The sequence below is a fragment of the Orbicella franksi genome, chromosome 5 (genome assembly GCF_964199315.1).
Source record: "Orbicella franksi chromosome 5, jaOrbFran1.1, whole genome shotgun sequence".
Lineage (NCBI taxonomy): Eukaryota > Metazoa > Cnidaria > Anthozoa > Scleractinia > Merulinidae > Orbicella > Orbicella franksi.
The window spans coordinates 13168919-13240742 of NC_138149.1; the positions used below are offsets into that span (position 1 = coordinate 13168919).

Below are 71824 nucleotides of genomic sequence, written 5' to 3' on the forward strand. Positions count from 1 at the left end.
AGATGCAATTGTTCGTTTGGATACACCAATGCGACCGTAGTTTTAATTATTAGTTGATGCAAAAGGGGAAAAGCTTTTAAAACGTGCCGGTTATTCTTTATCAACAGCCCACGTTCGATATCTCAATATTCTTACCCGGCACCGAGTATCTCTGCGAGACCTCCATATTTAGTCTTGCTGTTTTCTTTTTTTATTATTATTATTTTTATTTAGTCTTTAAGTCTGAGTCTGTCCCCGACCAGAATGTTGGGCAGAAAGCCATGGGTGGATTTATATATCAGCGAGCATTTGCTATTCCAATCTGATGCTGCGAATATTTCATCCTCATCTCTCGCATCACAGGCGGAGTCAACTACTGCTTTATAGATGTACAAATACATTGGTCTGGACCTAAGGGCCTAGAATATTAAGCTATTAAGTTAATTTTGCTCATGGGAAGCGCGATTGATAAAGTTCTTTGCATTCAAAGGCAAAAATGAAATAGAAGCACCTCCTTAAGCTCTTTCAGGAAAAAATAAATAAAATATAGCGTTTGTAATTTTATATATATATATATATATATATATATATATGTAAGAGACAATAATGCCGTACCACAACTTTGATCAAGCAGTTATGAAAACTTTACGTTTAAATCGTTAGAGTACCGGCGAAGTAATTATTTGAACAGGATAACGCAAAAGAGCAATATCATAAGCCTTGATGTTTTTGAGCTCATAAGAAAACCATTTGAGTCTCCGTGATACGTTTATTCTTAGTAACACATGTACCTTATTGGGAGATTACCCTGTGAATTATTATTGTATATTTACTCAGAGCCGTCTGTATTCAAACAAAAAGACATTTCAAAAAGTAAAAAGAAAAAAATTCAAACAACGGTCAGCTTTTCTTTTCATTGATTACATCACTGTATATGTATGCATACTCAAATTTATAAAAAAAAAATAATCGAGAAAAGACCCCTAGATACCAATTGAATATTGAAAAATGAATAAATCGTTGATTATTCTCTTTTACAATTTGAAAAATTCTTAGAACGAGCATCTCTTGTAATTCAGATGGTTTGGGAGAATAACCATGGAAACTTAGCCATAATGAAAATAAAGAGGTATTGCATTTTTCATTCACCGAAAAAACAAGAAGTAGTGTATATTTTGATTTGTTATTAAGGCTGCGGACAAATGACACAAATAATTGTGATCTAGAAATTTAGTTAAATATGTTTTAGAGATGATATCATTTTCTTAATCACACTTCATCTTATGTAACTACCAGCTGTCGAAACCTATTGTCTTCGTTCGTAAGGAAAAGAAAATTAATTGCAGACTTGTCCAGAGATTGCTAGTCTTCTCAAAAGACGCATGAAATCCTTTGTAAAAGGTGTTTTAAGGGAGCATAACGAACGCCAGAACAAAAATACACGCAGTAAGCAAGAAAACGAAATCATACTTGTTTCAACAACCGCCATTGTGTTCGTCGTAATCGTTACACTTGAGGTAACCATCATCGTGATGGGAAACTTGTTCACCATTTTTAGCTCATGGCATTTGCTCACTTACTCCATTCTAGTTAATTTATTCATTAAACCTGGATCAGACATTCCCCTCCACCCCCCCCCCCCCACCCCCCGCTCCTCTCCTGCTAAGAGTTGTTTCTGTCCAAGAGTCTTCAACTCATGTTTGGCAGGTTTTAAGTGGGACTAGAAAGGAGTAAGTCTTGGTCCGATCTACCAAAGAACCTGGGTACGAGTTTCTGGGAGACCATGAAGGTTTAAATGGGCCATTTTGCTTTTGTAAATATGTAGTATTTTGCGTTTGGGCTTTGCTCACATGTAGATTAATGCTGAGAGAGGTATTTATGACTGCGATCATGCATCGGTCACAACAGCGCTGCCGGCGAGTTCAAAGAATTGATACAAGACAAAGTTAGAAAGTGAGATCGTGTTTAGCAGACGCCGCGCAGATGCCTCTTTCTTGGCTAGAGAATTTGATGGTTTCCACTCCAATTCTCTCCTTTTCTTTTCACTGTTTCTGTATTTATTATCTTTTTATGTACACAATGAAATTCCGGTGGTCCTCGTATCGGAAGTTTGAAACCCATGATTTAAATTGCTTTTTAAAAATAACCTTACTTAGCAAGATATAAAATGCAAACAGCGGCAACAAACATAACACATGAACTACGCATGGTTTAGAACAACAATCTAAAATTTTCTTGACGTTTGGCATGCTACGTACAGCACGCATCTTCAGAAGTGGCGGTTACAAAAAAAACGAAAGATTTAAAACTTAAAAATACAAAGCGAGGTACTGGTAACGAACTAAACAATAACGAAAACAAAAGGTGATAGCTAATAAAGTGACAGCTTTTCACTGCTAGCATTGTCATTAAGTGTTGGTTTTAAGTCTCGTATAAACAATGTTTCTTTTATTTTACAATGTAAATCACATATTCCACTAGCTAAGACTTCGAAACGGTCCCATTTGATGTTATGGCCGATGGAGATTGCGTGATCAGCAACAGCGGAAGCGTGACCCAATTGCGTAAGGGCTTTAAAATGCTCGACCTTTCTGTCATGCAGTCGTCGCTTTGTTTTGCCGATATAGAAAGCGTCACAATCCCAGCAGCTGGCTTTGTATTCGACTTTAGATTTTTGCGAGCGATTTAAACGATCTTTGTAAGGAAAAAAGGACTTAACTCGGCAAGTGTTCTGAAAAATCAACCTAAGATTGACGAAATTAGAAAATTTATTAACACAAGATTTAAGACGGCGTTTAAAAACTTCACTTCGTAAACCTAAATAAGGAAGCACAAGGGTTACATCTCTCTTGGGAACCGTGGTAACAGATTCGAAAAACACCGAAAAAACAACGAAAAAGAGTACACCGAAAAAAGGCCTTCACAGGTCTTTACACCAAGTGGGATTCGTTCACACCAAGAAAGTACAAAATCAATCTGATCCGCACCCTCGCTTATCGCTGTTTTCGCATCTGTTCAACATTTTCTTCATTACAGGCTGCTCTCTCTGATCTAAAGAAAACACTGCTTCTAAATGGTTACCCGAAAGGCATAATTTTCTTCAATATGAATGATGTCTTAAACAAGCATAGGAACAGACCTTCCGAAACTGTTACCACGAGAAGTAAAACGAAAACTTTATAGCCTAATCTACTTGTAATTTACTTTGGTACCAATTTTAAAACTTCTTTCATGTTGGAGCCCCTATTCTCCGTCTCCTTGTCTGTGCACCTCATAAAAAGAGTCTTCAGCTAATTCCCTCATTTGAATTACCATTATTACCATTATTACACATTGAACTCACTATCTCACTTCTGACCGGCCGAAAACGTACAGTGGATTTTTGAAAACAGCGCCTGTGACGTCATCAAGCTGCAGATTATACAATAATCATGTCAAGGACACTTAAGGTCACGGGTTAGCATGTCATGAATGACCGCGGCGCATGATTTCTAGGGGTAATTATGTCAATTTGGCGCGCTTTGTGTTGTTTGATTTTTTTTCCGTTCAATGTGTAATAAAATAATTATTAGATTCGGTTGTTGTGATATCCAGAATAATCAAGGCCTGTCTGAAGGTAGTTTTTTTTTTTTTTTTTTTTTATCTCGTTGTGATGCATTAAGTTTGCAGAGCAATGCTTCTGAGTTCTAGGATTAAGGATTGGCGTGATAAGGAATTGGTGAGTAACGAAAGGGGTTACAGTGCGTTTACTGAAACGGGGCCACCCAGACAATGAAAACCAACCAGATGGCAGAATTGAAACAATAGATTCCAACGTTTTCAAATCCAGCCAATCAAATGTCCTATTTTCAAATCCAGCCAATGAAATGTCCGGCACAAAACAATGAAGTCTCAACTAGTTCTTGTGATGCTAACCCGATTACGGTGTCGCTTAATAAATTGTCAAGCTCAAGCCGTTAGTAGTTTCGTGTACTTGCGGACGTGCTTGCGGGTTTAAGAGAAATTTTACGCCCACTGCTCCGTCACTATGGATTGTGTTTCAAAATGTGCATTGCTAAGGCTAAGCTCGGTTTACTGGGAAGAGAACTAAACTGACACAAATCTTTGCCATAATTTGGCCACTCAGTTAAGTGGCCGTTTATTGTAAGATCATCTCAAATTACAACAGAACTGGAAATGAGTACCTTTTTCCAGCAAAGGTGAGGGCAAACACGCCAAAGCCCTGAACGCGTTAACGTGACAGGGCCGCCCCACCCAAAGCCAAAGCAAAGCACAGTGCCCAAAGTGCCGTAACAATAACTAACCAATAACAACTGAAACATGATGATTGCATCTAACCAGGTAGCCCCTGCACACATGGTTTGATCTACAACTGTTAACTTGTTAACCATGGCAAATATAAGAGTTACGCTCAAACTTAGTTGCAACTTTTAAGAAAACAATTGGCCCCTGCACAGATGTTCCCAATGTGGCAACTGTATAACAGGGCAAGAACTCTGCAGGAGCTATCCCCTTGTAATTGAAAAAAACTGGTATTCAATCAAGTGGACTCTGCACACAAGGTCTGATGCACAAATTGGTAACCTGCTTTCCAACATTCAACATAACTACGTTAGTCTTAAGGTTTGTTGTACCTTTTAGGAAATGATTGGCCCCTGCACAAAAGTTCCCGATCAGGCAGCTAGATAACTTAACACCAAATAAATGTATGTTAGCCCGTGCGTAACAGTGCTGAACGAACCAAGTTGCCCCTGCACACATGGTTTGATCAAGACATTGTAAAATAAGATCATTCTAAGATAAGTTGCACCTTTCAAGAAACAGTTGGTCCCTGCACAAATGTTCCCAATCAGTCAACGCTATACGTAATAGAGCAAATATATCTAGTACTGTTGGCTACCAGTAAGATACACACAATGCAGATACACTTGGCCCCTGCACAAAAGATCTGCTCTCTGCTTGAGGAAGAATACTATTTAGATGAATGCTTCGAACTGCAAGCATGAGCATATGGCACTGGCTTAAGTTGGGACTGCGGACATAATCCCAGTTGTGGAAGTGCGTATGTACCGTAGAAGGGCATTAGATTTCCAGCGTCCAAAGGCCCCAATCCGTATGTCTGACATGCCCTTAGCTGCGGCCCAAGAAGCGGCTCCAGTTCTAAAACTGTGCGTCTTATACTGAGCAACATTCAAATTGCAAAACTAAAGGTCTTCTGTTAAAGCAGCCACAAAGCAAGATCGAGATATTGGAGAGGCATCCGGCCAGCAGAAAAGAGGTCCCGGAGACTGTCCTCGCAAACTCAGAAACTCTAACAAGAGAGAAACTGGACAAACTGGCCACTCTCGGTATATGAAAATATCTACGGGATTTGAAGCGTCACTATGCTTGTGATTCCTAAGTGTTAGCTTGATCGCACTGACAGTACCCTCCCGGGTTTTCGAAAATACCTTTTGACTTATAGCAATTATATTATGACGGGGTTGATGAGCTCAAGATGTAATTTCACCGACTCTTAGGAAAGCAAAGAAGGCAATAGCATCCATCGCTTGAATTAATTCCCTACTATATAATGATGATTTTGTGTGTTCCCATGCTAAAATAATATATTCAAGTATTGGCAATGTGATGGGCAACCGAGAATCAGCCGAAGGGTTAAGTTTACTGTAGCCCGGAGAGCGAGCCGAATCATTTCGGACTTAGTTGGTCAGACAAAGAGGTTAATCGTTGAGGATAACTGAGTGCTGATCGGTAGCATGCAACTGTAGAGGCTGCACATTTTTGTTCGGCTAGAAAGGCGATAAACAGGGCCAACGTATGAGTTGAAATTGGAAATAGAGGGGTTTGGAGCTTAAACTTATCCCTTTTAAAATGCTGCAGAATCTGCCGTGGACGACGATACGTATTTAATGAACTGGCACTCAAACTCGCTTCTAATAACTGGGCTCGTCTATTACCCAGTTCTCTGGTAGAAGGTGTGCTGACAGTGGGGTTGGTGTTGGATCCATACCCCGAGACAATGTGTGGAATTTGTCGACCCGTAAACGAGACAAACTATCAGCTAGCACGTTCTTAACTCCTGGAATAGGGCGTGCCGTGAAGAAAATATTGTTCCTCAGGCAAATAAGAACCATTGCTCGCAATAACCGAAGCATCTTACTGTCTTTCGCTGTTTGCTTATTGATGACATGAACTACGCTCTCGTTATCCGTCATAAAAAGCACCCTCTTGTTTTTCAATTTACTACACCATGTACTGAGACCAACGACAATAGGAAAAAACTCCAGAAAGCAAATATTATTTGCTCTACATGCATCGGGCCATGTACTATAAGCCCAGTGCTTGCCAAAGAGGATGCCGCACCTGCTAGATTGAGCGGCATCTGTGTTAAACTTTAAGTTATAGGAGGTAGACCAGGCTTCCTCTAAGAAAAAGGACTTCAGATTGAAAGAGGCTAAGAAGGTTTCTCAGATTCTTAAATCCTTTTTAGTTTCTCTGGTTAGACGGATACTGTGGTGTGCACGTCTGACACCCATGGTGAGATTTATCAGTCGCCGAATAAAAACTCTGCCAGGGGTAATAACCGAACAAGCAAAATTTAAGAGACCTACAATCGATTGGGGCTCTTTTAGTTGAACTCTTTTCCTGGGCAGCAGATTGCGGATTGCCCCCAAGATTTTGTCAACTTTTCCATTGAAAGCCTGACTTCGAGAATTAAACAATCCAATTCTATACCTGCAAATGTCAATACCTGATTAGGACCCTCCATTTTTTCTGGGGCCATGGGGTCGCCAATATCTTCACAAAAATGTAAAAACCTTTGATGACTAGCAGCACATGCCTCGTGGGATTTTTCCAAAATAAGAAAATCATCTAAAATATGTATTATATTAGGAATCGCTAATTTGTTGCGTGCTGCCCACTCCATTGCGCTTGAGGGCTTCAAAGGTCTTACATGAACTGGTGCACCCCATTGGGAGGCAACGATCAACATAATATTTCCCCCTCCACTGCATACCCAGCAACTGGTAATCAAAAGGGACAACAGGGATTATACGAAAAGCACTAACCTATACCTAAACGTTTAATAATCTGAACTGCGTCATCAACTGCGGCATATTGTATTCACCTTACACTTTTTTTGGAATAACTCCCAAAGGAGACACATTGAGATTATGTAATGGAGGGTTTTCAAAAGGCCCAATTATCCGACCTGCTTGTATTTCTTAAGCTAACTTTTGATCAACAATGTCGGAGTGCTCAGACGCTGAAACAAGATTGTTGGAACATGAGCCCTCTTGAGGTCTTGAAAATGCAAACGAGAACCATGTAAAAAGCCATCTAATAAATGTTTACGAGAGACCTCCTGATAACCAGTTAAGTACACTTCTAAGCTCTTAGCGTTGACCGGGGTTGGGAGTGCTTCGGTTGGTAGGACTGCGGTTAGAAGTGGCATAATTGGAACCAGAAGTTGGTTTGGTCCCTGAATTCCCTGCTGGTGGTTTGGAATAAGATTGTTGACATTTAGAAATTGGGTGGTTGTTCCCGCACTGGAAACATTGGTGTTTGTAGGAACACCCGGGGCATGACACCCCTTTGGAATACGTTGTCCTGTTTGTTTACTTTTCCCTGCCTGGGGACCAAGTTTGGCACGAAAGGAATGAGACCTCAACCACAACTCAGCGTGAATCTGGTCCCATGGTGCCCCTTGGGTCTGCCTTATGCTACGAAAGTTCTCGTCATAGAACTTCCAATTTGCTCCCAGGGTTGCTAACTCTCGTATTATCGAGCCATATTTCATGAGGGCTGGGGTATCCTGTGGGACGTTCTCTGAATAAGTGGCAACAAAAACCTGAAAAGCTGATACCCACTGCTCTATAGACTGGACCGTCTGCCTTCTAGGATTAGGGGCAAGTGATAAAGCTGGTTTCCCGCCTTCTCCTTTTTCCACCCTGAACGTGTAACGTTCATCTCATGGAGTAAGGCTATTACTTAACAGGTTTGCAAAGTCGACATACTCATTGGCCCATTTTTGCTTTTTCACCTTATCGGGTACTCGGTGTGTTAATGGGACAGCCAAGGACAAAAAAGTGTTCTTACTTGGTGGTGAGACTACTTCACAGGGAAAAAAAGAACCAGTTACTTGCTGTACTGCTGAGTCCACGGCTTGTTGCACAGTTTGGTCAGTGTTGCTAGGAGAGGGGTTGGTTTCAGCTAGGTCTGAACCTCCATTAACAGTTGTACTAGCCCACACAGTGGTATCTAGTACAAACTGTATCGCTGGGATTGCTGCTGGTACTGATCGAGGAACCTGGGAAACCTCCTGCAAGGCACGAGTTACCGCTGTAGCAAACGTACTGTTCAGGGTTGATAGCATCTCTTGCGATAATGCAAACTGCGCTGGCGCTGGTGCCCCCTGGGTGGATTCTGGAGTCCCTAAATGAACTGGTTGTAGCAGGGACGGATGCGGGTGTCTCGGCTGGTCTGAAGCCGCAGTGTTGTGACCTACTACCCGCCGTCTGTTTGCAACTCTTTCTGGGTAGCCTTGTGCCCTCTTGGGTGGCATTCTAGCAAGTAAATTAAGCTTTTGGGTATTATTATATATGTGAACAAAACAAAAACTATAACAAAGAAAATCATTATACTGAGCGCTGGTGAGGTCAATGGCGAACTGAGCGCCCATGAGGAAAAAACAGACATAAACTAGACCCGTGAACCAGAATGCTGAAAGCAAGGACCACGGATTAAGATGGCTAACACTGCAACAAAATGTTGCACACTTTACTATAACACCACAAGGTTGTTATAGGCATACACGATGATGCAGCAGCATATCCGATACATGATTGGCACAGAGCAGTATTCAGGGTTGATACTCTTTGGGCTTAGAAATTTAAATCTTATTATGACCTTTTATATGATTTCTACAAGTTTCCAAGACCTACATTGACCCTTGTACCATGTTCTTAATGACACCGGAAACCAAACGTATTTGTACTTTTTAAATTCTGTGAATTTACAAGCCTGGAAAACAGAAATTGCAACCCATGTTCTGTGCAAGCCCTTTTACTGCTCCCGCCCAAGTAAGTATCATGACCAATGCTGACCAAAGCCAGTAGTATGTCCTTACAAACAGACGAAATATAGGTGGCGATAAGACAGCCACCCTCAACAAAGCTGGAGCTGCAGAGAATAATTACCGGGCTGCAAACAATAATTATAATAACAAAGCTGGGGCTGTAGAGAATAATTACCAGGCTGCAAACAATAATTATAATAACAAAGCTGGGGCTGCAGCAAATAATTACCGGGCTGTAAACAATGATTATAATATTGTAATAAATGCACCAAAATACAGGGTGCCCAGTACCACTGGTGAAATTAACATAGCTCAATAACTGAAATATCCCGCACTCAACAAGCAGGAATTTATCTAACATCAGAAAATTTAGCTTAAAATTACTTGACTTGGGGGAGGGGCCATAAAATGGCTCCCCTATAGCTTCGGTAAAGGACCTTATTGCCAATGTAGTCCAGGTGGATGTCGTCAGGCGCGTAGACTGCGTTGTTCGTCGGAGTAATCAAACCACGATGCTGCCAACACTTCGCCGCAGGTATGACGCGTAATTACTCCCTCAGGTGGCTATTCAGAAGTGCAGCTCTCTCGTTATACCCAACGAAGGGCTCATTTTGACGAGCAGTTACTTCGCATACCTCTATAAATCGTAAGCTCAGTTCTTGAAGTAACAGTACTGCTATAGCGCGACTATCGAAGGCGCGATTGTCTCCGGGTCACTATCCTTGTCACATAAATCATTTGAACCAAGCTCGAGGACAACAACATTGGGGGGGGGGGGGGGGGGGGCGCTCCGAATCTTATCGAGATCGTTTCTGATCATTTTATCTACTATTCGTCCTTCGATCCCGTGAAAGACGATGAAGCATACATTACTTGATCCTTGGTTCAGATCATATGGTCCATCTGAGTGATTTTGAGCCGCGAATTCCTTAAGTCTTCGCACAAACGAATGGCCTAACACAAGCGCACGTGGTTTCTCGTCCGCCGCCGCCATGTGACTCGAGCAACAGGACTTTAACAGCTGTTAAAACTACTAAACATCGCGTACTTAACTTGAACTTTGAGAAAACCGTCTCGGACTTCTCTCCTGCCATCCTCAAGCCGAAGAGGACTCCGTATGAGAAGAATTACGTGAGATTACCGAGAAAAAAAAAAGCTTGCCCCGCACCGAAGCTTCTAGGAAAGAGGCCTGCAACCCGATGCTCAAATGCTTAAATCTAAATCTATTCCAGTCCCGGATGTGACACCATTCGGGAAACTAATCACGGGGCAGGTCGTATAAAATTATTTATCCCCTTTGGTAATAAATCTCATATATGCTGCACTGTCTATGGGATCATTGGTTTGGTTAGAAAATACATGAAAAGAAAAGCTGCGTAAGAGTGTCACTCGTAAATATATATCGCCAGCAGAGTGAGTGGTGCAGGGTTTGAATATTGTCGCGGCTGTTTAAAAGAAACCCTTCAAATGGTTTCCGAGTAGTTTCGCAGGTGCACAGGCTCGAAATGTACGAATTGGAAAGGGACGATTTTCGAAGGAACTGAAGAAGCTGAGAGCAAACTTCAAGCCGGAGAACTGAAAAGTTAACTTGACAAAAAAAAACGGACTTGTAACCTGAATTCTTTGTTCAAAGTATCTGATTTTTCCATCCAAGGAAGGTTCCTATGCATGGCGCTATCGTCTTTTGATTTTGAATGAGTGATTTTACACACTGAGGCTTTGATAGTGGAACGCGGGAAAAAACGAAACATTTTATGGGCATGGCCTCACTTCTGAAGCTTTAAAGTATCAGTTTTACATTTTCTTTGAGGTTACTTCAAACTTTCGCGGGGCTACATTGATCGATTTTTTTTTTTTTGGTCAAGAAAATTAATGTCCGCGAAGCACAAGTTTGCATACTGTGAACGCTAGGGGTTCTGTTATTTCATTGGCTCGCGGTTTTTCAAGTTGACACATTCCTCTGTGAAGGCGCGATATGTTTATAAATCTTTAGAAGGCGAAAACTCGCACTCGTTTTTCGAGAGAATCCCTTCTCTTTAAATGAATTAATAGGGTATGCAGATTTGACGGTTTTCCATGAAATTTGGTCAGAACATTCACTGATAGATATGGAACAAAAGCGTGTCGGCGAATTCCTTAATTTTAAATACTTTCCTCGTGGCGGCCTTTAACGCAACAGGTTACGCGAATTTTTCGATAGTCGAACTTGACAGATCTATAAAAAGATAACCAATAGAAATAAAATAAAATGCTGACACGTTTTTGGAGATTGAGGCTTTGAGATTAACACTGCACAGTTATTTTGCATGAACGATCGCTTTTGATACCCGATTAATTCGCTGGCACATCAGTCGGTCATTTTCGAGTTGACGGCCTCTGCCGTCTTTGGAAGGCAAAATCCAAAACAAAACATAATTTTATCCAATTCTAAATTTAATAACCTTTCTGTTGATATATAGTTTGTGGGGGTTTCCTTGAAAACAGCGCGCGTACGAACTTTTTTCTGGAGGACTCCCGCGAAGGTTTGAAGTAACCTTAAGCGGATTCAAGGACTTTAGTGAAAAAAACCCCACGAGATTGTGTTACCTCACCCCCCAGGAGTGTATTTACAAATTAATTTTAACACTCAAACGCACTTGAATTCATACATCAGACAAAGCTGTCTACACTTAAAATTTCTTCCAGCAATGAAAACATTAATCAGGTAAAAACACAGCTAGTTACTATGAGCCAAAATGAGTCTTGAATGAAGGATGTGTGAATCACTTGCCCATGCAAAAGTCAGAAGGGAGGGGGGGGGGTGATACTGTATCTATGATAAAATAATTTATAACAGTAATGAAGACATAAAACATAGCGGATAACTAAACATTACATTTTATTGCAGCAACAAAAATACAAAAAAACCTTTCATGCTACACAACAATACAAATGAAATATTTACAAGTGATGGTCATGCTAATTAACAAAATTTGCTTGATTTGGAAAAATAGGGAATGTAATCACACAATCTCACAGTTCACTACACTTGCCATTGGAAAATCTAGAGAAGCTCAAAAGACGGTGGGAGGGGAGGCAGGAACACAGACAGAATTAGGATAGGTCAATCCTTACTCCAATTATGAGGACGAAATACAGTGGAAATGCATTTTTTTAGGAACAATGGTGGATATCAGGCCCCCTCCTCTAGATCCACCATGGTTTGCTGTCATTGACTTGCTATGCACATCACTAGTTAATAATTGCTCCTGCAAGTAGAAGAGCATTATTGGGAGAAAATTGCTGGAGGCTTTTCTGGGCTAGACTACAAGTAGCTCCTCTTTCACTTAGTCTGTCATGCGTAACTGTCAACAGCCATGAGGAAAAAATGGCCTCTTGAAATTCCGAGGGAGAGAAGCCCTCCTTTCACGTGCTTCTCAACCCCAAGATTTTGTGCGGCCATTCTTTCTTCGAGGTTTTCTTTCGTGCCACGCTCGAGGGACTAAGCGAAGGAGGGATTGCTCGTAGTATTTTTCTGGACTGTACAAGGGCAACACTTTCCGAGTATAATCCGAAGCAAGTGAGAAACAATATGGCTAATGGTAATATTTTCTGTTTGTTTTTTGGCAGGTGACCGGCCATTAGGGAAAATGGCTCGTAATGCCCATGGGCATAATGGGAAAATCTGACCCCAACTATTATCCAATTACAGCGTGTGTTATATTGTGCACCCTCTAGCATTTTATAAGCATTATATTATAATATTAAGTGTTCTCTAATTAAGTAATTAGACTTGAGATACATCTATTCTACAAAATTCACTGCTGTAGCTTGTTTTATATTGTCTATTTACTAATCTGATTATAGTATGGTATATAAAGATATTCTCTCCAGTGAAAATGAGTAATGCCTATCTTCAGGTCGCAGTATACTTCAAAAAGTTCTCATTTCCTTACTTTGGTCATAACGTTAAGCAGTCAGCTATATTTGACAGAATCTCAGGGATGTAATTTATGAGTGCTTACAAGCCAACTGAACTACATGAAAAATTGAACTGTTCTTTTAACAGAATGAGAAAATGTAGTCTCGCAGAAAACTATCATATTTACAAATATACTGTACTTATAAAACAGGTGGCACACTCTAAATTTAGGTTTTGCAAACCATAAGCTTAAAAAGAAGATAAATGAGCAGTTTTCTGCATGGGTGTGATGCATACTGACACAGCTCTTAGCTGTATTCTGCTAAACAACAATACACACACCCGTTAATAGTCTGACAACTCTCACCATTCTATAATTTGAGAGAAAAGCTCTCATTCAAATGTTAACCTTGCTCTCCAGACACTAATTATCTGTGCACTGTATATTTCCTTTAGTCATGATTATGTCCTCATCACACCCTGTTAAAACAAGCGACCCTTCTACAGGGAAGTGAGTTTTTATACCTTATAAGGTGGCATAATAACATGACATGTTCAACAATGTTGTTCTTCCTGTGTTTGACCATTATTGGCAGACATTTGACTCAATGAGCAGAAAGTTTAACAACTTTGAACTAGGTACAGTTAAAACCAAAAAACCTCGTTCTTTTGATTTAAACAAAACCAGTCATGACATCTATCATATTTTGCAGGAGGGCACGGTAATGAATCCTGCAATCTGATTGGTTCTGATTTTCCTATCCCTGACCATGCTCAAGCTAACGCTTTCACACTGCAGGAAAAAGATGAACGTTACATATAAGATATATTTCTGAGATCCTGCACACCTTGACAATTAATTTCACTGGATATCAGGAAGGCACTCAAGGCTAGTGACTGGCTGATTGTTAATTTTTTGTGATAAACGTAAGAATCATGAGAGTGCCTATAAAGGATATTATTAAAAACCAATCTATACACTATACAGTTTACCTGTAGTTTAAAGTGCACCTAGCCCCCAATTTTTTTTTTTTTTTTTTTTTTTTTGTATGTTATGTTTTCCTGTTCCTTCCCAGTTGCTTCATGCAGCTTCAAAAATACAGCGCGGCCCAAACAAAACAAAACGTCACAAGATCAAACCAGCCCAAGTGTTTTCTTTCCAGCTTTTTGTTTGCCTATACCGCCACCGCACATCTAGCTCGCCATTCGTCATATGCAGCTTGTCCACAAAGAAGTCTTTCCCGTCGTTGTTTGAGGCACCGCAAATTACTCTCAATGCTCTCTAAATTATGGTAAAAGAAGGGAGTTGACGAATGTCAAACACGCTTGATCAAGGTTTAGAGTCTTCCTTATAGAAAAGTAACTCTGACTCCAGTGACAAAAAAGAAATGATCTTGAAACAAACTTTGGTCATTTAGTCCCTAAATATATTGGAATGATTGGTTTTATTTTCCATTTTCTTGAGTAAATAGTCAGAGGATTGACTACGGTGCTATTGTGTTTGTTTCCTGGATATAGGTCATCAGCATTCACCACTCCAGACTCTCTACACGCGGTCATGTAACAATTTAAACACGACTTCCAAAAGGCATAGCAAATCCAGGATTCAACCAAATGCAAAACTTTTTTCGCGGAAATGCTTTAGGAGACAAGTAGTTTCATTTAAGCTAATAGCCATTTTCAGGGTTAATTGCACTTTAAGTTGCATAGTATATAAAGTAAAACGTACTGTTATAACATAACTCTTCTTCTGCTCAGTCAATTTAGCATTTTTGCAAAAAAAAAAAAATTCCGGGTAGGGGATAATCAAATGAGTGGATCAAATGCGCTAGGGTTACGGGGAGAGCAAGAAAGAAGGTAATACCCTTCACCCAGGCTCATCTGGAAAATAACACTGATCAAAATTTGATAATCATATGAAAAGGTTCTGATCATATGTGTGTTTATTCTTCCACTGGTCACTAGCGAATGGTTATATTTTAGATCCAATTCAGGTAAACTACAGGATACAGGGCCACTTATTTACATGTCATTGAATCACAAAAGTGGCTATTGTGTTATGCTTCTTTCTTTAAGTGGTACTATGATCAAATTTTTACTTTTTGTTTTGTTTAGGTGTATCACGTAGAATGCCATGAAACGCCGTTTAGCGTTTGCAAATATCTGCATTACTTCCGGAGATATTTTAAGTTTAAAAATATGTAAAATATGCAAATCAGATGACTGATGACGTCATGCACTCAACCCAATGTTATATCAAGTATTTAAATAGAGCTATCTTAGCTAATTTTCAGCGCAGACCATTAAAACTTGCTAAGCAAATAGTTCTACGGGAAACTCACTTATGGCTATAAAAAATTTTGTTTCCATGACAACTCACTCTTTTCCAGTCCCCACCCACTTGATTTCAGTATGTTAGTGATTTTCAGCTCAAAAAACGTTAAACGAGGCCACAAACTCGAGCTAGCATATTCATATGCTTGCTGGATCATGCATATGAGACACCATTAGCAAACATACAGACTACTTGTTTATGTTTTAAAATGGCTTAGATATAAAAGATGCGATTTTCGCCATAGTACCACTTAATTAAAAGGTTTTGACACCTGTATATGTAAACGAGGTGGTCCAAAGTGGCCCTGCGTTCTGCAGCTAATTTCCTTTCTTTCAGTTACGCGACAAAATTTTCAGTTACAGCCTCATAACATCATATTAGCGGAGCTCCGGCGGCCCAAAGGGCCGCCAAACGGAGCCCCATACCCATATAGGAAAGAAAAGGAAACACATGAATTGATTTTCTCATGGTTATCATGGCTAGCGGTATTGCTCGTGGGCGCGTACGTACGACGACGACAGCGGCCAAGGGGTCGCGCAACATGACGGGCATAATCCAGCTAATTGGCTGACAGAAACATACACCCAAACGTCCTTCTTTGATATTGGACATCCATGTTATGGTGAATTGACACCTGTCAAAACAAGATATCTGCTGACCCGTATCATGTGACCATATCGTGGGCTCAAGTTTAGAGCTTTTTTTTAAGTTGATCGCTAACCAAGCGCTGGTTTTCGATTAGATCACGGGTTAACTTGTTGTAAACAGGGCCGGGTTGTTCGGATGCCCGTTGACGCTAACCGCTGATTATAAAAGTTAATCGAAGTATAAGTTTTGATTGCTGCTTTTGTTTTGTGTATTTTGAGTACCTTGAGATTATTCAAACTCAAAACAAAAGGCCAAACAACAAAAACAGAAAACCTCACCGGAAAGTTACAAATCCCAAATCAAAATTCTCGCTCCTCCTGGGTTAGCTTAATCGGGCTTTGAACAACCTGGCCCAGGAGCTCCGTTTTTAGGCTTGGCTAAATCTATATATTACTTTTAATGTTTTATATAACAAGTACATGTACTTTCCATTTGTCATCGGTATCTTTCAGAAGAACAGCAGTTCGTCCATCCATGGTCACCGTCATTCCTGTAATGCGGTGAATTCGTTCTTCATGGATCTGAGTGCTGCGCACAAAGTCGCCATCTTTTGTGAATATTTCCACATGCAGGAGACCAGGGTAGTCTGGCTCTTCTTTCTTAACGGCGATGACGACATGTTCACTCAACCGGTGAAATGCAATTCTGAAATAGAAATAACATCCTTGGAGTTTAAATTGATTCAGATGGTTTCCGTCTTCACTGAATATGTGAACACGGGAATCAACCCACTCCACTACCATAACATGGCCATCATTAGCAGCAGTGATATCCTCCGCAAAGCGCAATATTCCGTTTCCAAACGAACGAACAAACTGTCCATCAGTATCGTACACACCCACTTTGGACCAACTCACTACCAGTACTTGACTGTTGATGACTGTCAGACTGTACAAGAACCCTTCCCTAACAGGAAACTTGTGATGCAGGCCAGCGGTGTTGCTAAATTGATAAACAAAAAATCCTTCAGATCCAGTCTTCTTCTCGTATCTGACCAGTACATAGATGTTGTCCTTGATGTCTGTGGCTACATCATGAATATATAACTTTTTTTCAACGTCATCATTAGGGACGCTCAAATGCTGCATGACCTGGCCAGTGGGATCAAACATCTTTACGACATTATCGTCAAACTCTCCAACAATGAATTGTCCGCTGGAGTTTGTAGCGATTCCACGCGGGTCCTTCAGCTTCTGCTCCTCTCCACCCCCCTGACCAAATGACCATGGTGTAACACAACAGTGCTCCATGCCCTGTTTACGCAGAACTTTCGCTACTCTCTCGTCACGCAATGGATCCACTTTGTCTTCTCCACTGATTACGCAAGGCCAGTTTGATAGCTCTTTATGACCAAAAACCATCAGGGTGGTGATGTAGATGACAAAATTCACGTGACAAACGTCCGCAATAATTTTTCTGCGTTCGTCTTTTCCAAACCGAGCCCGTAAGCCTTTCTTTAACTGGACGTTAAAACAATCTTGAACAGCTGACAGACGGTGAAGTTCTTCAATGCACACTCTACATGGTGCTACTACGTCCTCAGGACTGTCTACTTTCTCTAGTATTGTCGCCATAACTCGATATTGCATTGCTAGAATGCGGTCGGCCGTTTCAAGAGCCTCATTAGCAAAGGCATCTGTTGCTCTTCTACGAGCATCTTTAAATCTCTCTTTCGCGTCGGAAAGCGCCCTCGCAGCTGACGCATCTAGGCCAATAAGCTCCAAAGTTTTCATTCCTTTGACGAGAGAAAATGCTTCATCACAAGCTGCTTGTGTTGTCGCCACGTCGTTCTCGCTTGTGATCCTCGCCTTATCAAAAACTTCATAAAGCAACTCGATTCCTTCCATGAAGAAGCTAATACTTGCTCCCAAATCTTTCCTTGATAATCCATCCAACTTAGACTTGACATCGTCAATTTCACGGGCGATCAATTTACGAAATTTTTGATCTGTTACGTCGCCGCCTTTCAGCTTCTCCGCTGCCTTATCTCTGCCTTTATTCACAAGCAAGCCAATGCTGACTTTGAAAACAGCTGTCGCAAACGAAGACATAATCGTCACGTAAAGAATTTTAAAATCGTTTTTTTCTGCTCAGTCACGAAGCTATTCTCTGCAGCGGCGTTGTAAATAAAAATGAATAAACCAAAAGGTGTGTCTGTCTATAGAAATATCGAAACAAAGAGTTATTAAAAAATGTTCTAGTCCAGTGCATCGCAAAAGACTAAGGAATGAATTTTGCTGATGCAATGTTCACTTAGCCTTATGAAGCTATAAAAACAGGAGCGGAACTTTATCTGAAGGACTGAAAGATTAGCTGTAAAAGGGTTGATTTATAGATCATATAAATCATGTTTTAACCTTTATATTTTCCGATTTATTCCAGAAAGTAAGAGAGATTGACGTTTTATGAAATAGTGAAAAGATCTTCCCGGACAAACACTGCGGATAAACACTTAGAACTGTAAGAGAGTAAAGCCATTTTACCTCAGGCTCAGCTAATAAACAAATCCCTAAAAGGTTAAGCTGTCTTCTGTTCCCTTTTCATTTGTAAGTTAAAACTTTTTCCCATTTGTTTTTCACCAAAATCTTACCAATGCAAAATCAAAGAAATCTTTGAACGAGCTCCTTAGTTTTGTTTAATCCTTCACATACACATTCAGATACAAATGAACCAAATATGAAGCAATTTCAGGCAAAACGTGAAAGGCAGCGATACAAAATGTGCGGGAAGTCGAACGTTTTGGGATATGACATATGACCTATTCTATAGGAGTTAAGAGAAAGTAAGCCAGCATACAGACAAACCCAAGTAAAACGAAAAGCTGCCGTGTTGTGGCACTTAGAGCGCAAGTGAATTTGAACAAAGTAATGATGTATGGCAGAGTTTCAAGTTGTTATTGTGTGAAGTGGGCTGCTCATAACATGTCAGTGACACTCCAAGCCGTCCAGACTGAAAGACGCCTTCATGTCAACGAAAGTGCTTTTCATATGACGCTGAATGTACTGCTGCATAAAAGAGATTTTGAGTTTTTTCCCGAATTTCATATCCTCGGATCAAAGAACAAAATTTCATAACTTTCCTTCTTGGGCTTGTGTAATTAAGGTATAAAACTCATAAGTTGATAATGATCTAGATTGAGGGATGCATTTTTTTCTTCATTTATTCAGAGCATTGAATAATCGTACTTTGCCAAAGGCGATGAATCATTTGAAGCACTAACAAACGATCATGAAAACTTGCTACAAAAGGCCTCTGTAGGGCTGAAGATGTTTCTACCCTTTTGAGTAGCCTAACCCGATATGACTGAACTCACCAAACATTATTTTTGACCAAAATCTTTACGCGTCGTTTGTGCGGCATTCAAACATTTTATTCAAAAGAAATCCATTAGTGACCCAGACTGAAGAGACTGTTGACCCTTAACAGGTATTACGTCAATTGTCCTAAGTTTATTTTCGAACAAGATTGAGTATATTTTTAACCTATGGTCTCGTAACGCCAAACGTTCATTGAATTTCTGGTTTTCATGTATTCTGTGTTCCAAAAACATTACTGTTCTGGTAATCATGTGTTCTGTCCTTTCAACCAATAATGACGAGAGTAGCAAAACTAGTTATCTGTTTGCTCTCTTTTGTTCCTTAGAAAGTGAAGCTACACATAATCAAATGAAGTGATATTTTTAGCCTATTGTTCAAGCACACTTCAGCCACGTAGGGGCCAAACCAGCCCCCAAATGTTTCGTCAGTTCTTGGATATCTCACATTATTTCGCATTACTTAAAAAGTATTGACTCTTTCTAAACCAAACTTAGCAGATGAGCAGGAGACCTATTGCCAATTATATTTACGTGAAAATGTCAGTAAATGTCTAAGTTGTGACGTCACAGTGATGACGTCATGTTCTTTGCCACTTTTGAAGTTTTTAATACGCATATTTTTTACAATGTGTTCGAAAGAGCTCATCAAGGGGAGCTGAAACCTGAAAAAATTTTGTCCATATCACAAAAATTAAATGAAATATGGCATTTTTAAATATGAAAAATAACTCTGCAAAATATGGGTGCCCCCCCTTGAGAAAAATCCCCGAAATGGAGCCGTAATTTTGTTCTACCAAATGCAGCTATGTTGCAAATGTGATGTGCCAGATAACTAAAGCAAAAATAAAGAAGAAAATCGGAATAAAAAATTATCCCTCTAGTGTTATTGCGTTAAAATTAGTTTTGTTACGTCATAACCTGTGACGTCGCCCGTTTTTTCACTGTTAATACCATACTAACAAAGCCGAAAATCAAATTTCTAAAACCATATGATTTTTGACAGCATCAAGCTTTCTATTTTTCTAGATTATTAGCTTTCCTAGAAAAAAACTGAAATAAAATAAACCAGAGAGACTGACGTAAGAAGGACAGTATGGTTAAGCAAATTCCGGGGGGGACAGCAAAAAATATTTAATTTACCATATCTCAAAAAATAATCATCATAGTTAAAAACGGTTTCCGGCATTTTACTCCTCCAGTCAGGGCCTTTCCAATGACATAATCTTTACATCAGATTTTACCAAAAATTATAGCACGTTTTGGTGACGTCATCGATTATGATGTCATAATCTGACATTTTGTCACAACTTCTAAATTAAAATAAACTGGAGAACAAAGAAAGCTCATCAGCCAAACTTGGTTCAGAAATATATAAACCAAGCAAATATAGCTTTCATGAAACATTAGGGGAGGGGGGTTTGGCCCCTACGTGGCATCATGTCCTAAAATAAGTCTGCTTTGCATTTCATTGAATGTTTTACAATGATATATTTACTTAGGGTATTATTACAAATGTTAACAGTCCGCTCTTTCACGGCTCCTGCTATCGCGGTTTCTCTATTTCTCAGCCCTGTTTTCTGATGGGGGGAGCTTCTGTTGCGATGATGACGATGATGACGCCGACGATAACGATGATGATGGTGATAATGAAGCGACTTCCGTTTTTTCTCATTAGCAGGGTTCCCGTCACTCTCAGCACTCGTACTGCAGCTGCGCTGCTGACGGTCAGTATTACCAACAGGGGTACCCTGACGTTTTACCCCACCTCGCCCCCCATGGGCAATATGCCTTACCTCTTGCTTACCATCGCGGTCGGAGCTATCACTGTTTGTATGTGATTTATCTTCTTTAAGGCAATGCCTGTTGCGCGGAATGAAATCTTTGTCACTCTCAGCATATTCTCTGTGCTTTCCAGCAAGTTTATCCAAGTCGTTTGATCTGCCTGTATGACTTATTTTCTCCTCTCCTTAAAGTGCACCTAACACCAAAAAAGTTTTTCGCTAAAATAATAAAGCTTATTTTGTGGAGTAATTTGCCGCAAAAATTTTTCGATTTGGTTAAATCCTCGAATTTATGTGCCCCGTCGAAACTGAGTTTCGAATGGTTCGCAACCGTGCATGGGGAATCTGAGGAGAGTTAAAGCTGTGACGTCAAATCCAGAACGAATGCTTCGGCTTTCCCAGTCAGGTCTTTTACTTTGTCCGAGTGTAGAAGCCTTTTTGCAGCACAGGTTCTTTCGCTGGGACTCCGCAGTCGACCGATTTCTGTTTTTACTAACAATGTCTTCTAGTTCGTCTGATTCTGAAATGAGTTTTGACTCAGAAAACTCTGAAATTTATTATATCGCTGAAGAGAATAACCGCTCACGCTTATCAACATCGCAAACTGAATAGTCAAACGGTGACGGCCGAGCTGATTTGTATGCTGACTACTCTCTGGCCAATGGAGAATGGACAGCCAAATACCAGGAGTTGGATGCTGATAAAGAACTCGAACGAGCTCTGATGGACAGACTCGAAGGCAATGATATGTAGAAGTCGAAGAGTGATGCTAATAAGACTGTAGCGCGTGGCGCGTCTTTACTATCTTCGCGCCTTCTTCGATCTCGCACTAATATACTTTCATAATAACAGTCAAGTCCGTTCACTTTCTCAAATTATTTTAACTTCATGCGTTCAATGTAGATCAAAATGATTATCCCATGACAGTGTTTGTGTTCTTTACGTGCAAGTGTAGAAATTGTAGCGTCGCTTCCCTTCGAAGCATCAACGAATGTTATTGCTGTTAAGTGAGTTAGAAGGTTGCCAAGACTCAAAGAAGAGTGATCTTGCTCTCGAAGATATTGGCACTGACGTTATCGTAAAGTGTGCTATTGAATATCCAGGAATTAAACCTGTATGCCGTCAAGAAATGGAGTTTAAGACTCGCAGCGGGCAAATACAAAACTAAAGGGAAGCAGACCTATTATCAAATCGGCAGCAAAGAAAGGTAATTCAGGCATGCACATGGCTGTATAAAATAAAAAATGTTTCCGAATCCCTCTTTACATGCATGCACACAACATTTTACTTAACAGTGATTCTTCCAATTTACAAGTATTCGTATAGTTGTGAAATGATCAGTTACATGTATAAACAAATCATTGCAAAGTTCCTGAGTGAGAGGGGGGTAGCTAGGGGGTTGGTTATGTTATTGCTATCGTTGGTTGGTCAAGTGTGAATTACGATTAGTGTACACCCATTTAGTCCTGTATCGCTGTTACAATCATGCTTTAGTGATCCTGGAACTACTGTTACTTTTTGTGATTTCTTCATTGAGCTTTGTTTTTAGGTTTCCTGCCCTATCGTCCCCCCCCCCCCCCACCCCCTTCACCATAAGATGCCCACCGCTAGAAACTTTTTTCCATTAATCGTTTTTAGTTACGAAGTGTTTCATACTAAGAGTTCTCAAGGCTGGTGTAGGAGATGTTGGGGAACAAGAAGGTTCCTTCATGTAGCAATAATATCATTAGAAAGGAATTTTCAGTTGAAAAGGATGAAAGCTCTGAATGATTTGACCTTAATGAGGAATTTGAACAAAACTATAGTGTGCTTGATATCTACTGTACTTATTTTGCCAAACTGCGACACAAACTGTTCTACAACTGTACAATACTGCAAAAATATGGCATTTGTTCGAAAACATATCAGTCTCATTCACCTGAAGACCAACAGCTTACTGAACTATTGATTCATAGACATAGACAGTTTGTTTTACTCGCACAACACACTAATAAAAAAAGGCCCATGAAACATCAAAAGGACCCCTTTTTCTTCGCTTGTGCTTAGAAATGTGAATTACTACAATCCTGTTTTACAAACTGGAAGCAGCTGCCTTTCTTTTATTGTCAAGTTGAAAATTTAATGTTTGTGCCCCTTCACTGACCATTTACATGTCGCAATCAACCTGGACAACAATAAAATTATGTTGTTTATTTATTTATTTATTTATTTATTTACTTATTTATTTTTGTTTCTGTATTCTTTAATCTATTTCCTGGCAAACAGTGACAAGCTAATAATAATATGGCTCTGTCTCACAAGGACTGGCAACTACCAAATTCACAAATCTGACTGGCTGAAATTGATATTGAAAGCGGTCTGATGGTGGTGATAGTAATAGTAATAATGATAAAAAGAAGAAGAACAACAACAACAACATCAGTTTAATGATGGCTTTTCTACAGTGCAGCATGTTGCAGATGCATTGTTAGAACACAACCATGTCCCTGTAAAAAATAATATTTATCAGAAACATTTTTTGTGTCGCAACAATGTTTCCCATGTTGGGCAAAGAGGGAAATACTTGTGTCTTCAGCAATGTTTCTGGAACAACGTGTCCTCATTTGCAAGAGCTTTTGGTCAGCAGAGATGCAATCTCATAAGCATGTGTTACCATGGTATCAATAATTAAAACTTCCTATAAATACAATTCAAGTCCGCAAGCCTCATGCAGAAACAGACACATACACAGACAGCTTGAAATTGTTCTGGTCCTGGCCAAAGTATGTTCTCTGTACATTGATAATACCCACATGTAAAAAGGGTTCTGAACATATAAACTAATTCTAAGCCATTCCTTGCCTGAATGTCTCCATGAATGCATTTGTTGAACGGTGGGTCTTCCAAACTAGTGTGCTTGTCCGCATGACTTTGAAAGGATTTGAATATAATACCCTTACAGATTTCTTTTCAAAGAATTGAACAAGGGAGGGAACTAACATATCAAGGCAGGGAACATTTGCTCAGAAAAAAATATCTCACCATTCTTCTGTATCTGTCGGCTGCGCTGACTGACTGCTGCTTTTTCTCAGATCAGATGTAACAATGGCTGCATGAATCGATGGAAAAGCGGTTATTCCAAATTCGTTTCGCTTAAGCCATGGAATTAGCAAAATCCCTTCCTCTCCCTGAAAATCCAGGCGTCGAGCGAAATCATCTTGTTTGAAATGCTTAGAACAGATCACCGAACTCAGACGGCTCTCAATTTGCACGTTTCGCGTTCACGAAATCAACCCATCGCTTTGTACGTTTCTTCTCTTCAGGACGATCATCTCTCCATAAAACGGTATGGCATGAAGCGCAGTACCTCCTGTACGTTTGCTGTGCTGCTACATCCCACTACAACGCACCTGGCTAGCATTTTTTTCGAACTACTTTCCCAGCCTTTCCCCAGAGAAACAAGTAAATATGCGAATATCCAGAATCACCGTGTTCTGGATTTGACGTCACATCCGGCCCTCGACCCATGCCCCGTTAAACTCGGTTGTGAACCAAAATGGCGGCGTTCTGGCGTACTTTGACGAGCCATAGAAAATCAAAGATTTAACCAAATCGAAAAATTTTTGCAGCAACTTACTCCACAAAATAAGCTTTATTATTTTAGCGAAAAAAAAATTCTGGGGTTAGGTGCACTTTAAAGACCTGCATGTTTTATTATCTTCTTCTTACTCACAAGTTATACTCCGTACATTTCGATCAGCGCCGTTCGATTGCAATCTCGTCATTGTGCTCTTCTTCTTCTTCTTCTTCTTCTTCTTCTTCTTCTTCTTCTTCAAGGTTGCTTCTTTTTCTCTGAAAGGGAATAATCTTTTCATTTTCTTCCTGTCCTTCACTGCTACTAGTCGACTGATATTTACCTCGCTTCTGGTTCGTCGTGTTTCTGTCAATGTTATTGTTAGATGGCTTTGGATTAGTCGATTTTCTAGCTCGCAGTTGATCAGTAATCAACAGAGGAAGTCTTTTTATCGTCTTTACTTGGTTTTTCTTCAAAGGCTCGTATTGTTCTGGGTGTCGGCTCTTTGTCTTTGTCACTACTTTCGCCTCTATTTCGTTCCCATAGCGTTTTGGTCGTCGTTAAACTCTCGTGTCTTTCACCATCACAAAATGTTCTTTGTAATAATTCTTGATCCACCTGGGCCTGTACGCCATTGCTTGTTTCAGGAGACATGGAACATACGCGTCTTCGAGGAGACGTCGATCGCCTTCTAAGAGACTTCGATCTTCTCCTTGCAGACCTCGAGCTTCTTCTTGGAGACTTCAGTCTCCTTCGTGGAGACTTCGAGGTTCTCCATGGAGATTTCCATCTCCCTCGTTGAGGGTACGACCACTCTCTTGAAGACCTTGAACGTTTGTGTGGTGATGCCGAGCGTTTTTGTGGTGAATCTGAACTTTTTCTTTCAAACGATGCAACTCTTCTACGTGGAGACCTGGGCCGGCCAAGTGGGTACCTTAACCGTTCTCGTGGAGATCTCGCGAGTCGTGGGGTGGATGTTGAGCGCCTTGGAAGAAAACGACGTCTCGTGTTGTTACGGCATTCGTTCGGACGTGAGGGTGGTGGGGGCGTACGATATCGCTGAAAGAATTAAGAATAAAAGTTGTTACAGGGATGGCCTCTGTCAGGGTCATAACAGACATTTTGAGTTTTCTTTCACAAAGAACACATCACACATTAAACATAATGACCTCGAAAGAATGAAAGATGCGAATGCAGCCATAACACTACTGGAAAAATGACCTGAAAAATTTTCAGGCTCTGAACGGGATTCGAACCCACGACCTTTGCGTTACCGGTGCAATGTTCTACCAACTGAGCTATCAAAGCCGCATGAGAGCGGTCGTGTGTGAGTTCGGCTCTATATGTTTAGTGGACGTAATGCTCCGCTCAAGTCTATGAATTCCATAGTAATAGATGTCCAACAGTAGCAATTAAATAATGAAAGAATGAAAGATGCGAATGCAGCCATAACATTACTGGAAAAATCACCTGAAAATATTTTCAGGCTCTGAACGGGATTCGAACCCACGACCTCTGCGTTACCGGTGCAATGCTCTACCAACTGATCAGCTATCAAAGCCACGTGAGAGCGGTCGTATGTGAGTTCGGCCCTATATGTTCAGTGGACGTAATACTCGGCTCAAGTATACGAATTCCATAGTAATAGATGTCCAACAGAAGCAATTAAATACTCGAGCCTAGTATTACGTCCGCTGAACATATAGGGCCGAACTCACATACGATTGCTCTCATGTGGTTTTGATAGCTCAGTTGGTAGAGTATTGCACCGGTAACGCAAAGGTCGTGGGTTCGAATCCCGTTCAGAACCTGAAAATATTTTCAGGTGATTTTTCCAGTAGTGTTATGCCTGCATTCGCATCTTTCATTCCTTCATCATTTAATTGCTACTGTTGGACACCTATTACAATAATGACCTTGGTTAACATTAAGCACATGTATATCAACGCGCTGAGGGAGGCAGCGTGGCCGAGTGGTTAGGGCGTGGGACTTAAAATCCGAATGTCGCGGGTCCAAGTCCCGCTCTGACCAGTAAGCTGGAGTTGTTTCTCGGTAAACCCAAGTTCAACTCCTCGGTCATTTTTGGTCGTGGATACGTGAAGCGTAGAAATGACTATTGTTATGGGGCAAAATATGCAAATGTGTCACTCGCTCAGGTGTAAAATTTGGTGTGGAGAGCCTGGGTACGAGTTTCTCGAGGATCTCCGCGGCCATTTTGGTTCTTGTGTTTCGCTTTTGTAAATATGTAGTATTTTGCCCTTGGGCTTTTGTTCCCTCGTAGATAAAAGCTGAGAGAGGTATTTATGACTGTGGTCATGTATTGGTCACAACAGCGCGGCCGGAGAGGTCAAAGAATTGTTACAAGTGAAAGCAAATGAGGAAGTTGCAGGAAGTGAAGTTTTTTTAGGTACACGTTGAAATTCTGGCGGCGCTTGTATCTTAAATTTGAAACCCGTGATTTGAATATTTTGAATTTTCAAATAAGCTTAAGCTTACTACGAGCAAAAAATTCAAGTCGCTTAATCTTTTAATATTTTTTGTTCTCCACACTACATTTCTTCTGTATTCTATGCAGTTCGACCAGAGTGAGCATTTTTTCCTGAATGGTATACAAGTCAGCATCCACGATCGAGTAAATATGCCCTAAAATTTGAGTGATGGATAGACAAATAAGCACCCAAGAGACTGTGTAGACAAAGAAGTGACGTTTCCCTCATGTAAGCATTATAAAACGTCATTGACGAATTGCTTAGAATTAAAGTATGACTTATCGAATCAGGCTGGCCACAGTAAGTACAGTCTGAGATAGCCGATATTCCATAGAAGTGAAGTTCTTCTTTGAAGGTAAGTATCCTGTGTAAGTTCTTTTATTACAACTTTTAAAGTTTTCTACTTTGCATATAAATTTAAGTTGCTTAAAACAGTTTTTCCAATGGATATTGCTTGCTAAGAGATCTCGTTATCATTTACTAGCTACTGGGTTCTCCTTGCTACAAACATACCAAACTGAAGTGGGTAGGGTGTATGCTATGGTGGTTAGCAATTCCTGACTTTTCCTATCTGTGTATTTCTCCACGAAAGACATATTTGATCAAAAAATGACTAAAAGAATGACTATACAACATATCCTATAGAGATTTGGCTGCTGTCCTACCCTGTCCTACCCTATCCTACCCTATCCTTAATTACACTACTAAGGCTGCCTCCTTGATCTTGTGATCTTGCTGAGCTGAACAGATTTGGAAGCACGTATTAGTTTATTCCATTTAATAAAAAAATGAACGATCCTGAGAGTCTTTGTGACGTGTAAATAATGCAGATGATGCCAACGTATCTATGTAATCACCTGTGTTGCCTACAAGACGAGACATTTGTGCTCACGATGCTATAACACTGAGCAGAAGAGCAGTACTTTGTAGTTCGCAAAAAATATTAAAGCGATCAAGATATTTTCATGTGAATTTTAATTAAGAGCCGCCCTCTGAAATTATCAACTATGGTCAATTGGACAACAAAAAATCAAATTCCTGAAACTTTCTCAGATGAATGGTCCAGATAAGTGATTCACAAAAATATAACTTTTAGTTCAATTCGATCGGTATTTTAGCGCTGGGGCGACCATCTTGGTTTTGCCCCTCTGAGAGGGCATTCAGCGGCCATTTTAGGGTACATTTTTAACAATTTGCCATACGAAGAAAACGGTATAAATCAGGGTAAAAATACTTTTTTCGAGACAAGAAAATGTTTCTTGTTACGTTGAGAGGCTGTTTTGGCAATTTGACCAACATCTGATTTTTTTACAGAATTTTAAATTTCTTCACTTTCGAACTACTCATGAAGCGGGATAAAAAAGGCGAAATTTAAAGGAAAATATCGCCAAAAGTACATTACTTGAGATCCCAAAACTACCCTCCACTTAAAGAGCAATGTCTCAACTGTAAATATATGCAATAAAATTTTGGGGCAGTTGAAACTGTGAAATGTTAGAAGAAGAAGTTTAAGCTGTGCTTTTGTCAACAAAGACGGCCGTCCTAATTAGCATAATAGGGACCTTAAGCATAGACGACGAAGAAGAAGACGACGACGAATAGTACCGCGTGAAGACTGGGACGGAACGGTCCGTTCACAGTGCGAAAACGGCGGGAAATCCGAAACTTAAGCTTCGCTCGACGAGAACGTGAACGTAAACAAAACATCACAGCACAGTAAATCAATTTTTCGTCGAGATGGTTTCTTTTCACGAGCTTCAAGAACTTTTTCTCTTTAGTCACGCTCAAGGCATTTTAGATGATGAAGAACTGTTGTTGTTGTATGAGGAATACTCTCCAAAAAATCCTGATTTTTGTTATGAGAATTTTGGAAGGTTTTCTCTGGAAGATATGAACGATGCTGAGTGTTTGGCAGAATTTAGATTCAGGAAGCACGACCTTTCACTTCTTGCCGAAGTCCTTCAAATACCAGACAGCTTTACGTGTTACCAAAGAACCGTATCAAGTGGAATGGAAGCGCTTTGTATTCTTCTGAGAAGATTATCTTACCCCTGCAGATTCAGTGATATCATTCCACGATTTGGTCGACCGGTTCCAGTGTTAAGCATGGTTAGCAACCAAGTGCTTGACTACATATACGATACACGCGGTCACAGAATCACTCAGTGGAATCACCAAATTCTCTCTCAGCCCTTGCTACAACTGTATAGTGACACTATTGCTGCCCAGGGTTCTCCCTTGGACAATTGTTTTGGATTTGTTGATGGGACGGTTCGTCCAATTTGCAGACCTGCAGAGCATCAGAGAGCAGTCTATAACGGCCATAAAAGAGTACATGCTTTGAAGTTTCAGTGTGTTGCCCTTCCCAATTGTCTGATAGGTCATCTATATTGCCCCGTAGGTAAGAAACGGTTCTAATAATTCTTTATTTTGTCATATATTTCTATATCATTCATGAAAACAGTTTTGAATATTTTTCTATTTTTCAGAAGGAAGGAGGCATGATGCAGGCATGCTGGCTGACTCAAGACTCCTTAATGACCTACAAGCTTTTGCAAACTCTCCTTTGGGGAATCCATACTGCATTTATGGTGATCCAGCATACCCTTTAAGGGTACACCTTCAAGCCCCTTTCAGGAATAGAGCCTTGACCCGTCAAATGATGGATTTCAACCAGTCAATGAGCAGTGTCAGAGAATCAGTAGAGTGGCTATTCAATGATGTCACTAACTACTTCAAGTTTTTGGACTTAAAAAAAAAACTTAAAAATTGGTTTCAGTAGTATGGGTAAAATGTATGTGGTCAGTGCCCTACTTAGAAATGCCCTCACATGTCTCTATGGAAATCAGACATCAAGTTTTTTTCAGCTGGAACCTCCTTCCTTAGAAGACTACTTTTCTTAATAACCTTTTTTAATTACTTTTTGTAGTAACTTTGTAACATGGCGCCTGGGCATTATGTATAATATGTAAAATCACAGCAAATGAGAATTCAAAATGTGGTTTAATTTTACCAACATGCTTTTTGTACACTGTTACACTAATGCCAGATTCACACTATCTGCAAAAAAATGCCAACACAACAGCATGGACATAAGGCAAAAAACCGATCTTCTCTTCAAGTCATTATCTCACTAAGCAAGTGAAGTATGATTTTTGTATTGAAATAAAGAAACAAGTTTCCTGCATCACAAAATCATGTTGAAAAACAGCGTAAAATATTTGTTAACTAAAATTTCAACATAGTTCAACAAAGTTTAAGTAAATTAATGCTCAACATAGTTTAGGTTTCCAAAAGAAGAGGTGCTAAGATTAATACTCCCCTTTTAAAAATGTAACATGTTTTAGAATAAATTTCCAAAATCTTGAGGAGATTTGTGATAGTCACTTTGTGAATGTAGCTTTTTCCAATAAAGCCATTAATGACTGATTCTGTTGTTGTACCATCTTCATCATTTCTAATTGCTGCTTGTGCATTTGACTCTGCTGATCCATCAACATCTGCTGTTCATTTTTTTTTGACTCCATTTCATCCTTCCTCAGTTTACTTTCTAACTCAAACTTCTCCTTGAGGTATTCAACAGCATCCGAACTTCTTCTCTTTCCCTCTTTTACTGGGTTTTCCTTCTTCTGAATCTGCATTTCTTTTTTGGGTTTTGCCTAGACGTTCCATAGCTTGGCGCCTAACCTCTTCGGCACTTGCCTTCTCACTCTGGTGTTTTTTGGTGAGAGTGCCAGCTTGCTCATTCCTTTCCATGTCAGCTGCCTTTTCTTTGTCAAGAATCTCTTCAAGTGCTGCATCTAGCTGGGTCTCCTCACAGTCTATGCCTGACGCTCTTTCTTCTTCTCTTATTTTCTTCTTGTACTTCGTCTGCAAAAGGGTTAGTCGGTCTCTCACTGATTTCTTAGACACTTTGAATATGGAACTTGCAAGACTGTTAAGATTAAGGGCAATCTGCCCCCATACTTCACCCCTTTCTTTGCTGTTTTTGGGATGCTTGAAAGGCTCCTGGAGAAGAACTTCCCCACAGAGGGTTAAGTCATGGTCTTCTGTCCATTTCATAGAGTTGTTTCTGGAGAAGGAAAATGTGAATGTCTTAAAATTCCTTTTACACTTCTGAGCAGGGATTAAGACTAATCCTGCTTTAATTGCATATCATATGTTAATTGCATACACCATGACAGTTAAATCTAAATTAGTGCTAATCAGGCTTACTCTGCCCTGCAATGCATGCAGTTTAGCTTATATTCGTTGATACAAGCAATCCCCAAATTTAAAATTAGGAACGTTTCAAGTCTGCGATCTACAGGACTTATTTCAATCTCTTGGAATTCGAGCTTGCTATAACGACGTGGCTTTTTGTTTCTGGGATTTATCCCTACATATTAGAAACAACTTTATCTGTATCATTACTAGACAAAGCTTATATATTCAGACAGATCGAGCAATGAATAAAGTTGAACTTGATAACTCAGTCAATATTTATAAAGCTGCAAATGCTCTGCTTTTATTCTCGAGGAACGCTGCAGAAAGGATAGACTGAACCACAAATTTAACCGTCCCGAGGCGACTGTTATTTTTCACAAGGAAATTAAGCTCATCATGAACGATCCAATTTACTAAGACTTTAGATCTTACCCTGACGCGGGAGTTTGACACGCCATGTGCAGTTCCTGCAAAAGAAGTTTACAGAGGCTAATTACTTTAAGTTTGAGCTAAAAAACAAAAGAAACTTTCGCATACTAAATTCAAACCCTTGATTGCTAAGCTTTTGCTCAATTAAACCTCTAAAAGGCTAAGAAATAGACTGACAAATACTTACGTACAGCAGAGGACGGCAACACAGCTTTTCTCACGTTCTCGACGTTCGGTGGACGACGAATGACGTCAGCGAAGACAAGACATGACATGCGCAGTATCATCTTATGGTTCAAAGTTACGTCCGGTTCGTACTCGTCCGCCGTTCTCGTCGTCTATGCTTAAGGTCTCTAATGACGTGAAAATAACGATGCACAAAGAAAATAATGATATATTCCACTTACCTCGCGACATGTCGACAACCGGGTGTTCCACGATACCTCATGTTATATTATCAGTAGGTTTCAGCCGCATTTTCAATGATTAGTGTACGAAATCACTCTGAGATATCACAACGGTAAAGCAGATTTTAACTCTCCGAAGCCCGCATCATGACATCTATCAAATTATTTGTCTTTCGTCTCATAAGCCGCCGTTTACAAGAAGTTTAACAATTTGCTGAGATCGTAACTAACCCAAAAGTCTGTAACCAGCCTTTAAAATCTTCCTTTTAGTCGAGGATTCCCATCAAGAACTCGTTTAAGCTCAGTTCTGTTTCAATCTGTTGAGTACTCGCCATTATTCCACAGATTGCGTTACACATAACAAGTGCACATTCCAATGGGTAGGGTTAGGGTGGGTAGAAGGTGAAAAGTAATAACCGGCTGCAAAGCCATTTTACGCATTTCAGTGGCTAAACAAGTAACTGGCTTTCCCGGAGTGATTTGAATATAAACTTATGCTCGGAAATTTGAGTCATTTTGAAGGTTATGTTTTGTGGGGTGAGGAGCGAAAGGGGGGGGGGGGGTGGGGCGTGCATTGTATCAACAAGAGAAAAAGAAAAAAAAAACAATAGAGAGTATCAGGCTCTTGATCAAGTGTACCAGGTCATCGATTAGGCCTTATTAGGTAAGGGTTTTCAGGATACTGGATATTTAGGTAAAAAATTGACAGGAAACACGAAATTTAGGGGAAAAATTAATGGGGGAGAGCATGTTTAGATCAGACAAAACTGGACATTAATTGAGTAGGAAATCGTTAAACTGCAATTAACAGGATACAAGATGTTTAGGCCCCAAATTAATAGGACAACAAATAAAATGGGTATAGAATTCCAATAAAAAGCCTCTTACTTGTGTTTTTGTTCAGCATTATACTTGTGTCTTTCGCTTCCCGAAATGCCATCAAATGCTGCGAAAGGCAATAGACTGACAAGCAGTGCGCAAGAAGTAATGGTAAGCGGCGTTTTACTGAAACTCCTTATATTTTCTTAGCCGTTTCATTTTTGCATCAGAAAAGGAAATGCGCAGAAAAGGGCCGTTAAGGACGATGCCTCCTTTTTTGTGGCACACGGTCTCTGCATCATGTAAGGCATGATTGAAACGTCAGGCGCGTGCTTGGTTTGGAACAATCAACTACGCTACCAAGCGCGCCGACACAAATATCGCAGTAAAATTACGAACCTGTTCTAAAACCAGGAACACCAAAAAAGCAGCATATCGCTAAGCACTAACTGTTACGGGCTTCCAGCTGAAAAACTAGCTCTTATCTTACCCGTAAAAGAAATCATATCCAACTGCAGATAGCATATGCGCGCGCCAAACAAGTGCGAGAGACATCAATGTTTGACTTCCTAGGGAGGTAATAGAAAAAAATGTAACGGGCAACCGACAAAGTTTTCGAAAGGATGAAACAACTCATTTAAATTTTGAAAAAGTGTGATTACCGCTACATTTTATGTAATGAAATGGAAGTGGCAAGCCTATTCAACGCGTGAAAGGTTTTTGGCTATGAGGAAAAACTATGTACACTGTATTTTGGCTAAGCCAGAGGAGAGCTCTCCAAGAACGCTAAAAGCGCTGTTACGACGATTTTGTTATTAAAAACATAACAAAAGTTGTTTTTATGTTACCATTTACCGTGTAGTTTAAGATGTTTATTAATGTGTTTAGTTTTCTGCATGTGAAGGCGAACTCTAAGAAAATCTGCGAAGAAATATCTTTTCTTCTTTTTTCTGAAAAATGCTAACGTCAGCAGTTTTCTTCGAGATTCAGACTAATCAGGATCTCAGAAAAATTAATGGCTACCCCCAGTTTTGTTTGTGGATTCCAATAACCCTAGCTAAGATCTACTTCTTCCACGTTTTCCTAATCTGGCGGAAACACGTTTATATTTAGTAGACACCGTTCTTTATCAACCTGAGACATCCCTCAGCCGTTAACGTCGTCCAGTTCAGTGATGGAGCACAGCTGCACGTCTGCACAAGACTAGTCTTCAACTCTATGTAGGGCGCTTTACGCGATCTTGAGATGTTGCAAACATCAAAATACTCGCATATCAAGCGAAACATGTTGACGCTTAGCTTTTTAAAACCATTATAGATGGATTAGATGCGTTTAAGACACACAAGTTGAATTGGGTGAGTCAACTGAGACTTGTAAAGAATATCTGCAGCTTGATTCTTAGCGGGCTGTTGTGCCTTCTTCGAGGACCTCCTCCTGTCTGTTTCTGAGCTTCGCAGCCATTCTGGAGAAGAAGGATTGAACGTGGCGAGAAGTCATCTAAGGTGAACCGCCTAATTTTGTCCTCATCTTTTGCGTACCTCATCTTTTGTGATAAAGTAACTGCTTCGACTTTATTGCCGTCTCCTGACCTAAGAAAACTTTTATTCAAAGTAGTTTTTTTGTTTTTCATTGGAAAGAGTGGCCTTTTTCGTCACTTTCAGGGCCCAGCCTTTAGGTTTAATTTCTTTAGCAGGGACTGGAAGTGTAGAACTTGCTAGGACCGGGTGAATACCGTGATTGTCGCTATGTCATGTTTGGCCTTGTCAAATAGGTTTTCTCTTTCAGGAACAAGTCAACATGAACCGCACTGTAAATGGTTCTTCAGTAATTATCTTAGCATTTCCTTGTCTGATGCAAAAGTGGAACGGCTTAGAACATATAAGGAGTTTCAATGAAACGCGCTTACCATTACTTCTTGCGCACTGCTTGTCAATCTATTGCCTTTCGCATTTAGCATTTGATGGCATTTCGGGAAGCGAAAGACACAAGTATAATGCTGAACAAAAACACAAGTAAGAGGCTTTTTATTGGAATTCTATACCCATTTTATTTGTTGTCCTATTAATTTGGGGCCTAAATATCTTGTATCCTGTTAATTGCAGTTTAACGATTTCCTACTCAATTAATGTCCAGTTTTATCTGATCTAAACATGCTCTCCCCCATTAATTTTTCCCCTAAATTTCGTGTTTCCTGTCAATTTTTTACCTAAATATCCAGTATCCTGAAAACCCTTACCTAATAAGACCTCATCGATGACCTGGTACACTTGATCAAGAGCCTGATACTCTCTATTGTTTTTTTTTTTCTTTTTCTCTTGTTAATACACTGCCAGCAAATGATATTTGGTGAACTGGTGTTAAGTAAAACAGTTTCGAATCCTTGAATATAGGAAACATTTATGTAGCACCTTGCAAGTTTCATACTGATTAAAATTGTTCAAATCATTGTTCCTAAGTAATAGAGACTTTTACGGTGTTGTTTCTCCCTCTTCTCCCACCCTTTGCTTCGATCGAGAAGATATTTCAAATACGCAAGGAAATGTTTTATCACTCCTCCAAACATCTCGTATACAATTTTATTATTAGGAGGAACACGGTTAATGAAACGTTAGGTTGGGCCCAATGGTGGCCTTTCTTTCACAAGTCTGCAATGTCTCTGCTCAAATATGTTAAAATTCGCACTTTGCACAATATGTTGACCAACAACATAAGCAAACTCATTTTATTATCCGAAACTGATAAGGGGTTCAAAAAACCTTCTGGGGTTTTTGGAATTGTTGAACAGCAGGTGGCAGTAGAGCACTGATTTGGAGATAACTGACCTAATGGATCGTCTATCCCGATCGTCGCTGATCTACCAAGAAGTGTTTAACTAGCATAAAGAGTATTCACAAATAAAATAATTTCCAGAGGAGGATGTAACAATTGAACATTTTGATTGGCCAAAATAGCTCGGCTTATGACGCTATATTCACCGTGCAAGGCGGTGAATAGATCATTTCTGAGATTGGTTACTAGGCTTGCCACCTTTGCCATCTCCGCAAGTAAACATGACGGACAGAAGCTGAATGAAATTTTCATTTATTCGAAAGACATCACTCAAAGTCCAGGATATTTGAAAGGAAATACCTGCTGTCAAGAACTTGTATTCAAGGCATTTTAGAATCGGTAAAGCATTGGTTACATTGATCGCCAGCAGGTCAAATCGATTGACCGATTCTTTTTTCTTTACTGATTTTTAGAAGACGATGACAGCCGTGAATGAAGTCAACAACAAAGGTACGGGATGAATTTAGTTTGCGTAGTGTTTCGCTTGTTTGTTTTACTGCCGAAGTCGATGTGTAAATTGATTCACAATCGATGTAAACGTAAGCTATTATTAAAACTACGACTGCATACGTGTATGCAAACGAACAGTTGCGTCTGTGTTTTTATGTTTTAGTCCGTTATTTTGTAGTCTCCTTGACGTATGAAATTATACTAAAACAATTATTCGCCTCAGGCTCAGTGAACATTGGTAAATATTCACCTCGACGACTATTCACCAATGTTCACTTTGCCTCCGGGGAATAATTGTTGAATATTTAAACCTCAGAATGAAGCTAATAAGGTTTAACGTTGGACTCTCATCTAACCTCAATGCTTTTTTCCTTTTTTGTAAACAACATTTTGTAAAAGCCTCAATACACATATTACCATTATTTACTGTTTAGTCCCCACAATTGTCGATCGTTGACACGAAGAAATAAATAAGAACACGATTTTTGAACCTTATTTTACTGCCACGCAAAATCCAGCCTGGGGCTGAGAGAAGAAAATGACTGTCTATAATGTGTTCCAACATTTAGATGCTGAATTACTTGCGAGCGTGTATACTCTTAAAATCTCAGCGCAAAATTGCACGATTACGGCGATCAGCTTTCTTTTAATTTGTATTGTACCAAACTACAGTCGCTTGAATGATACAGGCGTGTTTCACGATCTTTACTCGAGATATTTACTCCGACAGCTCTTAATTCAATGGTTCGAGGCCTCCTCCTACGCTCCTTTAAGGCAGCTTTAAATATTGGCATTCTAAAACTGTAAACGAATGGATTCACCATAGAATTTGCCAAGTGAAGAACTTTCACTCTCGATGCCACTGGCGTAGAGACACATCCCCAGCAGAACTCTCTTATGACGTACGCTACGAAAATTGGCAGCCAAAACACAAGTGACACAGCAACTACAATGAAAAATGTCCTTGATAGTCGTAAATTCCGCTCAGTTAAATTTCGGTTGTGCACCTGAAGATCAGGTAGGTAACTTCCACAGATAACCAACACAGATACGAGAAGGCATGAATGTATAACCACACCAGCATATAGCATTACCCTATCCACTTCTCTGTGATATGTTTCTAAGAAAGAGATCGCAGCCATGCAGAATCCAGCTGCCCAGCCTATGACAATGCTGCAAATGTAAGGGGGAGTGCTTGTTACCCGGTGACGGAGAGGACACAACGCGGCGAAAACTCGTTCCAGTGAGATTAGGGCGAGGAAGAACACCAATTTACTTGAACCGAGGACCTGAAAAGCTGCGGAAGGACTGATTGCTCTGTCTTCTCAGTTTTATTTTTCCACGTGATGCCATTTTTTCAAACTCATCGGTTCCCAGGACAATGGGTTCTTTTATTCCCACAAGTAGATCAGCCACCGTGAGATTGATCAGTAGAAACATGTTCGTTCTAGATGGAATCTCTGAGTCCAGAAGACGAAAATGGTGAACGTGTTTCCTATGACGATGGCGATTGCCTCGGTTAGGAAGATACCGATAAATGTAATGGCCAACGCGTTTGTCATGTTGTCTTCGTCGTTATGCTTCGAGCGTCCATCTACCTTCTGTCTTAAGATCAACAGTTTGAGCAAACACCACGGAAAAAGTGTGCAAATGCGTGAACGAACCACAGATTCGGCAAAGGAGAGTTCTGCTTATTGTGAAAGCGAACAATCATTAATCATCAGACAAGCAGTTTAAATAGCAGTGAGGGATAAAGACCCTGATCGACATGCAAATACGTGTCACAAATGAATCAGGCCGGATACTCAAGATATGAATTCGCGTGAAAAAGCGCGCCCAAATTAAGCTTTAAATAGTTTCATTAAACTTCACATGAAAATGTCTTGATGGCTTTATTTTTATGAACTGCAAAACACTGCTCTCCTGCTGAGTGTGGCATCGTGAACACAAATGTCTCGTCTGCCCTTGTATTTAACACAGATGATTAAATAGATACGCTGGCAAGTATCTCCATTATTTACAAATGTCAAAAAGACTGTCAGAATTGTTCATTTTTATATTAAATGGAATACACTAGTACGTGCTTCGAAATCCGTTCAGCTCAGCAAGATCACGGGAAAAAAGGAGGCAGCCTTAGTAGGGTAATTAAGGATAGGGTAGGACAGGGTAGGACAGGGTAGGACAGCCGCCAAATCTCGTATCAAACGTTTATTTATTTTATGGATGTGCCTCATAAGGACTGGGAACTACCGAATTCACGAATTTGATCGGCTGAAATCGGTATTGAATGCTTCTAGATTTTCCCATCTGGACCGACATCTAGACCGGTGATGTTTTGGGTGAAAAAGTTGCAAACTATAATACAAAAATATTGAATATTTTCTTCTTACAATATTTATCTATCGAGGGGCCAAAAAACTTGATGAGCCTGAAAAAGTAAAGGGGACGAGCAAACTTTGGCAGAATTAAGTTCAGCTTATCGCCGTTCGCAAGCAAAATGTCAGTTACCTATAAACCAGTTACATTAAACGAATTAAATTGTTCTTGTTTGCCATGTAATAAAAATCTTATTAACCGAGCTTAGTCGATCTGTATGGGAGAATCTTGATTATGCTTCCAGCGTCCTTCTACCTTCTGTCATAAGATCAACTAATTCAAATAGGTGTCACAAATGAATTAGGTCGGATATTCAAGAAGTAAATTTGCCTAAAAAAAATTGCACGCAAGTTTTTGAACTGTAAAATCCTGCTCTTCAGCTGAGTGTTATAGCAACGTGAAGGCAAAAATATTGAGACGTATTTCGTATGAACCCTGGCATTTCGAATATGGCTTCTATGTTTCGTCCACTCTTGTGGGTAATACAGGTGATTAAATAAATACGTTGACAGTATCTGCATTATTTACAAATGTCACAAAGCTAAGACTGTCAGGATCGTTCAATTTAATATATGAAATGGAATATACGCGCTTCCAGATCCGTTCAGCTCAGAAGATCACGAAAAAAAAAAAAAAAAAACTGAACGAGGCAGCCTTAGTAACATAAGGACGAAAAACGTGATGCTAAGTAAGACATGGTAGGGCAGCAGCTATTTTATTTAGATTCATATTACCTTTGTTTTAAACCTCATGTCATACGCATAAAATGAACTTGTCATTAATCCAGCTGCTATCTGATGCAGTGGTATTATTGATGAGATAACATTGGCAGCCCAATCTACACTAGATTGCTTTTTAACTAATAAATCACATGGAGATAACCATTTATAGGTTATGTTATATGGTCATTCTTTTTTATCGATTATGTCTTTCGTGGAGAAATGCACATTCGGTAAAGATTTTGGTGGCCCTTTTAAAATGCGTTACTAAATCAGTGAAGCACTTTGATAAATACTTTGGTGTCCAACTATGTATGTATGTATGGTTCTTTCTGGAAAACGTGTGAAAGATATCTGCAGTTTAACGTCTTCAAAAATCCTTAAAGGTGCCGAGGACTGGCAACGACAAGCGACAAGGGGATATCTGGGTACTATCATTGAAGGTGAGCGAAGATGCGAGATGTAAAAGCGATAGCAATCTCAACCTGATCAAATTGAAGGCAAATTAGTGACTTAGCATAATAGTTTGTTAACCCGAGGCTAAGACAGGGCGGCGTGCAACAGAGACTCGCTCATGAAAGCAAGGCATTTTCCCATTTCAATCCTTGTTTTCTTTCGGCATCACACAATAGCAATACGCTTTCAAACTGAAATAACAATGCTGAAAAAGCCAGAACAATAAAGAGGTTTTCTTAAAGACAGGTGCTTCGTCAATCTGAAGAACAATTCAACTTTTTCGAGCAATGTAAGTAGGTTAGGAGCTCCTTAGGTGAGTGCAACTTAAATCCACAACGCCCGGAACCCAGAGTCCCGCGCCCAAACCATTTAACTACGCTGCTTACTACACGGCAGATTGGCACATTCCTCAGCTCTAGGCCTCGTTTTCTAAGTGAAAAAAAGGGCAATGTTTTACTGAACCAATTTCGAAAGAAGCAAAGGCGAAGGGAATATCGTTTTAGAAACGCTAGACAGAAGCTTTGCAAAAGAGCTCGGTGTAGACGATTCTTGAGGGTAGACTATAAGCAACTCGCGTAAGGTGTATTAACCCTCGGACGCACAAGTAGGGGGGTGGAGAGTATGGCTGCCATCCCCCCCCCGTAAGGTTTTTTCAAATTTTTGAAAAACCAATTTACTCCGAGGGGCTGAAACTTTCGATCAGTAGTTGTTCATTCATCCTCTGCGGAAATTTTGATATGTCTATTGTGTGTCTCTCATTTTTGACGTTGCCATGGCAACCATAAAATTCCATGTAGTTTTTGCCAAAAATCAACTTCACCAATTTGTAGAAATTCACGAATTTGTACATTTCATAAGCCTACCTGATTGTAGAAAAATCCGGTGAATGGGGGAATGGGGACCAAGAAAAACTGCAATACAGTATAAAGTGATTGCCAAGGTGCACTTCAAGCGGGCATATTTTCTGATTGTAGAAAAATCCGGAGAATGGGGGAATGGGGACCAAGAAAAACTGCAATTATACAGTATAAAGGGATTGCCAAGGTGCACTTCAAGCGGGCATATTTTCTCCGCCGGACAGTATAATTCACTCTGCAGAGATTTATTCTTCTTTCCTAGCTCTGCCCACAACCCCTCATTTTCCTAATGGTCCGTCCCTCAGCAGATTGTTTCTCTGGATTTATTCAAGAAACGGATTCGATTTTTCATCAACATAACTTTCATTGTTTGGTAGTTTAATTCATACCAGAACAAATGTTTACTGTACATCTCAACATTTTCAAAAAATAAAAACCGCAAAACTACACACATTAAATTTCCTGTTTCTCGAGGATCCGAGAAAATACAAATAAAAAGCATCACTGGCTTAACATAAGGAGACATTTTAAGCCAGTGTTAAAATTGGGTCGACAATTTTTTTCCGGCCAATTTTAGTTTACCCAGAAGCACTATGGCTATTGTACTGTGGCTTCTTTCCTACTGTCACTGGCAATATTCGGATTCCGCCGTGTTAATACTTCGTGTGAGGAGCCTGCAGCTATGATTTGTTCCCGTATTATTTATGATTCCGCCGTGGTACAAACTCACAACAGTGAAGGGGGCTTGAAGCGAGAACTATACGGAAAGGTAATAAGCTAGGGGTGGCGAATGATACCTCGAAAACCATGGGTCTCGCAAAATTTTCGTCGTTTTTCGCGAGGCTCGCTGTCTTGCTTTTTCATCTATTTTGTGTGCTTCTCACAGTCTCGATTTTTTCAAAGAGCTGTCTCCGCGTCTCGATTTAGTTTCATTTTGAAGCTAAGGCTAAGAAAGTGTTGCGGTCCCGATTTGTTTGTTTGTTTGTTTGTTTGTTTGTTTCATAAATGACGTCTGAACGCCCTAACGTCTGAACGTCTCGCGCTCGCATTTATAACACTTTGAAGTCTCAGTCAAAAAATGCTAGTCTCGCCTTCTCGCAAAGTCTTTCATTTACCATTCATCACCCTTTAAGCTTTAAATTGGGTTGGGGATTAAACATACACCTTCCACATATTAATTCCACTTCTTAGTCGAATACATGCTTCTGGCGTATGGGTTCCGAATTTAGCTCCCTGGAAAAGAGACAACATATGAACCCATTGTTGATCTCCATAAATTGTAGAATCTTCTGTCATTTCAACTGATTTCCGACCTCCTGAAGCTTGTAAGCTCTTTGCTTCTAGCTTGTTAATTGGTCTGAGACACGTTGTTGAAAGACGTGGATGACTTCACAAGCCCGGGAATAAACTATTAACAAATTTAAGATAACCTATTTAATCATAAACTTCCAGTACGTAACATTATAATACCAAAGCCGAAATAAAATGTTCAGTAACGTTTGATAGTGTAACAAAATGAAGCTGTCCAGAGCCTCAACACCTTTGGACTTGCGCGCAGTGACTTTGGCCTATGCAAAATGAAGCAATCTCATTGGCTGCTATATGTAGCAAAGAGTTGTGATTGGTCCAGGAAAATCACGCCACTGTCAAACTTGACTCGAGCGTCACTTCTCGTGGAATGAAAACTTACAGCGAAAGCAGAATTGAACTGCGAAATCTACAAATCTTACAGAAAATACTGGAAAAGTCAAGTCAGTTTTTGTCATCAGAGCAGCCCTGTGAGCCAAAAAGCTTGGAAGTTGTCTTGAATATTGCAGGAGTTGAAAAAATATGCTCGGAAAACTTGCGGTTCGGTCAACTGAACCTGAAGGCCATTCGATTCGAGTTTTGAATAAAAGGAGCGTTAGTGACGGTGGAAATTTGTGTCCTCTGTGGTTGGTGATTCTCAAATCGGTTTGAAATTGTGTTGTAGACACCTTTTAGCTCGATACAGTTGGCCTTGAGCTGTAATGAGCTATAATTTGTTTGCTGCTGTGCCCTGAAACGGACTGGAGCATTCGCATCGGAAAGCAAGGTTATGTGTTTATTTTAACTGATTTTAAGAAGTGATGTTTTGATGTTTTGATGTTTTGATGTTTCATTTGTGACATTAATCGGTGTGTCAACAGTTATTTTGAGACCGAGAAAAGTTGAATTTTTTAAATAAATTAATCTCATAAACATTTTGTTTATTGGATTTGTTAAATTCGAGATAAGCGGCAATGGTTCTCGGCTTACCAAGACTAATTTTGTGCTTGGTTTAGTCTTGCTCGACTGCCGACTGAGACTGCTCGAGTATTTTTTCCGAGTCATTTTCTAAAAAAGAAACGGCTTTATCCTTCTTCCTGCTTCTCGTACCTGTTCAATGCTTTGACAAGACATTTTTGTACGTTATCTTCTGCCCAGTCCGTAAAATATTATCTAAATTCTCAGAACTTTAAATTTCTGCCATTTTAAAACAAAGAGGGAAAAACTTTGTAATGATGACGTCAATCGTGCGTCTGTCCTCTAATGGATCATAGGCGAGAACTATCCAAAATGCGAGAATAACTTGGGCTATTACATAAATCTCTATCGACGCTCTCTCTATCTATAGTGTCTTGCCCGAGGAAACATCACTGACAACAAACCTAGCCGGGGCTCAAACCTGCCTCGTCAGTCGGAGTGTATGGCAATAACTATTAGATCATCAAGCCATAATTCACAAATTACTCTCCGCATTGTGCGATTTCTTCGCGATAACTCTTAATTCAATATTTTGTCGACGTTTTCTCCAGCATTTCTTTAAAGCATCTTGAAAAATTGGGATCCTAAAACTGTACACAAATGGATTTACCATGGAATTGACAGACTGTAGAGCAATCACAAGCCACACCGCCAGTGAAGAGAAACATGAACAGAATTCTTTAATTGTAAACATGACGAAAGCGGGTAGCCAAAAGGCAAGCGATAGAGCGGCCACTATAAAGAATGTTCTTGACATTCGCAAAGTCTTTTCCGTTGATGCCTGCCTGCGGACGTCTAAATCATGATCAGGTGCTGTACTTTGTAATCGCGAGCGGATCGTTAGGTAACTTGAACAGATAACCAACAGGGAAATAAAGAGAGCAGAAGAGTAGGTGAGAGAAGCATACAGACTTTGATTGTGGTATATCTTCAACAACCACACTCCACTCATACACACTCCAATTACCCAGGCGATGACAATGCTGTAAACGTAAGCTCGAGTGCTTGTTACACGATGACGAAATGGCCACAGCACGGCGTAAACGCGTTCCAGTGAAATAAGAGCGAGAAAAAGCACTGACGTACTGCTAGCAAATGCTTGGAATGCCCACCAGGGACTTCCGATTTCAAATATTTCGTTGAGAATTGTGTTGGTCGTGAGAACCACAGCCTCTCCTAGTCCCACAAACAAGTCAGCCACAGCGAGGTTGATCAGGAGAAGAAAGGTTCGTTTCAAACGAAGTCTCTGAGTCCAGAAAACAAAAATGGTGAACACGTTGCCCATGAAGATGATGGTTACCTCAAGCGTAACGATTGCGACGAGCACAATGCCGGTTGTTGAAAGAAGCATGATTTAGTTTCTCTTGCTTCGTGGATGTATTTTTCCTGTGTAACTCCTTTTGTTTCCTTGAAACACCTTTCACTGCGACTAAATATTTTTCTCACGCACGAAAGCAGTAGGCTTCGACAGCTGGCAGTTTCTCATCAGTTAAGTGTGATTAAGAAAATGATATCATCACTTTGATTATGTACAGGCTTAAAACATATTTAGATTAATTTCTAGATTACAATCATTTGTCTCATGTGTCCCCAACATTAATGAGAATCCAAAACTATGCACTTATTTGGTATTTTCGGTGAAGGAAAAATACAATACCTCTTTATCTTCAGGATTGCTACGTTTCCATGGTTTTGCTCCGAAACCATCTGAATTACAAGAGAAGCGTGTTCTAAGAATTATTTAAATTGTATAATGGAGTAATTAACGGTTTATACATTATTCAATATTTAGTTGAAGGTCGCTTGTTCAATTTGTATCTCGGTCTCTTTTCTCCATTTTTTTCTTTTTCATTTGACTATGAGTATATAAAGTTATGCATTTCACATATTTTTTCGTTGTAGCAAGTGCCACCATTGATTATTAGAAAGATTTTGAATATTTTGTATAATAGCCTTAGAAACACAATGGTCAGAAGATTAGACAGGGAAAGCTGAATGTCGTTTCATTTATTTATATTTGCATTTTGAGATGTCTTGTTTTTCAAATACAGATGGTTGTGAGTACAAATACAGTGATAATTTGTAAGGTAATCTCCCCAACGACGTATTAAGAATAAACATACCACGGAGACTAAAACAGTATTTAATGGGCTCAAAATGATCAAGCCATAAAATATTGGGGTTCTACGTTATCATGTGCAAATAATTGCTTCACATGTAGTCTGGCCCTTTAAACGAGGATTTAGGTACGACAATATTGTCTTAGGCAGCTAACCTCCACTTGCGACCACCTCTCGTAAGCGACCACTTCTCGTCAGCGACCAGTATTCCAAAATACCAAAAGTTTTCAAGTCAACTCACTATATTTGAAACCTCTTGTAAATGGCCACCTCTCGTAAGCGACCGCGACCACTCTTCGAGCTAAAAGCTTGAAATTTACTTTTGTATTTTACCTCCCGTAAGGGACCGCTTAGCAGATAATGCAGCGGAAATTATCGCATTATCTGGGTAGTATAAGAGACGGAAATTTGTCAATGGTAAGTACCGAATTTTTTTCTCGCAATGACTTTTCACATGAATAAAACGTTTAAAACAGTCTCTCCAATTACCATATGCTATAATGAGGCAGAATTTTGACCCAATATGGTCTAAGCTCTCGCATTTATATGCGACCACCTTCCGTAAGCGCTTACGGGAGTCTCGACTGTATACAGCTGAAAGATAGAAAAGACCGCAAATTTAAAGCTACATTTCACTTTTTTCTGTTCAGGAAAAAAACAGAATTAAACGCGATTTGGCTTAAAACGAGCCAATATTTCATATATAAATGTGTGATGGCAATGTAAACGTAAAGGGCTCGAGGGTCTTACATTTACTCTTACCTTTTGATGCCTTGCGTGAGCAAAATTAATTTAATATCTTAAAACGTTTGGCCTTTCCGTAAATGTACCTTTAGATGCACCTGAACATCTAAAAACGCACAAGTTGACTCCTGTGATGCAAATTAAATGGGGATGAAATATTCGCTGCATCAGCTTGAAATAGTAGATGTCGGATATATGACTCCGCACCTTTGTGCCTATTTAAGTTCTAAATTTTCCCAAGATTCGTTTGTCTGGTAGTCCCATCAAAGACTCCATGAAAAAAGAAAACAAGGGCGCTTTCCATTCAACCAAAAATTCCGAAATTTTCGACACCGGAAAAATGGCACAGATATTTCCTAGGAAAGGTTCTAGAAAATCGTCGAATTTCAGAAAAGCGAGTAGTAAAGAAGGAGTCAAACAAATACCGTTTCGCAGAGGGAGAAGAATTTCCCGGTTTTACAACTCCCAGGTTCAAAACCGAAGCTCGCAAGCTCGCTTCGGTTAAAGTTGGAGTTGTAAAACCGGGAAATGCTGGGTCCCTCTGCGAAACAGTATTTGTTTGACTCCCTCTATACTACTACAGAGAAGGAGGGAAGGGGAAGGATTCCTATTAGATAGAAACGACCCCGCTGTTATACCGCCCGAACACCGGCAATGTTTCGAGCAACAAACAAGTGTGCCGAACAATCAAGCAACTATCAACTTTCCTAGGCCATTCAAAACCTCACTCCAGAGCTTCGTGAGATAATTTACAAGGAGTATCTCGCAATAAAAAGGAGGCAACAAAAGGAAATGGGCTGGGGCAAGGTACACGAGCATATTTAAAAACTGCCTTTCTGCCAATACATGCAGCAGATTGTACCAATGATAATTTGCTTCGATTATATGGACTGCTATTTCGAGGGTTGTTGTTACCCCTGTTTCGCAAGGGAGGGAACTCTTCATAAACCATCACTAAGCCCGCCGATGGAGTTAATACCTCTCATAGAAGCCAGCCCAGAGTACAAGAATTTTTTAAAAGTATGCTCCTGGGATGGTTACGATTGGCATGAGTGGTTCCTTTTTGGCAGGGAGCGTTAGCGAAAAGTCGGGGTTTCCTAGTAAAAAACCTTATCCGCCTCAAGCACACCAGAAACTACCTCGCGCGTAATATCGAGAGAATCTTTTAGAAACTCAGGTTTGAAAAATTCGTGGGCGAGAAAAGCAACCAAATGGAAGCAGGCGATCATGTTCTCATAATATGGAAATAAAACCGTCCGTTTCTAAAAGTCATTTCGAAGCGAGGGGGTCTGTTATTTTTTTATCAGTTCAGCTTCAAGCCTGCCGCGGATGTCTTTCTCCAGTTTCTGAACATCAGCATCGGTAAGCTTTCTCTTTGACGGTTGGCGAAGCATCTTTGCTCGGACTTGTTCCTTCAGTGAGTTATACTGCTGAAACTCGGAAAGGATGGTGTCGAACTCGTGGGAAGACACTTCGTTGTTATTCAAAGCTTTGGAGAGCAGTCTGTTGATTGTATCCCGCTTGGCAACGGCGAGCGTGGTAATCTCTTGATGTTTTTTTATTTTCGACTCGAGTTTTTTGCTGGCGATTATCAGCACCGAAGAAACGAGAGCGAAACACCCCCCAGCACCGCCTAAAGGAACTGTTACCGGCAGGCCAACCACAGACAGAGCGGAGCCAAAACTAGCGCTGGAAAACGCTGCCGAGAGAAAACTGGAGCCGGCAGCACTCCAATTAACGAATTTTCTTGCCCGTTTTCCAGCGCTAGTTTTGGTTCCGCTCTGTCTGTGGTTGGCCTGCCGGTAACAGTTCCTTTAGGCGGTGCTGGGGGGTGTTTCGCTCTCGTTTCTTCGGGGTGTCTCGTTTCTTCGGGGCTGATAATCGCCAGCAACCGAGAGAAAACTGGAGCCGGCAGCACTCCAATTAACGAATTTTCTTGCCCGTTTGTTTTTTTTAGCAACCAGGCGATAGTGGGCGACCTCACCGTCCAAAGTGTTGGCAACCTCGTTGATCTTTTGCAAGCGGAAATTTTCAGAAGGCGCCGCCAGTACTGGATAGAGAGGCTCGGCAGGCGGCGCGCTTGGAGGTAACAGATTTGAAGAAGACATTGTATCTAAAGAAATTTAATTTAACTCTAATTCAAAAACAAGCGGGAAGCCCTTGAAATCAAAGAGTTCGCCATTTTCATCTTTGACACTAAGAGTGATGCTATTTATAAACTCGTCTGTAGAGCAGTCACGCAAAACCTGTTGCGGAGAACCGTGGTAGCTTACCTTTTCAAAAGGCTTCCCTTTCACATCAAACAGGGCTAAGACATCTGACTTTTTGCCATTGAACATATTCCGTTCTTTGTCGATCAAATCACAATGAATAAAATATGTAGTTGGAGATGTAAGCCTTTTTACGAATGTTATAAAGTTCAACTTTCGCCCAATACCAAGCAAACTGACTAAATCACGATCAAGTTCTATCGGTTTTAAAATGCCACTGAAACGAAATTTTCGTACTCTCTTTTATTATCCCAGTCTCTAGTTTCAAACGTGCTTAAAGTAATGGTGAACTTTATTTCTGTCAAATCGTAACGGAAAGTGCTTTGTTTAGCTGTTGAAATCGACTTATTGGAGCAAAACTGTGTCCGGGCTCTGGAACCGAGTTTAAGGACCTTGTGACGTCACTGGTTGTATTCACGCAAGAAGCGCTATAGATTCTCTCTTGTTTTCACTTGATTTATTCAAGTTTATTCTTCATGTTGTCGATACCTACTAGTTTTCTACCTTGTAATTTCTGTCCAGCCTTGACAAGAAATACACATCATAAACGTTGGAGGGCGCCAGAGAGTGTCGATTCACCAAAATAAATGCTACAGATTAGAACAGCTCAGTATAGTTTTCGAACACCTTGAGTAGTCTACTCGATTGGAGATTTCGAAGACGAGTGTGGCAACTTTTAAATCACGTCCTGAAGGTTAAACACGATATTTCGTCGTCTGTTTTCAGCCTGGTTCTGAAATTTGGATTCTCACGTTTATCTAAGGTCTATTAACAAGGTTCGAATATATCCTCGGCAACTTTTAATGCTGCATTAAAAGCCGTAAGCGCATCAGCCATCCGCACAATCACGAAGTTATTAACGGTCCACAAGCTTTGAGTCGAGTACTTCTTTGCACACAGAGGGCCTCTTTTTGTGATACTAATAAGTGAGAGTTCTTCTGGTAGACAAAATGTATCTTTGAAAATTGTGATCCGCAACAGGGTTTGGTTTATCGCCACATACGTATCAGTGTAAACAAAGCGGGAATTTCGCTTCTCTTTTACACGTATCTCCCAATTGCAATATTTCACGGCCGATGGATTACTTTGAGTTCTTTAGCACATACTTATGTCTATGATCTTCATTTAATAGTATCCAAGTTCAAAACAATTCGTTAAAATGTCACTAGTTTACACCCCTTTCGAAGGTTTATTAAACAGAATTTGAACTAATTTGCATATATGACCTTTGCAGGGTCATGGCAGCTTCGTTTACCTTCGCTTAGTTTAAATTCGCTCCCTCGTATAAAAGAAGAGGGTTTCTTAAATTGTTGCTGTTGTGATAACTTGTAGGATGTAGCAGATACAACTGGACTAAAGGTCACTGTGGCACAATCTCGTCCGCTGTGAAACTCACAAAGCGTCCGGTTTCCTCGAAGCGAAGCGGCTCGAAAACTCGAAGCGTTGTTGCTGCGATTCGTGCAGCAGCAGTCCGGATAATATTTTCAAAAGCCGCTTTCTCTTGTTTTCATGTCTTTTTTACTTTATGAGTGTAGATATTGTTTAATTGAGTGCTGGCCATTTCACCAAGAGTCCCGATCATTTTGCGATCTAAGAACTCCCACTCGTTTGCTTGCTTACATAAAATATCCTGCAAATATTCAATTAAATAGACTGGAAAGCCCCAGGATCGACTCTCGACCTCTTCATGTCTAAGGCTACTGTTATTATCTGCTTTACAGTTCTGAGATGTCCTTAAGATGTTTTTTGGGGGCGCTTCGAACAGTAACCTCTTCTCCCATAATCACTCTAAATTTTCAGCGCGCCCTGAGAGTAATACAACCAGTGACGTCACCAGGCTATTTTGGCCGCGCCAAAATGGCCGCCAATTTTGGGCTTCATCAGCCAACTTCGAACGGCTGAAAAAGCAGTTTTCGCTTATCGTATGCGGAAAAAAATTTTGCAGTGTTTCCAAGTAAGGTTGAAACTATATTACTAAGCAAAAATCTCACATACAAAAATTTCGTTTCAGTGGCACTTAAACCCAAAATTTTTTATTACGAGCTGGCCAACAGGTTGATTTATTTCTGTCTCCAGTTTATATGAATATTTTGCAAACAGACCGTTTATTTCTTTTGCCAAGCTTTCTAAATTATAATGCCCTGGGGGTAATTTACTAACTGACAAAGCTTTACCTTTGTTTTCATCTCCCGAGGAGGCTAAACCTTTTTTCAAAATGTCCCAGCTGTTGAATAAACTACAAGAAATGAGTTTCATGAAATGTACTTTCTTTATCGGGTCTTCAAAATAGATAGTCTCTCCGTTCTGTTGTGTGACAATAGTGAGAACAACCATTTTTATATTTAATAAACAAAATTGTGTTCAAATACAATGGCGAATTTGTGGAAAGATCCTGAGTTTGTGAAAAAAGCGGATGCCGCGAAGAAAAAGGCGTGGACAAATTTTTTAAACCACTTTCCAAAAGCGGAAAAAAGCCGGTTCGTTTCAAAAGAAAGCATCGACGAGAAAAATAACGCAACCGCAGAGGTGTTTTTCAAAGAAAGCGAAGGCTCGTTACAAAGCGTCTTCAGCTCAGACAGGCGGTATTGGAGCGCGGAAATGAAACAAGCGCTTGGTTTGGGAGACAGCGGAGGTTTTCCTTATTAACTGTCGCCACTTGGTTCAAATGTTTCTTTGTCAATCCCTGCGGATGGCAAAGCGCCAAGCTTGAAAAAAATATTTAACGCCGAAATCAAAATCTACGTCACGCCTGACCAATATTTCACGACAAAATTCAGAGAAATATTTCAAAAAACCAAACTCAGACACACTTCTGGAGCCGAATCAAAACACTGGTTAGGAGGGCCTGACATGAAATATTGGCCGCAACAGCTCAACTTCGCTGTTTTCTGCGCGACACAAGGGTGTGGAATTTCACGTGAAATCTTTGACAACAGGATAAATCTTCCCCAGCAGATAAGAGCTTTTTATATCTTCCACGTGTATTTCACGGTCAGGCGCATTTTGTATCAGCTAGGAGGTATTCAGAGCATAAGCGCTTTGCCCGGAGACCCGACGTTCAGCCAAATGAATAATCATTATGACGTTGCTTCGTACAAAAGGCTATGCGACGAGTTCGGCATAGACCCCTCGAGCGATTTTCGCTTCACACACGCGCCAAACCACGGCTTGGGAAGTGTATACATTGGCGTGACAGGGCACGGGCCATTGAAAACAGGAACCGCTTATCCAGGAGGGTTCTATAAATTCAGTGATGAAGGCGGTGCGGCAAGCAAAGGAAATCTGCTTTCTTTCATTGAACCTGATGCTGTGGCCCAGTATGACTGGTTCGCGCCAAACACAGCATCTGGTTTGACGCAGGCGGGCTTGTCGAGAATCAACCAGTCAATCGAGGCTTTCGTTTACTGCACCCTGGGCGCGCAAGTCAACGTCCGCAGCAGCATTCTCGGCTCGGGTGGTCGGGCGAAAGAAGCCCAGAGCGAGTTCCTGGTGCTGATGGAAGACGCGATCAGACAGCCCGACCTGGCCGCGAGCGTGCAAAGGTACCAGCTCGCGGTAGATCAAGCGAAGGTCAGGCTCAATCTTGCTGTTGCCCCCAATGGCCTGGCTTATGCCCGCGCAAATGATAATCAACACCGAAAGCACAATCGGTTACAACAACAAGCTAAAACAGGCGGTCTCCGGGATGAAACTGGGGGTCAACAACGAGGTAAACCCGGAGACAAAAAAAGCTGCGCTCAAACTCATGGCAGGCGGCCCGTTAAAAATTAACCCTCCCAACAGCCATCCTTCCAACCCGATACACAAAGCCGCAACAGCCGAATCAAGGAAACCAGCTTCGACCGAAACTCAGCAAGCACAGCCAAAGGAGCAAAAAATAGAGCCCAAGGCTCCAGATAAAATACCGCAACATGAAATAAACAAAACAGCGGTAATTGTCGGTGTATTAGGATTATCGGCTCTCCTGTTCATGGCTTGGCGGTAAAGTTAACGCTGCTTCTTAAGATATTTTTCGAACAAAAAGGCCACCGCTGCGAGAATAAGCAGCCAGGTGTGCTCGGCCAGAAACCCGACGACTTGGCCGGCGGCTTTGAACAGGAAGCTCACGATCGATCCTATCAGCCCGGGGAGCAGGGGAGCGACTTTAGAGCCAATATCTTTCAGGTCTTTCCCCAAAGATTTTCTTGTGGCTTTCAAAGAGTTTTTTATTGAACCGACGACAGCTGCGATTGTGGTCCCCGCGGCGAGAAGAATAGCAGTGACCGTCACGCCATATTTTTTGAAGATCTCTTTGACCCTTTCCCTTTCCGCAATCTGAGTTTGCAAACGCGCGAGCTCCTCGTTTCTTTCTGCTACTCTCTCTCTTGCGGCTTCTTTGTCGGAGGGCGAGGCATTCTCATCTTGGATGATTGCCTGGTCTTCCTCGTTTTGGCGCTGCAGCTCGCTTTCCTGCTCTTTTAGATCATCCAAAGACTTTGTGCTGTTCAGCCTTTCCTCCATCGCATTTCTCTTCTTTATCTCTTCCGAAATACTTGCTTCAAGGCGGGCGTTCTTTTCATGTTGATCGCCCAGTTTTTTTAATTTTGTTTCACGTTCTTTTCTTTCTTTTATTGCGTCTTTTAAATCTTTTTCTAAATTTTTTGTCAGTTGTTTCTTCCCTTTTATTTCTTCTTCATATTCTGGCAGGTCTTTGAGTTGATCAATCTTGGCTTTTTCTTTATTTAACCGCTCATTAAGAGACATTACCAATTCATTTTGTTCAAGCAATCTTTGTTCTGCGTCTGCCTTTTGCTTTCTTAATTCCTCAAATTCTTTTTCCTTTTCTCGAATTGAGGCACTGTTTTTGCGGATAATTTCTTCAGCACCATCTCCCAGAATTTTTTTGACGAATGTCTTGTTTAAGAAGTCTTTCCGGAAACCGCTCCCATCGTCTAAAACAATTTTGGTCTCACCTTGCCTCGGGCCAAGAACCACTATGTGGTTTTTATCGCAGAATTTGATGACCAGATTGTCAACTTTGGCGTTGGAGTACCGAGCTTTGATAAATTTTTTGACTCTTTCGATTTCTTTTTGTTGTAAATCGGGGGGCACAAGAGTGATTCCGGAATCATCCAGGAATCCTGTGGCCGGGTTTCTCAAAGAATCCAGCCTTCTTCGAAACTCTTCGTCTGTAACTTTTACATAGCTTTCAAGCAGCCCTGTCTGCTCGTGTTGCCGCGTTTTCATTTCTATTGTCTCACCGCCATGGTAAGGAGTGGACGCCGCGCCTGGCTGAAAAGGCTGGGTTCTTTCAGTCTCTTGCTCGTCATCGTCGTCTTGATCATCTGTATGACCCAGGAGAGTATCGCCTTCATCGAAACCAAATTCGCCACTGCCTTCCGCCATAGAGATATATTTCAATTATGTTATGTTTTAAATTAGAAAATAATCGACGGTGTTTTATACGAAATGTCAGTGCCAGAGAACCTTCGCCCATCGTACAACGAAAAGACATTAAACGCCATGAAAGCCGAGCGCGCGGTGAAGCGAATCACCTTTGACTGCACTGAAGCCAGCCCCGGCGAGACGCTGTATGTTTCAGTGCCCAAGCTGGACGAGAACGAGGTTCTCGTGCCGGGCTCGTCAGCGCTTCTCTTTGACATCGACCTTTCTGGAGGCCAACAACTTTCTTGTCCAGAACGTCACGCGGGCGTTAGTTGACAAGCTGGTCGTGAAGTTTGGAGGCACTATCCTGCAAGACACGGTTGGATATGACATCTACAAAATCTTTGAAGACCTTTTCCTTTCGCAGGAAAAGCGAGACGGCATGATTCTCGAAGGGATTCAGAGCGAGGATCTATGCAAGTTCCGCTCAGGCACGGGAGACAAGAAAACCTCGGGAGTCTACGCTGAAAACAAGCTGAACGAGGTTTTTCTAAAAAAAAGTACCAGATCAGGCTTGACCATCAGATCTTATCTGACCACGGCATTTTATACCCCCAGGCCCTTTATAACGGCCTCACGTTCGAAGTAACCTTTGCACCAGCTTCGCAGGTGGTCAAAGGCTCTGAAAAAACCGAACTGAAATACAAGCTGAGCAACATTCAGCTCGAGTACAAAATGATCCGCAGCAAGACTCTGGCAGACGAGGCAAAGAGCGTTTACTCCAGCGGCAAAGAGTTCGCTTATGACCACGTGACTCGTTCCAAAGTGGCGACTTTCAAAAAAGGAACTGATACGAGGGTCGACATCAAAGTCGACGCCCAAAGAAGGTCACTTAAAGCCATCCTCCTACTGTTCATGGAGCCGTATGAAGGGTGCGCCAGAGATTCAGAAAAATACGTCTTCCCAGATCTGACGAAAGTCAGCGTCACGATCAACGGCTCGCCCAACATGCTTTACAACAACGGCATCGAAGGCAAGGACATGTGGGAAGAGGCCGAAAGCTTCTTTGTGAAAGAAAAAAATAAAACCGAGCACATGAATTTCACAAAATTTTACACCGATGATAAGTTCGGGCTTGTGATTGATATGCGCTCCATGGCGGATCAGTCGATGCACGGCAGCGGCACGCGAATTGTGAACAGTACAGATGGTGTCCAGCTGGAAATTGAGCGGAAAGCCGAAGGCTCAGGTAACGTGAACTGCCATGTATTCGTCGTCTCCGACTCCCAGATCAACATTATGGACAGTCAGCTAGAATCTGTGCAGTATTGAACATGGACCCAAGCAAGATACCTTTCAACGCTCTCATTGTGGGAATTCAGGCAAATCGAGGTTTGTGGTTGACCAGCTCTACGGCCCTTTCCGCTTCAAGTTCGACTACATCGTGCTCATCTGCCCGACATTCGCGCACAGCAAGACCTACCACAGAATTGGTGAAAATGATCCAAGAATGAATGTGATAGTATGCGAGCACCACGACGTGGAAAAATGGTTGAAGCTAGTGAGATGGCTTTTCGAGGGCACCAACGCGCTCATAATACTCGATGACTACGTAGCCTCCAAAGATGTGAAAGGGCGTACAGGCGAGCTGGTGAATCTCCCCTTTTCTGCTCGACATATGGGCATCAGCGTTTGGGTGCTGACTCAGAAGATGACCGGCATAACAGCTTCCTTCCGGGAGAACGTGGCGGCGATCGTTCTCTTTTACACCCTCTCGGCCAAGACCACGAAAGCCATTTTTGATGATTACGCTGGCGAACTCTCCCTGGATGAGTGCAAAGGTCTGGTTTCAAAGCTGAAAGAGCGAAAGTTCTCTTATCTTGTGTTTTCGCTTCGCCACCCCTTCGGGGTAAAGTTATTTTGAATAAAAAAATGAAAGCTGTATATATTGTTGCACAATGGCTGAAGAAGACACCGCGTTAGCAGAAGTTATGAACCTACTTCAAACAGAGCCCGAGCCGCCAAGTCTTCCAGCCGGTGGCATAGTTCCAACCGCCCCCGGACCTGACATTCCTGCTCTTCGTGAGCAGCTGGCCGTGCTGGTATCCACAGGAAAAGCCAAAGAGGCCATCGGAGTGCAGTTAACCCACGAGCAGGTGAAGCGCCTGAGCGACAAAGATGTCGAGAAATACACCAAACGCTACGAGACGTACGTGGGCTCAAAGACAACAGAAAGTCTGATCGACAGCTTCATTTTTCTTGCAACCAAAACGATCGGAATGTTCGTTAACATCAAAGACATCGACGCCTACCAAAAAGAACTCAGAAACGACTACAAAGAGCTCTCCAATCTGGCCGGCAACCTTGCTTTGAAGTGCGGACGGTTTCTTGCTACGGCCAACTGGGCGCTGATCACCACGAAAAATATTGATTTTAACTCGCATTTGGAGATAAGGGACGAAGCAAAATTGGAAGAAATTCCTCAACAGCAATCCTCAACACCCGCTGAGTGATTGCAGAACGGCCGCAGAGTTATTTCTAAGCATTATTATATTTGCTCAACATACGCATTTGTTTCAGAATGTCAACCGAACAATCCGAGAGCGCGCCTCAGGGCGAGACCCAGACAGCCCCTGCCGTCGATACCACACAGCAAGCGACAACTCCGACTGCAACCACGCGCGTAAAAAAATCCCAAGCGTGTGGCTGCTGGCAAAATGGTTGCTGAAAGAACGCGGTTAGCCCGGGAACTGAGGCCGCAAATCTCACTGGCTTAGCCGCAGGGATCGGCTGGGTCGCAAAAAAGGTTGTAAAAGAGAATTTTACTCCTGATCCCAGCAGCAGCACGATGAATTATGTGAAGTTCACAGCCGTCATGGCGGGTAGCATTGCGTTCAAACAGTATCTCGAGGACCAAAAAATCCTCCCCACCAGCGTCTGAAATTAATGATTTGAAAAAAGGACTCTGATATATAACACCATGGCAAGCATCGCGTATATGGTTGGCGGGGCTGTGTTGAACGCCGCGGCTTTTGTCGGCGGAAATTATCTGGCGAGGGCGCTTGGCGGGGGCGGCAAAGCTGCACTTGAAGAAAAAAAGCGCCATGACAAAGCTCTCGAGGCGTACCAAGCGGCTTACGCCAAATACACGCGCGACCGAACAAAACTTCTCGACTGGATTGCGACCAACGCGCAAATAAAGGCGGAGGCCAAGCAGAACTTCACCAACACTGACTATGCCTTCAAACTCTACAACCAGGCGCATCCTGACGAACGAATGATACCCCCCAAAGAGCCCAAGTTCTCAGATTTCTATCAGCCAAGCGAGCAGCAGAAAAATGGTAAACTCATGTTCGTGGGCGCCGGGGCGCTCGCTCTGAGCTACGCAGCCTTCCGGTTCCTTTAAACTTTTTTACTCCTTACTTATACACTATGGACGCCGAACTCGCAAAGGTATACTACGGCCCCGGGGGCTACTGGAAAGGTATCGCCGCGATCAAAAAATTAGCCGAGCCCGCCAAGGTACCTGAAGAAACCGCAAAAAAGTGGCTGATCAAGCAAGCGCTCTGGCAGATATTCCTCCCCGCGCCGAGGTGAATTCCTCGGCCGAAATTCGACGTTTCCACACCCAACTCGGTTCACCAGGCGGACCTTCTTTTTCTGCCGCACGACAAACTGTCCCGCGGGCGCAAAATTTTCAAATACGCGCTGGCCGTTGTCGACGTGGCCAGCCGCTACAAAGAAGCCGAACCCCTGACTTCGAAAAGTTCAGATGAGGTCGCCCAGGCCTTTCAGAAGATTTACAAGCGCTCGCCTCTCAAATGGCCTGAAATGCTGCAGGTTGACTCCGGGCGCGAATTCATGGGAGCTGTAACAAAAGAGATGGAAAAGCACAAAACATATATCCGGCGCGAGCGCGTTGACATTCACCGCGGCCAGGCCATTGTTGAACGTTTCAACCGCACTCTGGCTGAGCGCTTGTTTGGGCACCAGTACGCCGTGGAAATGCGACTCCCTGAGGGGCAGCGGTCCACTGCCTGGGTGAAAAGACTTCCAGAAGTTGTTTCGGCTTTGAACAACGAGGTCACAAGCCTTATCGGCAAGAAACCCGCCGTTGCCATCAAAGAAAAAGCTGTTTATGCAAGGCCGTCGACACCTTATTCAAGGCTTGTTGGAAAGAGCGAAAAAATACTCCCCTCTCTTGTCCAAGTTCGTTATCTCTACCAGCCCGGCGAGCTTGAAGGCGGTGTAAAAAGAGCCACGGATCCAATCTGGTCTTTGAAAGTTTAGAGCATTGAAAGATCTTTCACCAAACCGGATCAACCCGTTCTCTACTATTTGCGCGACGGTTCCAAGCGCGGCTTCGTGCGTAAAGAACTGCTCGTTGTCCCTCCAAACACTACTCTTCCTCCGGCTGACGTGAACTAAATGTGAAATTCGATTGGTTCGGTGTGTATCCCATCGGGCAGCACCCACCGCTTGTCGTAATAAGCGCTCAGCCCCAGCTTCTGCTGTTCGTAAGTGACCATCTGCCCGTCCCGCATCCTGAAACCTCTGTTGGTTGCCATGTCTTTGCTGCCTTCCATCGCTGCCTTAAAACGCTGCCACGTGATCTCGTTCTGCTTCTTTGACATCCCCTTCGTGCTAAACTTCTTTTTTTTTCGCCCTCTGCTTCGTCGGAAGCCACATCGAGATTGTTGTAGTAACGCAGCCAGTCTGAGAAGGTTCTCGTGCCCTTTTCTTTGAACAACCGCTGACACCCCTCCCATTCATCCCGCGTGAGTACGTATCCGCCCTTTAGCTTCGAATACCACTCCTCGTATTTTGGGAGACCAGGGTAATCAAGCTTTTCGGGGGTGTCAAACCACTCGTATGGAAACTATGATTTCACTGTCTTGCATTCGTAGGCTTTCACCCATTTCTCGTAGCTCGTCCCCGGCCCAAGGTAATTGATGATATCCAGAAAACGGAATCCCCAGGTGAGCAAGAACATGGTTTTGTTCCCGTTTTTTGCCACTCTGGCTTTGGGTGATGTTTCAGCAAGGCGGCCCGCGAAGTGGTTTTTGATCAGATTCAGGTCGTAGCTTCCTGAGTTGAACCCGACGACAGGAACCTGGTTGCACCATTCATCGATTTTTTGACGCTGCGCTTTTGGAAGCAGGCGCACGTCTTCTGGCACAAACTCCGCTCGTACCTGTTTTTTTCCGCGTCTCTCCAGCTCTTCCATAAACTTGCGGACCAACTCCGCGGGGTCTCTTTCACAGATGTGGGTGGGCTCTCTTTCAAGGGTGTCGCCAACGCTCACCGAAATTAGCACGTGCGCGTTTTCTATCGTGAACGCGGGCGTCGGCTCTTTCCGATGATTATTACCGCCATGCGCCTCGAAATCGTACAAGATCGCGTGTGGGTAGCTTTTTGTTTCGGCCCGCGGCGGATCAACGTCGATTTTCCCAACTTCGCACGCCCATGCCTCGATAACTTGGTAGCCGGCCTCTTGCAGGAATCTTGTGAGGTTCATTGTGGCTTGGTTCATGTCTTCGCGCGTTTGGTTGTTGCGGTAAATGCTTTTGTCGCGATCTTGCGGGTAACATTTTCGACACCCGTGCCAGTGGCAGCCGTGGTATTGAAATACAGTCTTCGTTGCGGGGTTTACCCGCCCACAGGTGCGCGCTCAACCCAACGCTTGCCACCATGTCCGCACATTGCGTGGTGAATGTGGATTTTCCTCCGCTTGGCTTCTCGCTCAAGCCACAGAAGCGATTCTTTGGAAGCGTTGTGTTTTGGATAGAAAGCTTTCTCCAAAGCTGTCTGCGAGGCTTCGACCCTTTCACCCGGGCAATCGATTACCGTTTTTCCTGCACTGCAGGTTTGGGCGTGGCGTTGAAGGTTGCAAGCTTTTGTGAATCTCTGACAGCAATGTCCGCATTCATATGTTTTCGCCAGCTTTGCGATGTCTTTTATGACGAAGCCGTGCCCTTCGTAGATACCGATTGTCAGAATGTTCTTCAAACTAGCTGATGGGTTTCGTCTAAGGTGCCATACCACTTCTCCCGCCCCCATCTCAGGCTCATATACCCGGATGCCGAGCCAGTCCGAGAAAACTGTACCTTGATTCAGATGCCTTTCAACCTTTTCTAATTCATCCAGAGACGTTTTTGGGCAGTCGGTCGGCAGGGTTTTGAGTTTGAAGAAACTCTTGGCTAGACCGCGGGCTGCTTTTGTGCTTCGATCGACACGCGCTCCTCGGTGCACAGCGATACAACGCCAAAGACACAAGTTGTCTTTATACGTATCCAAAGCCACCATCGCTCCGCCATGGGCAAGGTTGCGCAGCCACTCCGGCAAAGAGCCTGCGCCCAACAACGGCTGGCGGTCAATCACAACCTTCAGGTCAACATTAAAAAAGCTTACAAACTCCCACTTTGTTGATGGTCTTTCGATTTTGTCATGGTCCAGGCGTTTCGTCTCTTCTTCGCTCAGCCATTCTTCCGCCTCTGCCAGTCTGTTTATCCAAGGCGAGCCGTGGCTTTTGTACTACGGAATCACCGTCCCATCTTCAATGTTGCGCAACTGATACGAGAAAACATGCCTCAGGTAAAACACTGTGACAACATTTTCTCGAATTTTTTCCATAAAGTTTGTTGTTAGTTCTTTTTCCAGACCTCTGATGAAGCGCCATCGAATGTAACGCCGCCCTTTACTCTCTTCCCCCTCATGGCTTGCGTCATCGAACAGGTCCAAAATCTCATTCTGGTAGTCTGTCACTCTTCGGATGTTCTGCGCAGGAAAAGGGTCGTACTCCCCCAGGTGCTCTTGCATTTTTCTCACCTTTCTTTGCCGGGGGAGGGGGTCTTGGTTGGTAAGGTTTTGGAAGTAAAGGTTTTTGCAAACGCTTCTCCGTTTCTTGGGAAATAGGTTCATCCAGCACGTTCTGAACAACCTTTCTAACAGCTGGCACGTTTTCTGCAAGTAATTGCTCTAAATACTGCAACGTTGCTGGATTGATTTTTGCAAGTTCTTCTTCCAGTCTTTCTTCAAAGTTTTGGTTAACAGAAGACATTGTCAACTTGTATGATGGAAGGTGTTCATCTCTCTAATTGGTTGACTTGAGCTCGAGCAAAACAAGTTCAAAATTTTTCTTTGCCTTTTTACGTTTGCGAATAAGCCGGTGTTTAAGCGCGCTACCGCCGCATGAAATGCAAAGACGGTAATCGCACAAAACCCCAACTCCACAGCCGTGACATGGGGCAGGAATTTTCATCCCTTTCTTGAGTTGATAGTTGTGCTTCCTGCAATAAGCGCCGACACAGCTCTTTCCGCAGTTTTCTTTTCTGCCACGCATCAACCACGCACACTTGTTTGTTACTCGAAACATTGCCGGTGTTCGGGCGGTATAACAGCGGGGTCGTTTCTATCTAATAGGAATCCTTCCCCTTTCCTCCTTCTCTGTAGTAGTATAGAGGGAGTCAAACAAATACTGTTTCGCAGAGGGACCCAGCATTTCCCGGTTTTACAACTCCAACTTCAACCGAAGCGAGCTTGCGAGCTTCGGTTTTGAACCTGGGAGTTGTAAAACCGGGAAATTCTTCTCCCTCTGCGAAACGGTATTTGTTTGACTCCCTCTATACTACTAAGTAAACCAATCAATCGACAATTCCAGAATGACAATCAAATAAAACGGAAATTTTTAGAAAATGTTTTTCGAAAATTTGGGTATACCTCAGGAGGTTGTCCTCTTTTTCATTAATTATACGCAAATTTGCAATTTTCTATTCAGCACTAGTTCTTCTGGCCGCGATCACAGCGAGTTGGACGATGGATTAATATTTAGCTCTTATTAACCGAGCAGGAGGTCTTTATGGGAGAATCTTGACGTATCTCCATATTCAATTCTGTCGGCCTCGGAATTGGAAATGATGACTAATGATGTTAGCCCATAATGTACCTTTATAGAGGTACACATTGGGAAATTTGATATCTGTCCTTTTTGAGTGTCTTGCAGGGTAAAAAAAAATATTGCCTTAACCTTAATTTGCCTGGAAAAAGAGATTTGGTGCGCTGGAACTAACAAAAACAATCTCGAAGCCTTGAATGTAGGAAACATTCTTGTAGCACCATGTAAATCTCATACTTATTGAAACTGTTCAAGAGAATCTTTAAACATTGGCATTCTTAAACTGTAGACGAATGGATCCACCATAGAATGTGCCAAGCGCAGAACATTCACTGTCGATTCCACTGAGGCAGAGACACAACTCCAACAGCTATCTCTTATGACATTCACTAACCAGGCAGCCAAAAAAAAGAGACACAGCAACTACTATGGCTGGTTTGCAGCGTCACGCCATCAAAAATAAAAATCATAACCATTCAATAAATTAAGTCAAGAAGCTGGCATATGAAAGATAATTAATATATAAACAACCTCGCCAAGATTTAGGTCTGTGTAGTTTTTCATTCTCCCGTTATTCGGAGAAGTGTTTCACTCAGATTTATAGAGCTTTGTATGAAGTCGCCATGTTTGTGCCCCTCAGAGGGACACAAACATGGCGGCCGTAAAGTAACAGAAACATCTGTCATCGAGTTTTGCCATTGAAACGAAAAGTTATTACTCTGGAGCTCCGACACGTTGAAATTAGCACTTCTTATAGAGCCACAACTGTTTAGTTAGCAAAAACTTGAGCAATTACTCATCTTTTTGACTACTCGAGACCCTTATCGGACCGCCATTTGAATGTCACACAACGCATAAACTTGGAAATTCAAACGTGCCCTATTTCAAAATGAGGAACCCTGTCGAGCTTAAACGTTGCAAAACATCAAGTTATTAAAGGGTCTTACATCTGATGAAACTAAAACTTCAGAGGGATTGGTAATTTCTTATTTTGGAAAATGATGACGTCACATGAAAAGCGGCAATAAATGTCCTTGAAAGTCGTAAGTTCTGTTTAGTTATGTTTTGGTCGCAGACCTGAAGATCAGTTGATGCAGAGCGCAATCGGTTGCGGATTGTGACTTTACCTCTATAGATAACAACACCGGTACTGAAAGGCACTAATGAAAAACCACAACAGCATACACCCTACCCATTTTTTTGTGGCGTGTTTTTTTTTTTTTTTTTTGGTGATTACGGAGGCGAATAGTCAATAATCATCAAACACCATGGTACACGCGAACGGGACTTTGGGCGTGATATTCAACGAGTTTGCCTGTGAATTCTAAAGGTTTCTGAAGAGTCTCTTGGCCGAGACGAAACGCTGCGTCAGACTAGCCACGAACATTTCACAAGTATTTCACAATTGTTTGCTTTTGTATAAAAAATGATAATAATAATAATAATAATAATAACAATAATAATAATAATAATAATAATGGCACTTTTATAGCGCATATTAAAATGTGGATATGGTCACATGCGCTTTACAAAATTATTTATAAAACTAATTCACAAATAAAAAAAAAAGACTGTATCGTATTTAAAAATCCAGACAGGTCGAATATGACGATTATGTTTCCTTCTGTCTTGTATATAACACAGGTTATCAAATGAATACGTTCCTACAGTATCAACGCAATTTTACTGAATGCCGAAGGCTGCCTGCAGGATCATTTATTTTAAAATGTTATGAAATATCCAGTGCGTTCTTCAAAATCCAGTCAGCCCAGAGAGCATTCCTAATAACGTAACCGAGGTGAAACTCCACACCCAATATAAAACCCAAAGGAAGAGAACAGCAATTTTCCTTGTATAATCTTATCACGCTGATAAACCAAGTTTAATGCTCTCAACTCAGGAGAACAGAACAACAATGGCTTGTGATGTAACGGTGTTGGGAATGAAGTTCTCCGACAACAGGCGAGTGCCACTGAACGAATCACTAGACTAGCTTAATACGGGATATCACAATTTCCCATCCTCTCCATGGGACGGGCCGGGTGCAGTTCATATTGCCCTTAAAGAGACCTTACTCCTCTCCAGGGTTATGATTCCCTCAAAAGTAGTCCTTAGTCGGGCGTTTAGACTCATGGTTACCGTGGCAACCCATCTACTAGCGACTTAGGCGACGTAATGCCACGGCTACTTTGGCCGGGAGGGACTAGGCTGACAACGGCGCTTTTCTCGCCAATCTCAAATGATTGAGATTTCGCTTTAAGGCAACAGCATGTGCATCCTCTACATGCCCTTGCAAAAATGGCGTCGTTCAAGAAAACCAGGGACTTTATTCTACTTTCATATGACATAGGCTTGAATAATGACTTCCTTCTCCTGTATCCGTCTTACATGTGTCAGAACTTAGATCCGCCTTTTAGAACCGCCTTATATTCCAACCACAAAATAAAACAATAAGCTTGATTTCAGTACGCGCAGGGTGATCGTACAACGCGATAAGCCTAAACATAAAGAACTTTAATTCTAATAAAATACATCTTGAACAGCAATAATAAAAAATATATTTTTAGGTCACTTGACTGTCCGCACATTTCTACGTCGATACTTCAGCGAGCAAATTAACAAGCTTTCAAGGTCTCGTTTTCGTTCATAACACAGTAAATTGCAAGAAACAAGTAAGATCAAGCAATTTTTAAGAGAGACCAAAGAGGAAAATCATAGTTTCTGCATGGAGTCATAAAAACACCTCTGGCGAAGAATACCTTCGATAGCTGCAAAGACATGACAATCAATGCGCTTTCAACTGTGCTTTGAATACAGATCGCGGATTAATGCTTATTTCAGAATTTCAGAAAACAAAAATGGAATTACAGTATTGTTTCAAAGTTACATTGCCGTCGATAAAATGACCGCAATTTAAAACCGTTAGCGAAAACAGATAATGTAAATCATCTACCGTGAATAATAACTTTGATACGCTAATTGCAAAACCGCAAGCCTTTGAAATTTTGGACTTTTTTGACTCTAAATGCAACTTTTCGAGCAATGGAGGCAGGTTGGAAGCTTGGTATTTTTGGGAAGTAGCAAATCTCAGAGAGTGACTTAAAACCCCAACGCACGGATTTCAAGTTCTACGCCTTAGATTAGCTAATTTCTCCCCCAGTCTTCGCTTTCAAAGTCAACATTTTAACCATTTTGCAATGAACCAATTTTTTAAAGGAGCAAAACTGAAGAAGATAACTATTTGAAAAACGTATAAAGGTTATCAAAGATGCGAGAAGACTTAGTGAAAGGTTTGACAAAAAGTTGGTGCAAACAAGCTGGTGTAAACCAATATTCGTCTCGTCAGACCTGAGATCGAGCTAAACGAAGAAAAATCGCCAGTTGTGAATCAGCCATTCTTTGTGGATCATTTCAAGCGTAATCTGTGCGATCCAGATTATGTCGCGTTAATTTACATGACGACATCTTCGTGAACCCCTCGACGAAAAAAAAAAGATCTACGTTCGCGAGTCACATCAGAGCGCAACATGGAAAAGAACCAAGAGACATTAAGCTAACATTCAAAATCTAATGAAAATGATAAAGTAGAAACCTGGCTGACTAATTTTCCAGACGCTTTCTTATAAAAGACATAAAGTCAACATTAAACAAACAGTCTGACTCAATTCGCGCAATTTTATTTGTTTAAGAAAGGTATTTTAATACTTCGTCATATTTTATTGGTTAGCTACCTCTTTTCTAATACATTCCTATTGTCTTATATGAGGCGTTTGTACATTTCTAATTTCTCTCGTTTTATCATGTGATGCTTAATTTAAACATATTTCATGGCTTTTGAAATTTCCATGTTTTAAATTCACCTAAACACATGTAGACTAATTACAATTGATTTTGTTTTTATCGCCAAATGCCTATCTAGAAAACTTCTTCTGCAAATAATATGATATTTTGTAGAGAATGATATTGTGCACCAATCATGTCCTCTACAGAATTCAGTATCAAAACGTAGCGTTCAAATTAGGAGAACACTATGACCTTAAGCTGGCCTATGCATTGTAGTTGGTACAGTTACTTTGGTAATACCGTCAAAGTTGCGTTTCTTGATTTTCAGGAAGAATGCGTAACTCAATGGTTTTTCGACGCTTCCTTTTGAGCTTTTTCAAGGCAACTTTAAATATTGGCATCCTAAAACTGTATACGAATGGATTCACCATAGAATTGGCTAAGTGAAGAACATTCGCAGACCACACCAAACGCGGTGGAAAGCATCGACGGCAGAACGCTGTTATGCTGAACACTACAAAAGCTGGCAACCAAACCACAAGTGACACAGCAACTACTATAAAGAGTGTCCTTGAAAGCCGTAAGTTTTGTTCCCTCGCGTTTTGCAAGTGGACCTCAATTCCCAGTGTTTTAGAATGCAACCGATTACGGATCGTAAAGTAGCTCGCACAAATAACCAACAAAGATATCAAAAGGCTCGAATGAACAGTTACATCAGACACCTTGCTCACCTCTGGGTGGTATATCGGTAGCAAAGTCGATATCGCGGCCATGGAGAAACCAGCTGCCCAAACTAGGACGATGCTGTAAACATAAGCGCGTGTGCTTGTTACACGATGACGGAGCGGCCATAACACGGCGAAAACTCTTTCTAGCGCGATTAAGGCAAGGAAGAACACCGACGTGGTAAAGCCCAGAACTTGAAATGCTCCCGTAGGATTCGCGCCACTGTTTTCTTTTCGCTCAGCTTTTGTAATTAAATTTGGGATCTTCTCAGAGCCGAGGACCTTTGACTCTGTGACTCCGACAAGTAAATCAACAACTGCGAGGTTTATAAGAAGAAGATAGCTTTGCTTTAGATGGAATCTGTGAGTCCAAAACACAAAAATCGTTAACGTGTTTGCTATGATGATGACGAGTGTCTCGACCGTAAAGACAACCGTGAAGACAATGGCAGTTGCGCTCGGCATGATGTTTTTGCTTTTGTGCTTTAAATGCCTTTCCGAGTTCAGTTTTTAAAGATTGACGGTAAAATAAATAGACTGTCGCTACGACAGAAAAAGAGGGTTCTGGCAATTATAAGGAGGAAAAATTAATAATCATCTAGCATACTGTTCAAACAGAAGTGAAACAAAAGCCACACCCATCTCATTCTAATCCGCGTGCAAATAGATAACGCACTATAATAGTTTAATCGCCCGAAATATCGCAAGAGAATCTGGCTACAGAATTATTCATTCATGATATATGGATTTACCAAAGCCTGAAAGCGGAGCTCCCACAAAATAGTAAAAAAGAAGAAATTTTAGCAGTCCACGAAGCAGCTATCCCTTCTAACACAAATTTCGGTTTGGCAGTTTTTTAAAATGCGATTTTATTAGGACTTTGAGTCAGTTTTTCTCCGGTATTTTATCCAATGCTCTGGTATATACTAGAACAACTATTCCCATCAGTGTATGCGGCTAGTGGCCGATATAATAGACATATTATCAGCTTTAGCTTTACTAGTCCTTTAAAAACTCGAATCCAACTTCGCAACAATACTGTACTTCTGTTTTCAGAAGTCGTTAAAGCTGCATTAAATTGACGATCTCTATCCGCTCGCGAAAGCTCGATTAAATGTTAATGCGTGTGAAAAACATATATACGACTTTGTTGCCAAATCTTGATCGGAAGTCACACCAGAGCGCAACATGGAAATGAACCAAGAGACATTAAGCTAAGATTCAAGATCTAATAAAAATGATAGAGTAAACCTGGCTGACTAATTTTCCGGATGCTTTTTTATAAAAGACATAAAGCCAACATTAAACAAACAGTCTGACTCAATCCGCGCAATTTTATTTTTTTAAGGCAAGTATTTTAATATTTCGTCATATTTTATTGGTTAGCTACCTCTTTTCTAACATAATCCTATTGTCTTATATGAGGCCTTTGTACATTTCTAATTTCTCTCATTTTTATCATGTGATGCTTAGTTTAAACATATTTTATGGCTTTTGAAATTTCCATGTTTTAAATTTACCTATGTACATGTAGACTAATTCCAATAGATTTGTTTTTAGCGCCAAATGCCTATCTAGAAAACTTCTTCTGCAAGCCAAATAAATGTATAAAGTATAAAACCATTTTACAAGCATAGGGCATGCAACTTGTGGCCATAAGTAACTCACCCTGTTTCTGAGCTTTTATATCAGATATAAGAACTTCTCTATGAAGAGTAATTCCTCATGAATGTCCCAGAATCTCATTTTCACCTTTTTGTCGCAGGGAAAAATGCTGCACCCAACTTGAACCTGCCACACGTTTTTTGGCATGTACTTGGAGGTTTTAACTTAAAAGTTACATGTCCAAAGTGGGTGATATTTTATAGAGAATGATATTGTGCACAAATCATGTCCTCTACAGAATTCAGTATCAAAACGTAACCTTCAAATTAGGATGACACTGTTACCTTAAGCTGGCCTATGCATTGTAGTTGGTACAGTTACTTTGGTAATACCGTCAAAGTTGCTTTTCTTGATTATCAGGAAGGATGCGTATTTTAAGGGTTTTTCGACGCTTCCTCCGAAACTTTTTCAAGGCAACTTTAAATATTGGCATCCTAAAGCTGTATACGAATGGATTCACCATAGAATTGGCCAAGTGAAGAACATTCGCAGACCACACCAAACGCGGTGGAAAGCATCGACGACAGAACGCTGTTATGCTGAACACTGCAAAAGCTGGCAACCAAACCACAAGTGACACAGCAACTACTATAAAGAGTGTCCTTGAAAGCCGTAAGTTTTGTTCCCTCGCGTTTTGCAAGCGGACCTCAATTCCCAGTGTTTTAGAATGCAACCGATTACGGATCGTAAAGTAGCTCGCACAAATAACCAACAAAGATATCAAAAGGCTCGAATGGACAGTGACAGCAGACACCTTACTCGTCTCTGGGTGGTATATCGGTAGCAAGATCGATATCGCCGCCAGGGAGAAACCAGCTGCCCAAACTAGGACGATGCTGTAAACATAAGCGCGTGTACTTGTTACACGATGACGGAGCGGCCATAACACGGCGAAAACTCTTTCTAGCGCGATTAAGGCAAGGAAGAACACCGACGTGGTAAAGCCGAGGACTTGAAATGCTCCCGTAGGATTCGCGCCACTGTTTTCTTTTCGCTCAGCTTTTGTAATTAAATTGGGAATCTTCTCAGAACCGAGGACCTTTGACTCTGTGACTCCGACAAGTAAATCAACAATCGCGAGGTTTAAAAGAAAAAGATAGCTTTGCTTTAGATGGAATCTGTGAGTCCAAAAAACAAATATCGTTAAGGTGTTTCCTATGATGATGACGAATGCCTCGACCGTAAAAACAGCCGTGAAGACAATGGCAGTTGCGCTCGGCATGCTGTTTCTGCTTTTGTGTTTTAAATGCCTTTCTGAGTTCAGTTTTTAAAGATTGACAGTAAATAAACAGATTGCTGCTACGAGAGAAAAAGAGGGTTCCGGCAATTATAAGGAGGAAAAATTAATAATCATCTAGCATACTGTTCAAACAGAAGTGAAACAAAAGCAACACCCATCTCATTCTAATCCGCGTGCAAATAGATAACGCACTATAATAGTTTAATCGCCCGAAATATCGCAAGAGAATCTGGCTACAGAATTATTCATTCATGATCGATATATAGATTTACCAAAGCCTAAAAGCGGAGCTCCCATGAAATACTTATCGTTTACTCGACACAATAAATAGATTTAACGAAATTGGTCACAAAGCATTTCAACAAGCCGAATGAATTGAACAAACAAGTCCAACTACAAAAAAAAATCTCTAACACCACAATATGCAAACCACTTATTCGAGTGTCTAATAGCAAATCCTGGTAGCTGTTAAAGCATGAAATTCTAAACGAAAGAAACTTCATTTAAGATTGATTCGTCATTTAATAGAAAGCCAAGAAATGCATTTAGAAGTACAAAATTTCAAAGACGTGCGGTTTTGTATTCAGCGTGATCGGTTAAGCTTTTTTTTTTTTTTTTGATATATAGTATAGATCAGTAAGATTATGCTCTCTTTACCCACATTCTCGAGATATTTAGCGAATTGGTTCTTGGTTTCCAACCTTAAAAAAGAAGAAATTTTAGCAGTGCACAAAGCAGCTATCCCCTCTAACACAAAGAAAACTTCAAATTTCGGTTTGGCAGTTTTTTTAAAAGCGGTTTTATTAGGACTTTGAGTCAATTTTTCTCCGGTATTTTATCCAATGCTCTGGAATATACTAAAACAACTATTCCCCTCATGATCAGTGTCTGCGGCTAGTGGCCGATATAATAGACATATTATCGGCTTTAGCTTTACCAGTCCTTTAAAAACTCGAATCCAACTTCGGAACAATGCTGTACTTCTGTTTTCTGAAGTCGCTAAAGCTGAATTAAATCGACGATCTGTGTCCGCTCGCGAAAACTCGACTAAAAGTTAATTCGCGTGAAAAATATATATACGACTTTGTTGCTCAATCTTGTAGTAAGGTGTATACAATGCGAAAACAATTTAGTTAGAGACTCTGACGGTCTGAATGGCTGACAGTCGAACAAAGTCATCATACACTGTTCACGCTTCGCTTTTACTTAGTACAGATGATAAAAGAAATGAGCTGACAAGAAGAGGACAAGTTGACAGAGTAGTTTTCTTATGGCTATATCAAAACGTTCTTCTACTTTCATGATCAGTCAGCTGAACCGGCGTGAACCAAGTAACAAGACAAAAAATGAATATCATTACTAGCTGTATGGCTTTAAGAAAAAATCCACCTATCCACCTGCAAGACGTTAAAAACACCTTTACAATTTAATACCGCAAGGTTTGCTTTGTCGTTATTTCTTTAAAGGAAGATATCCTATGTTAAAAGTGATATATCCATAAAAGGGATAACTACACACAAAGAGATCAGTTATCAAACAAACTGTTCAAACAGAAGTGAGATAATAAAAAGATACAACTTTCTGGACTTTGTGTTTTGTGCAAAAAGAATTTGCCTTTGAGCTAGGTTAGATATTAGTTAGCAAAATATTAAAAACAATCACTGAGACTGAAGTATTTCTTATCAAGCTCCAGATTCTTTTCTTTTCTTTTTTTTTCCTTTTTGTTTGTGCAACGTATGCCAGAAATTATCTGTGAGGCTGAGTACACTAATCAGCGATTCGTTTTCACTTGTAACACAGATGACAGGTTATAAAACAAATCCTTTGAGATATTTACATTAGTTATAAAATAATGTCAAATGCTTCGCTGGGATCGTTATATCAATATAATATATAGAAATGAGAAAAAGATGTAAGACTCTTCCAGGAAATAAAAAACACAAACACCAAACGACGACAGTTTTCTGCCCAATTCTATATGAAACCGTTTTAATAGTCTTTTGGCTGCTACAGCGAAGCCTTCCACGAAAACCAACTCTCAATATCGCAAAGAAGGGAAATCAACCACTACCGAGAAAAAACATTCCCACACGTTTAGTAAGCCGAAAAAAGCTCGTTACGCGGGTTTAAAAAGAAAACCCCTGCCTGTACCAAATGGTCCATCCATAAAGGAAGTAACGTCGGACAGAAAATTCGCCTTTTAAATGCGCTAATGAACGTAACTAACGTTAAGTTAACTAACGTTAACAAAATTCCTGGAATCCTAGAAACTAATGCATTACTGTATTATTTTGGCGGCTAATTGGAAAACAGTAAATTCTCGAATGGGCGGAGTCCGCTACTGACGGAGCCCATTCGAAAGGCTTCGTTGTAACACCCAAAAAATATCAACCAAGCAGGATTAAAACGGCTTCATAGAATTCGACAGAAAAACCGTCGTCGCCGACCTTATTTTTTTTCTGGAAGAGTCTCACACCTTTTTTAATTTCTATATATTATATTGATGTGACGATCCTAGTAGTCCTTGCGACATTATTTGATAAATAATGTAAATATCTCAATGTATTGATTCTATCACCTGTCAACTGTGTTATAAATGGAAACCATTCTCTGATTGGTGCACGCAGCCTGACAGATGATTTTGGGCATACGTTGCTTAAAAAAGGGGGTGGGGGGAGGGGAAGATTTTGGAGTTTGATAAGAAAAGCTTCAGTCATCGCCGGATTGTCTTTAATATTTCGCTGACTTAAATAGCTAAGCTAGCTCACTGGTGAATTTTTTTTTCCTTTCTGGTGCAAAATACGGAGTGACAAAGTTGTATCCTTTTTTATCCCACTTCTGTTTGAACAGTTTGTTTGATAAATGATCTCTTTGTTCGTAGTCATCCTTTTATGGATATCTCTTCCATAAAAAAAAAGCAACAACAAACAACAACGGCAAAGTAAACCCTCTGGTATTGAATTGTAAACGTATTTTTACCGTCTTGCAGGTGGATAGTTAAATATTTTTTTTCTTAAAGTCCAACAGTTAGTAATGATATTCATCTTTTGTTCATATTCTTGTTGCTTGGTTCACGCCGGATCAGCCGGCTGAAATTAGAAGAACGTTTTGATACATCCATTAGG

General features: G+C 41.1%; 5 protein-coding genes and 4 pseudogenes across 5 annotated transcripts; 1 reads left to right on the forward strand and 8 right to left on the reverse strand.

The window, feature by feature from the left end:
* Nucleotides 1-6535: 6535 nt before the first annotated feature.
* On the reverse strand, nt 6536-8545 carry LOC145486778 (uncharacterized). Its single transcript, XM_081465487.1, has 2 exons — nt 8080-8545; nt 6536-7950 (listed from the first exon to the last, which is right to left on the reverse strand). Exons 1-2 carry the CDS (start codon nt 8543-8545, stop codon nt 7211-7213), a joined length of 1206 nt encoding a protein of 401 aa, XP_081321613.1. The 3' UTR covers nt 6536-7210.
* A 5759-nt stretch (nt 8546-14304) lies between these two features.
* On the reverse strand, nt 14305-18071 carry LOC145486966 (uncharacterized). The gene has a single exon (XM_081465670.1). It carries the CDS (start codon nt 17991-17993, stop codon nt 16347-16349), a length of 1647 nt encoding a protein of 548 aa, XP_081321796.1. The 5' UTR covers nt 17994-18071; the 3' UTR covers nt 14305-16346.
* A 5481-nt stretch (nt 18072-23552) lies between these two features.
* On the reverse strand, nt 23553-25657 carry LOC145487469 (uncharacterized; annotated as a pseudogene).
* Nucleotides 25658-28624: 2967 nt separating this feature from the next.
* Nucleotides 28625-30023, forward strand: LOC145486858 (uncharacterized; annotated as a pseudogene).
* A 22-nt stretch (nt 30024-30045) lies between these two features.
* On the reverse strand, nt 30046-31384 carry LOC145486860 (uncharacterized; annotated as a pseudogene).
* Nucleotides 31385-36751: 5367 nt separating this feature from the next.
* Nucleotides 36752-37906, reverse strand: LOC145488688 (5-hydroxytryptamine receptor 6-like; annotated as a pseudogene).
* A 4345-nt stretch (nt 37907-42251) lies between these two features.
* Nucleotides 42252-44504, reverse strand: LOC145487621 (D(5)-like dopamine receptor). The gene has a single exon (XM_081466440.1). The coding sequence runs from the start codon at nt 44243-44245 to the stop codon at nt 43370-43372; it is 876 nt and encodes a 291-aa protein (XP_081322566.1). The 5' UTR covers nt 44246-44504; the 3' UTR covers nt 42252-43369.
* Nucleotides 44505-65286: 20782 nt separating this feature from the next.
* On the reverse strand, nt 65287-66259 carry LOC145488706 (sphingosine 1-phosphate receptor 1-like). Its single transcript, XM_081467628.1, has one exon. It carries the CDS (start codon nt 66257-66259, stop codon nt 65372-65374), a length of 888 nt encoding a protein of 295 aa, XP_081323754.1. The 3' UTR covers nt 65287-65371.
* Nucleotides 66260-67793: 1534 nt separating this feature from the next.
* Nucleotides 67794-68738, reverse strand: LOC145488713 (sphingosine 1-phosphate receptor 1-like). Its single transcript, XM_081467635.1, has one exon. It carries the CDS (start codon nt 68679-68681, stop codon nt 67794-67796), a length of 888 nt encoding a protein of 295 aa, XP_081323761.1. The 5' UTR covers nt 68682-68738.
* Between the last annotated feature and the right edge of the window lie 3086 nt (nt 68739-71824).

Excerpts from the sequence above, each read along its gene's own strand:
- LOC145486778 (XM_081465487.1), bottom strand. The coding sequence starts at position 8,545 with ATGCCACCCAAGAGGGCACAAGGCTACCCAGAAAGAGTTGCAAACAGA. Across the intron at positions 7,951-8,079 it reads TGAAGTAGTCTCACCACCAA|ATGAACGTTACACGTTCAGG; the intron begins GTAAGAACACTT and ends TTACTCCATGAG.
- LOC145486966 (XM_081465670.1), bottom strand. The coding sequence starts at position 17,993 with ATGTCTTCGTTTGCGACAGCTGTTTTCAAAGTCAGCATTGGCTTGCTT.
- LOC145487621 (XM_081466440.1), bottom strand. The coding sequence starts at position 44,245 with ATGCTTCTTTCAACAACCGGCATTGTGCTCGTCGCAATCGTTACGCTT.
- LOC145488706 (XM_081467628.1), bottom strand. The coding sequence starts at position 66,259 with ATGCCGAGCGCAACTGCCATTGTCTTCACGGTTGTCTTTACGGTCGAG.
- LOC145488713 (XM_081467635.1), bottom strand. The coding sequence starts at position 68,681 with ATGCCGAGCGCAACTGCCATTGTCTTCACGGCTGTTTTTACGGTCGAG.